The sequence below is a fragment of the Crassostrea angulata genome, chromosome 10 (assembly GCF_025612915.1).
Source record: "Crassostrea angulata isolate pt1a10 chromosome 10, ASM2561291v2, whole genome shotgun sequence".
NCBI lineage: Eukaryota > Metazoa > Mollusca > Bivalvia > Ostreida > Ostreidae > Magallana > Magallana angulata.
In genome coordinates this window covers 11,343,093-11,404,040 of record NC_069120.1, presented here as the reverse complement: position 1 = coordinate 11,404,040, position 60,948 = coordinate 11,343,093, and the positions used below count along the sequence as shown (strand labels likewise).

Below are 60,948 nucleotides of genomic sequence, written 5' to 3'. Positions count from 1 at the left end.
TGCTACGAAAACAAATCAGTACTTAGTTGATGTTCATTTTGGTGAAGTCACTTAATTTGTTAATGCCGTCAGGGCGGAAAGACTCAGTCTATGCATCCAAAATTTTTCTTTATTTTTTCTCTCCGCATCTGTCCAGTTAGGGTTGTGATCAATGACCAAAACCATCATGTCCTCCCATTTGTGACCATCTAAATTAAAATGTTCCTCGACTGGTTCTTTAATTTTCTTAGTTTTGATGGTGGAACGATGATTATTGATGCGCCTGCGGAGGTCTCCTGTTTCCCCTACGTATTGCTTCTGACAAAATTTACAATTGATGAGATATACACAATTGTCCGTACGACAAGAAGTATTTGCGAAAATTTTGTAAGTACGGCCAGTAATGGGGCTAGAGAAGTCGTCTGCATCGATCAGAGCTGTGTTTGCACAACAGACATCTGGTGTCAGAACAAGTTCTAAAGCCACCATTAGGCAGAGGGTTATTTAGTTTGGTTCTTACCACCATGTCCTTTTTGAAAACCTCAACCATTTTATCATTGCTGTAAAGGATTGGCAGGTTCTTCTTTAGGACTGCATTTAGGCCCCTAAGGACAGGGTGGTAAGTAGTGACAAATGGGACCTTGTTGTCTTCGTTTTTGGGTTTATATTTCAGAAGGGATAAACGATCCTCTTTAGCTAAATCATCAATTGCATTTTGTACAGAGTGCGAGCTGTAGCCCCTGGCACATAAGTGGGATTTTAGGAGTTGACTTTGCTCAGTGTATAGTTCTTGAGTTGAACAAATACGTCTGACTCTGGTGGCTAGGCCTTTTGGTATGCCTCTAAACGTATGAGGTGGGTGGCAGCTAGACGTCATTAAATAGAGGTGGGAATCTGTAGGTTTAGTATGAAGATTGAAATCGAGTTTACCATCGACTAAAGTTGAAGTAGTGTCAAGAAACGTGTTGTTGAATGAGGAAATTTCAGTCGTAAATTTGATAGAATGATGGAAAGAATTGACAAAGGTAATAAAATCATCGAGGTTGTTTCTGTTGTCAACCCACTTCATTTCCATGTCGTCTATAAAGCGCAACCAACTAAGAGGTTTGAAGGGTGACTGTGTTAGTAGGTTGCGCTCTAGATTACCCATGAATATATTGGCATAAGATGGTACCATTTTGGTGCCCATAGCAGTGCCACTGACTTGAAGGTAGTGTTCTCCATTGAACATAAAATTATTGAATTTTAGAACATGCTCTAGGAGCTTGGTGAGAGATTCAGTTGAAGGGATCTGAACCTCTCTAGCGTCCCACACCTCTTTACAGGCTGCAATACCTTCGTCATGCGGAATGTTGGTGTAAAGGGATGTGACATCCATCGTCACGAGAATAGTATTATCTGGAAGATTTGAAGATGGCGTTTTGTTAAGATAATCCGTTGTATCTTTAAGATAAGACGGTAAATTTTCAACATGTGGACGGAGATGAAGGTCGATGAAATTCTGAATTCTGAAACATCAGTGGGATGTCCAATGGCACTAACTATGGGACGTCCTGGCATTCCAGGTTTGTGAATTTTTGGAAGAACATAAAATTGGCCAAAAACTGGACAGATGCGGAGAGAAAAAATAAAGAAAAATTTTGGATGCATAGACTGAAGTCATTCCGCCCTGACGGCATTAACAAATTAAGTGACTTCACCAAAATGAACATCAACTAAGTACTGATTTGTTTTCGTAGCAATATCACCATCTTCATCTTTTTCGGTCCATGTACAAACTATTAATCATGTTATTTATTCAAATTATTAGCTATTTCCTTAATCGGTTTTGTTCTTTTTCTTTATTTCACTTCCATTAGTTTTTACATTCATGATTATTTATGTGGTCTTTTACAGGGCCAATCTTCCCTACAAACTTTCACTACGAATTATCTTACTAGTACAACTTAATTAACAGCAACCCCCAATTAGCAAGTTAATTCGTTCGCGTTATCTTTCAGCACTTCTTCACAGACCGTCCGCTGCATCGGACGGGATTTTTCTTTCTCGGGCTCGAATTCTTAAATATAAAGATTTAGCTGCCACGTTTTGATCCGGTGTTTAAACATTATCTAGTTTTTATATATTATTTAGTTTAGTTTAGTGCTAGTTTTGTAGATGTTTTTCTTCTTTCTTATGTAGTTTTTATTTTGTTGTCCTGAAGAAGGGACGGGTTGTCCCGAAAATTTGACAATATTTTACTTTATTGTTCGTGTCGTTGGTTATTTTTAGTGCTTTTATATATATATATATATATATATATATATATATATATATATATATATATATATATATATATATATATACATACATAATGTATATACCCATCGTCGGAAACCCATGCACGGTTCCTGTCTCGGTAAGAGAAGCGAAACATTTCTGTCTTGGTAAGAGAAGCAAGACAGACCGTCGGTTTCCGACGATGTGTTGTACCATGCTGCCGTATCCCTTAGGGAACGAAAATTAAGGATGTGCAAGCTGTGCTCGTTGTAATTATTTAAACAATAAAATGCTCTCTTTGGTGATTCATTTGGGATATGAAGGTAGCAACATTGCAGGAAAAAATACATAACCCGCGTTAACATCTTTCTTTTAGCATATTAAAAATTTGATTATCATGATTATGAAAAGTAAGTAAATTCACTAAATTACTGTTAATGTACGTAAGTAAGTAAGCTAAAAGAAACAGCTAAATCGTCTCCTGTGAGACTTTGAGTCTGACATCGTCATGATTATTTCGCGCAGTCCGTGATTTTTCCTAGGTCGCTGTAGGTTTTGACCAATCGATGAACAGGGCGTGTCGATACTAGTATCTGTCCTGTCAGTTTCTTGTCAGTTTCAGCCGCTATATATTTCGACCAATCGATAAACGGGGCGTATAGATTTCAGTCTGGCTGTTTTTATAGAGCTATGAATTATATATAACAATAAGTTTCCGTAAGAAATAGAGAAAATAATATTTCATACATATGGTGACGATGAAAAGTTTTCAACACTAAGCCCTCAATCACTGTGATCCACCAAGCATCTCGGAGAGCACCTGTACCTATATAAAATAAGGATGCAGACGATGGAGATGTTCTGAAAAATGTTATAGTAAAGCATATTGCCACACACAAGACATATTTCCGGGGGTAAGGTTGGAAGGTTCCATAACTTGACGTAAAATTTACAGAGTTCTATTTTATGTGTGTTGAATGGAATATAGTGAATGGGGTTGTCCTGCGTTTATGGTGTTGAATAGGAAGAAATCAGGGTCCGAAAGCATGCGCTGGAGTCGATGTGGAAGTTGGTTACAGATGCAATAACAGTTTTCCCCCCAGCGACCCTTTGGGGGGGGGGGGTAACTAACTTGCAGATAGGACAAGATATGTTGAGTGAGATTGTATCTATAGCCGTAGTTCTGATATCGTCATGAATATATCCAAATTGTTTGTGCTCAGGTGAGTGGATGTAGGAAAAAAGCCGATGAAGAAAAATCTTTGTATTTGAAAGGTTTGGATGCCTAAATTATATAGGCGGCCGAAGATTTGAAGTTTCTTTTTGCCGCTTTTAGATGTTATTGGAAGAAGCCCAAGAAGTTATGCGCAAGTATCAGATCTGGTACTCTTTGGGAGGCCTATTGCATTTTGAAAATAAAGTGCTGAAAGGTCTCATTTTTGAGGAGGTCGTACCAGAGTTCAGAGCCGTTCACGATGTATTATACACTTCTGATGCAAAGCCGGGATATGGTATCTGGGTTGAGATTTTCTGTCGTCTTTTCCTGCAATAAAGGCGAGTTCCTAGATGATTAAAAGTCTTGGACAGGTAGATAGGTTCTGTATCGAAAAACCATGTAGCAGGCGAATCTTTATGAGGTGGTGAGGGATTTAAAAGCTGTGATGAGAATATTTTAAAGCCGGCTGTGATGAGAATATTCTGGATGGCTGAAGGAGATAAAGCTATGAAGGAGATATTGTCCGCAAGGGTAGGGTTAGAACTAGTGATACTGTAAATACCCATACTCGGACACTGGTTCTGAATTTCTTGAAGTCGGTCGTCAATGAAAAGAAGGTATAGAGAAAAATTGACATGATTCCACCTTGACGACCTCCTTGTGAAATAGGGAACCAGGAGGAGCTTGTTTAATTTACTACAACATGAACATGAGGTATTGGTGTGACAGTCTTCAATAAGACTCCACAGGCGTCCTGAAACTTCGAGGCAATGAAACTTGTACATTAGGCAGTGACTCCAGACTGTGTCGAATGCTTTCTGTGTATTTAGGAGAGCGACATACTGTATAGGGACTATCAAGTTCTTGATTAGGCCTAAAAAAAAAAGTTGTGTGTTTCGGGTAACCCGACCTAACCTACAAAAATGGCCCGATCCTACCATTTTTAGATGTCTGATTTTATCCGATTGTGAATTTTATCTATTTCCAATAAAAAATACGTTTTTAAATATGAAACAAACAAACATTCTTAGGATTCATGCAAAAAAATATGGTAAAATAAAAAAAAATCCCTACCTATCTAACCTAATTTTTTCATCAGTGTTACCCTAAACACACAATTTTTTTTTTAGGCCTTATGAAAAATGGATAACCGGATGCCGTGAGGCAACCTAGCTTTGGCTGAAAACCCTGCTTTTGTTGCATGGTTTGGGAAAGCAGTAGTAACTTTAATAATACATTTATTAGTTTTAATGCTTGTAAGCAAAAATTCTCAATTTTCGAAAACCTTTAGAAAACATGGCATTGGTCTGTAACTGTCTGGGGGTTTCTTTGGTTTGTTACTTCCTTTGTGTATGGGAACGATTGTGTCTTTTTTCCCCCCAAGAATCATGGACTTGGCCAATTTTAATTATTGAGTTTAAGAGATGAAGTATACACAGTTTAAGTTCTAACCCTCCGTAGATGATATGCTCATTGTGGATAAATCTTCTTATTTTACAGCTTCGAATAACAAATACATATTTCCTAGCTTCAGTCGGTCCCCATTAGGTAATCAATCCTCCCATCTTAACTTACTACGACACAAGACAAATATAATATATAATCATCGGGGTGCGTAGCATTCCTTGCAACTTCAACTTTTACTGTTGCTTTTCACTATTTTCATTTCCATTTATTACACCTCCTAAAAAGTGTGGGGGACCTATGTTAAAATGCCTGCTGCGAAAATAAGGGGCAGCCCACTCCCCCCCCCCCCCCCCCCCCACCCCATCCACCCGCTTAGGTTCGATCAACACTAAAAAATAATAATTCACGCATTATCAGGGTTAATTAAGAGTAGAAAACAATACACAAATGACCGATGTAATCAATTTTTTCAATCTGATTAAAATTAGATCCTTTGATCCTCTCACTTAGATCGCTACACTCATATGTAGTGTAGCGATCTAAGTGAGCGGATCAAAGGATCTGATAGTGTAGCGATCTAAGTGAGCGGATCAAAGGATCTGATTTTAATCAGATTGCATTTTTTAAAAATAAAGGGTGTGATTTAATCAGCCTATAGTATAACAATGCATTTAAAAGCAGATTTAAAAACTAAAAGGATTGCGTATTAATATGTATGTGGACGAATTGATTTTTTTAAAACTTTGACCTTTGTATTGAATAGAGATTTGTAATCAAGCTGTTGAATTTCCGATTTTTCTCTACATTTCGAACAAATTTTGAGGCACCAAAAAGTGATTTGAAATAATATATATAGTCACAGTACAGGCACGTAGGATCGTTTTTGAAAGTGGGGGGGGGGGGGCAGACTCATCCAAAATATCTTGACAAGCAAACAAAAAAAAAGGGGGGGGAATTTTAAGTTTCCCAAAATCTTCAAATTCCTAATCCTTGGGAGGGGGCGGGGGGGGGGGGTGCTGGCTTAGTATATAACTTCAATTTCACTCCTCATTTCCTTATTTTCATATCAATTTTTTACATACTCCCAAAAAAGTGGGGGGACACCTTCATGTTTATTCAATTTTTTATATGTAAATTTTAAAAAATTTGTTCCTGCGAGAAAAAGTGGGGGGGGGGGGGGGCCTGGCCCCCTAATGCTACGTCCTGCAGTATTATACAATTATTTAATGCTTTAGCAGTCAATAGACCAGAATATTTTTCCCGAGGTGCAGGGAACAGCTCAGTATGATCTATTGCCCAAGGCCAACGGCCGAGGGCAATAGATCATACTGAGCTGCTCCCTGCACCAAGGGAAAAAATTCTGGTCTATTGACTGTTCAAGCGTTAAATAATTGTTTTATTACCTAATTCCTTTTTTAGTTTTCGGGGTTTACAATTTGCATATTGCAGATGGTTTTCGTGCCATTACCGTAAATTTGGAAATTTTTACCGTAGATAAATTTTTAGCTAATTTGCGCGTGCTCTGCATTCGCAAAATTTTTTTTTCCTAAAAATTAATCAACAACAAAAGAAAGTAATAAAATTTTTGCCGAAGTCTGGTCTCTTCTCCTTACTATATGAACAGGTGTCCGTAAGTAGTGGTCATTTAAAAAAAAAACTGTTTATATAACCAGGTAATTATACCCCAAAGCTATAATCAGCGTGTGGAGAAGGACTTCACTCAAAATCGTATCTGGTAGCCTCATGTCTATCTTAAGTGTACATGTACACTGATGACACTGCATGCATGCGTGATTTATTCATAGATATGATATGTACCGGCGTTACGCAGAATGTAGCGTTATTTTTTTTACCCCATTCACAGTGTACTGGCGGGACACCAAAATTCACGAAATACGAAAATTTGTACAGTATTTTGAATTTCTTGCTGAATGCCGCCATTTTCTTCTCATTCTCGCTCGCTTGACACAGGAAAACATCATCACCTGTGTTTGACACGTGACTCTCCGATACTTGTGTGGTGTACACAAACCGTCGCATGTGAAGGTGTGAACTGCTAATTGGGATAATTATCTCGCTATAAATCCGTATCAAGATACCCCTTTAGGTAGTTTTGTTGCATTTGCTGCTGATATTGTATATATCGGTAATTTGAACAAGATATAAATTGCAGACATCAACTCTCACATGATACTATATGAAGTTGGTAAACATATATACGATTCGTGAGAAAATTAGAGGCGGCGGTAATATACGATGTCCGAAGGTTTGCTAACACTGTGGATGTCAGTATGTTGACATTTAATATTTGAGTGCTTTTTAATTTTCGCGCCGATGACAATTCGCAAAAATTTAAAACGTAAAAATTAATCTATAGCTTTATGACTCGAATTCGCAAAAATAAATCGACGTAAAAATTTCCAGATTTACGGTATGCAATATACTAAGATTTTTTTTTCATCTTTTACATGCACAAAACCTGTTGCATGCATTACAACATCTCAATTTAATATTAGTTTACACAAAGAAGGGGGAATCTTCAACCCATTAGATTTTAAATACATGTAGTCTTTTACCTTATATGAGGTTTTAAAACTATTGATTATTTGATACTCCATTTTGATAACATTGAATTTGGTTTCACCAAGTACTAAAAACAGCGTTTATGTAAAGTACTATACATTCCATGAGAACTATCGAAAGGATGTAACATTAACATACCCGCGTTCTGAAATACGTTGCCGGTCCAATAGATCGCAGTCTATTGACCGGCGGTCCAATAGATCGCAGTCTATTGACCGGCGGTCTAATAGATCGCAGTCTATTGACCGGCAGTTCAAAATAGACGCAAATATTTAATATGTAATAGAACAACAAAATCCCTTTGATTAGGTAATAACAGAAAATAGTGTCCGCACGTGAAATATCAATTGATACTTATTCTGCGAATTGCTCAGATCATTACAGAAATGGACCGCCATATAGCACGGCGCGCAATGAAAAAATATATTACGGCAGATTTGTGTATGTGCAGTGGATACCGAAAGTAGGAAACGTGGGCATAAAATCTAGAAATGGCTACCGCGTCTCTCACTGCTGAGTACGCTAAATCTGGCAAGGCGGGCTGTAAAGGGTGCGGAAAGTCCATTGACAAGGGGGAACTCCGCATAGGATATGTCGGGAAGGCAAACTTCGGAGCTACGGCGTGGTATCACTACGATTGTTTATGGGCTGATACAGACAGTCTTAAATCGGTCGACGCGTCCAAATCGGCAAAGGTTTTGGTGCAAAATTACGACAGTCTGAAGGGTGAAGACAAGAAGAAACTGGATAAAGATTTTCCCAAGTTTTGCAAGGAAGCATCCACAAAAGCAAGCAAAGCTGAACCTAAGCCGAAATCTGATTTGGCGGCAGAATATGCACCGTCTGCCAAGTCTAACTGTAAAGGATGTTCAAAACCCATCGGCAAGTCCACGCTGCGCGTGGGATTCCCAGGTAAGGCAAATTTCGGCGCCACTGCCTGGTATCATTATGACTGCGTGTGGAAGGAAAGTGTTCTTCTAGCACCTATTGATACTTCTCAAAGTTTAGAAGAAACTGTAGATGGGTTCGAAAAACTGAAAAACGAGGACCAGACAAAACTTAGCAGCGATCTGAAGAAAAACTGCAAAGCAGCCGCAGAGAAAGAGCCCCCTTTGCCGCCAAAAATGGCTGCAGATTATGCGAAGTCTGACAAATCGGAGTGCAAAAGCTGCGCCACAAAAATTGCCAAGAATGCCTTACGTGTAGGGTTCACTGGCAAGGCAAACTTTGGGGCCGTGGCATGGTATCATGTAGATTGTCTGAAGAAATGTCCACAAGAATACTTGAAAGGAATTAAGGCAGATAAACCATTGGAAGAACTTGTCGATGGCTTCGACAAACTGAACAAAGATGATCAAAAGAAAGTAGAAAAGGAAGTGAAAGCTTTGGCTTCTCCTACAGGAGCACCAAAACGAAAATCTGAGGGCGAAGGTTAGGAAAATTGTTGTGCATCTTCCCTTGAGCAATTTTTGAATACATGTACTTGTACTATTTGAAGAACCTTCCGTTATGTTTGGCAAAATGTTTAAAGTAACACTCCCAAACTAATTATAACTGTGCATCCTCATTTTTTATTCATACAAATAAATAGTTGGATGTTTATTTTTTCTTGCAGAAAGTGCAAAAGCGTCTCCCGCGAAGAAGGGCAGGAAGTAGAGACAATCATGTGAAGCCAAGTTTCCTGTTGTCCGGCGGATATACATGACTGTATTGTACAATCGCCCTTGACCAATTATTGCATGCTCTGACACCGGTTTTTAAAAGGTGTAATCTATCCCTTATATTGTTATCATTTACTAGTCAATAAAAGCGTATAATTGGATTGTTCTTATTTTAATGTCGTATGCTTAAAAGGCATTTTTACATGGTTCTGTTGACACATGTATACAAATATGTTTATACGATTCCTCGGATGCCTTTGAAATTTATTACATCGCAAAAAAGTATATTGTTAACCAAAATTAAGATCACTGGCTAAACATGATAGATACATTTAGTAGAACGTTTCAAATAAAAGTGTCTTATGAAAGAAAACTACAAAATAATTGCAAGCCAGTAACCTTCACTGAAACTTCAATAAATCTCCGAAATCTACAAGAAATTGATCGTATACGTTTGTCATTGAATTTTTATTTATAAATACAAGACTTATTTGGTAGTGTTTTCATTAATTATACCTAACTATAACTCGGACAGGTCCACTACCCCCGCCAGCATTCAATTTAGGGCAGTTTGATAATGAAAAAAATGGATGAAGATGTAGATGTGTTATCTTATTTTTGCTTGGTACAGTGATACATGTAAATTCTCGCACAACCCATCTCTGTATCTTTTTATTTTGTAACTTACTGATTGGGAATTTGACAGTTAATATTGCCCCTCGGTGATATTTTATATAAAGATGAATAATTCATGTCGGACGCAAAATAGAATGTAGAATAAAGAAGAGAAATATTTCTTGAGGATCGTCGCAATGACATTGAAGATTATTCTCATAACTGAAATAACAGTGTATAGAAACTACTTATGTACGTAGTGTACAAAGCATTTAATGAATGAAAATCATTGTTGTATAAACTGTATGAAGAAGAGGTGTTACATGTTATGTAGCTAATTCTCTCAATTATATATCATCATGATATAAATGGACGTATATTCTATATAAACAGTATATATGTATACGTCCATATCACCATATAACAATTAAGTAGATATTTGTTTGTTTCAAATATATTGATATCAATATTTATGAATATTGAGGTAAATAAAAAGATATTGAGTTCATTTAGCGTAATCATTATAGTCATCAGTGGAACTCATCCCAAAATTTATTCAAGTTACAAAATCTCTCTTAAATTAATTAACATCTACTTCTCTTGTTTAGTAAAGCCAACAAAATTAAGAATTCAATCGCCCTTTATAATTAAAGACTCCCCCCCCCCCCCCTCCAATAATATATATATATAAATATTTCTTCGTTTTTACGGTTACGGGTAAAATCAAAATATTTTTGTTGTTAATTTTTCGGTGCGTCGTAAGCCATTATTTATAGAATCGGGATCGGTATCTTCGTAGTGATGACTTTGAGCATGCGCAATGAACTTGGAAGAGCGCGAATGAAATTTGAAAAAATGCAATGTAAGTTTGTTATATTTCAGATATTTGATATGAAATCGCATAATATCAGCAAGTTTTCTCAGAATTGTTTCATTTCACTTCTAAAATTGAGCTGGAGAGTTATGCGTTTAAAAAAACATATATATAATTTTCTACTGAAAATTCATAGAACTTCCGGTAGTAAACAAACGTAAAGAAGCCAAGTATACTGAGAGATTCTTAGGAAGTAAAAACTCAAATACTGAATGCATTTATACAACATGAAAAAAAAATAGCCCAATGAAAATACAAATATTTTAATTCATGCGTTTTAATACCCATTAAACAGCAACACGTACATATCACTCACTTCTCTCTGCACACTGTACATTGGCGGAGTTTGACGAACAAGTTCCAACTTGACAACATTTCTCATGTGTTTATGGTCGGCGTCAAGTGTAATGATCTTGTGTTGTGCAGAGAATATGGGGTTTAATTTAATGTCAGGATTGATCATATTCGTTTTCCAAGGTAAAAAAAATTATTATTAAAGTTTTATTGGAGAATTAATTAAATTTTAACAGCTGTTTAAAATAATTTTCTTCTGAAACAAGGGAAACATGTTTCTGCAGTGAGTAAGAGTATTATCTTTTTAGTTTTACCAAAATCCATAAGCATACCTAATGCAATTTACATTGCATATACATTTAAAGGATGTAAAAATGACCATGTTTTAAAAATATGTTACTGTAGTAAAGTAAAAAGTAGATCTATTTTAATCAAGCACATAAAGTGCAACAAGGTTAGTGTTTTAAAGGAATGTAGAGTACTATGTTTCATATTTAGAATTGCATGTTTTTCAATTATTATTCTTTAATTTACCAGAAGAATTGGAATACATATTATTGTTTAATTTGTCATTTATAATACTAATTATTGAATCAATAAACATAATAAAACTTAAAGCATTGGGGAAAGTATATATACACTGTAATAAAGATGAGTAAATTATTTTTTACAAAAAAATACCCAGAAAAAAATTCTTTCAATTCTAAAATAATAGAGATCAAATAAATGTATTGTACATTTCTAATATTAGAATTGAAACACTCTTTTCTACCAATATATTCAATACATGTATATATGCAAATATCAGCAGTAATGCACCAAGCTCACTAATTTACTCTATTAAAAATGATTATAGGGCAATCCCAAATGGATTTGTAGAAACATGTATGATATGTTAATGCTGTTTTGCGTAAAGCCCACAAGAATTGAATTTAAAATGCACCATTAGATTGTTAAAATTGGTTTAAAGTCCTTCATGGAATTTCAGACTGAATCCATTTAAATGAAATTAAAACTCCACCCTTGGATATTTTATAGATTTTTGATTCACCTGTTAGTACACAAAAGGTCATCAAAAAAGTTGTAGGTGGTAACAACATTTTACTTGGCTAAAAATAAAACAAAGAATTCCAATCACTTAAATGTTAATTACCGGTATTAATACACATAACTTGCATGTGGTGCACCCAGGATTTAAAAGTACTGCATTCATGCAGAGACAATCACCAGTATGAAAATGTTGGATTTTTAATATTGAAGGTAATCGTGAATTAATATAACTGAAATTTTACTGGTGACAGATATTCAGTCATACAGAGTAGGAATTTTAAAATACTTAAGATCAATATTTATTTTAGCTCAACTTTGGTTTTGATCAGGTACTCTGTGGCAAACATGTCCAGACAGTGTTATCCAGTATTTTGTGTAATGAATGAGTTGTTATCTTGGGTTTTGTGTCAAGATAACACATAATGATAGATTTGCAATTTGTAAACTTATTTAGGAGTACCTTGTTTTTGGCATAGAGTCTTAACATTTTTTGATAAGAATGAGGATATTTAGGTGTTCTTAACATTTACATACACCCTCCATTTCAAAATAAGATATTATGATACATGAATATATTTCTTTGAGTATTTTGGGAAGGCAGATAATGTTTAATACCAAATAAGAATATTTGACTGTCATTTGATTCTTTTATATTTGACAGTAAACCTAAGAAATTTATAGAATAGAATTGTCTCTAATTTTAATTGATCAATTGATTCAATTCCCAATATTTTTAACAGATAACCATATGGAAGTAAAAAATGCCTGCACAACATCATGTTCACTTCAGTGATTCAACTGTAGAGGAAAAAGAGGAATCTCTGCCACGCCAGTATACTGGGTAGGTGTATATATTACTTTCATGCTTATCTTTTTTGGGTGCTATAATTTCCTTTACAGAACTGAGAAGTAAACATTTTTTTTTATTTACTTTTTTTACAAGAACAAAACCCAACAAGTAAATGAAATTTTGATATGATTTTTTGCTGAGAAGCTTAAAAAAAATCCTCACTTTCATGTGGAAAGGTTCCAATTTTATAGATATTCTCATTTGAAGCAAGTTTAAGCCATTGAACCTTTCATATGATTATACATGTACATTCATCATATTTAGATTGTCAGAGGAAATGGCAATGTTGAAGTTTCCAAAAGTGAAGAATATTCTGTGGGACCATGACAGTACAGGAGATGACTTGCACCTAAGTCTGTCATATTACAGGTATGAACTATTTCATGTCGTGCTGACAGAACACTTGTTAGCCATGCTTGTACATGTATTATGATTAGACATCTTTGACTGTCATCGAGTTTCTTTTTATTTTAGTGAAATAAAGATGTCTATGGCAATTTTTTCATTCTAAAAATGTTCAAAGGTTTACAAAAACTTTGTTGCAGGAAACCTCAGTTATATGTCACAGAAAAAGTACTGCGTTTTGCTCAGAGGCATTTAGAGAGTTCACGAGGCACCTCTTGTAGCTGTGCCCTTCAAGGCTCGATAGCTTTGGATCAAGGTAAGCCTTGTTACCTGCTATACTTATTGCTTGCTATATTCATGTCCAGTATGGCATAGGTTTCGTCTACAAAATACAGTCAAAACTCGTTATCTCATACTAGATGGGACTGGTTATAAACTTCGAGATATCAAGGGTGAAATATCTAAAGTACAAGTACAAATCACTTCGACATATCCTTTGTATTTGAGATATGGGTGTTCAAGATAACAAAGTTTTAATTTCATTTAAACTAATTCTTAAAGGCATATTAGGAAAATTATGGTATTTTTTCTCTTTTTTGACAAAATATAGAACTTCCATGTGATATGTATTTTCTATACTACAGATGGAGAAGGCCTGACCTTTGTCCTTGACAGGTTTGATCCTGGAGGAGGAGGGACAATAAGCTGCAGTGGTCTGACCCCAGGGGATATATCTGTACCATTTGAGGTATGTCTCACAAAGGTCTTTCATTATCCTGTTGATAAATTAATATACCAAATGTACATACATGTATGTCTACAGATGTATATTCTGCTGTTTACAAATCCACATCCTACTTATTTTTCATTTTATTTGAACAGATGTTTGGAAACACAAAAGAAAACCGTCATGGTTCACAAAGTGATTATTTCAATGCTCTCAAGGTGAGGACTTTTTATAAAAATTGGGTAATGTGAAGTTTACGAAATAATTTATTTCCAATACATTTTCAAAGATTATGTACCATGAAATACATTTGTTTTGGAGCAGCAAATGTCAATATTAAATTTATTGAAATTAATGTTGTCTATTACAGCTTATTCAGCAAAAGATTAGTAGTAAAGACTCAATAGAAATCAGCAATTTTCTCCTTGCAAAAGGATGGTGCAGTTTTTACACACATGGTGAAAAAAGTGTTCATCACATAGACTTTGATGTTGTAACCTTAGCAACAGAATTTAAAGTCACACCAATACCAGTAGTTCCTATTGTGCCAACAGCATTGTCCAAAAACTTGTCTGGGCCAATGAGTCTTAGTCATCTACAGGGGGAACCAAAAACTGGGTGAGCTTACCAAACATTCCAGTATCATCAATCTGGTCTTTTTAACCATGTGGTTTTATTTTACAATACTGACACATAGACACAGTGGCACTCCTTTAGCCAGAACACATTTGGTTTTTTCTTTTCCAAACCTACATGTAAATTAAAAGATAACATTTCAGCAGTAGAGAAACAGTTTTGATGCTGTAATTTGCTCTTTTATGATTCTCAACTTTAATTCATGGGAACTTATAATGATATTGATTTGTGAAACAATGAATACTTGATTGATATATTTTTTCTAACACATAGCTACCTAACCATGGATCACACAAGGAAAGTGTTATTAGTGCTAGAATCTGATCCCAAAGTTTTCAATCTTCCATTGGTGGGAATGTAAGTATGGCAGGTTTACTGTGATTTTATACAAATCTCGCAAAGTTTGATGAATCTTGGTAGTAACAGATAATGTTTGTTCAAAGGAAAGATATCTACAGATTCATGTTCTTATTTTTTTTTTCGGATTACAGATGGATAAGTGGTGTGTCCTATGTATACAGCCCATTTGTCTGGGCAAGTTGTATTCGATACCTGTTCAACTCCAGCATAAATGACAGGTAATATTTATGTTAGAGTTTAGGAAAAAATATGTTTGCATTGAATGCATTCATTAGAAAGGATTACTAATCATGCTAAGATATTTCACATTAGAAATAATTTGTAAATTTATTTCCTTCATAGAAATAGAGATTATTCTTTTATGTACAGTACTTTTTGATGTCAATGCATTCTTTAATATTGGGAAAGTTGACTTCGTGTTAACTCATTGTGATTCTTGTTACTTTGATAGAGTTTGTTCTGTGGCGGAACCCTTTCTTTTGGTGCTATATAGTCCTTTACATTCCAAACCTGAGTTTTATGATGTTACCATTCAAAATGCTGAGGGAAATATGCAGTTTGATCTGTACACAGGCTATGAAGTTGTTAGTCTACCTAAGGTTTGTAGCAGGTTTTTTTTTTTGCTTGATTGTGTTTTTGATTTTTAAAAACAGTTTTAAAGGTCTTTTTATATGACAGTTGTTTTATGAGTGAAAAAATGTTATATGGCTCAGTGTACTTTCTTACAGACCATTACCAACAATTCTCAAAACAGTGTGGAAATTGAACTAAGCTCAGCAAAGCCAGGGAAGAAAAGAGAGACATTTGATGCTGCACAACATGAATATAACAGTCTAAGGTGAATAAATCCCAAGAAACTAGTCAAACTCAGTGTTTATGAAATGAACAGATTATTTTGAAAAATTTATTTTTATGCAAATTTGAATGTAAAATTCTGTAAAACATTTATATTTTGTCTATTTTATGGATGGTATGATAATTAAAGCTTTTTCACTGTGCAGGCCTGCACTAAAGAAGGAAAACCTTGAAGTGCCAGTATCAGCTGCAGAGTTGGAAGAAATGACCCCCAGAATTCGACCAGCCCCCTACACTTCACAGGTATCTGTCAAACAATTAAATGTTATGGTACCATATTAATGTGTTAATGTCCTGAGCTCTAGGCTTTCCAATGGAATGCTGTTCATTGTTGTTTAGTTGAGTTTATAACTTGGAAGATTTACATCGTAATTTATTTTCTGATTGGAATACTGCTACATGATGGAAAGAAGATAAGAATATATGAAATAGTAAAAATCACTGTTCAAAACATTTTAAACTTATTGAGTGGCTACTCATATATGGTTTTTATAAGTCTGCATTTTTAGATTTCTTTTTATTTTGCTAGATTTTCAATACATAATACTGCAGTATTAATGATGTTTTTGTAGTGATTCAGCGATAGTCGCGGACGATCGAAAAATCGTCGTTAGACTGCTACCGATGCCGACAATCGATAGCTGAAAGCTGACATCGATAGTCGGTAAACATTTGACTAAAATTTGAACTTGCGGTAAACAAATCCGTTTCGTGCCGGTTCTATGCATTTTTTAATTTCCGAAAAGAACGATAACTCTAAATAAAGTTCAAAGTTAAAATGGCTGAGCAAAGTGGGCAGGACGCGACGACAGGGTCTCAGATCTACCCTTAACTAAGGACAACCCGGTCGGCAGTCCGAAATATTTGACGTTTTCCTGGCTTTTTAAACGATTTTGATATTTAACATGCCAGGCAAGTAAAATATCAAAATCATTTAAAAGTCAGGTAAACGTCAGATATTTCGGACTTCCCGGTAGGTTGTGTGGAAATAGTTTGGCTTCACTACAAAAAAAAAAGTAGACAGAACTTATATGTGGTGGTAGTCAGTTATTCTGCAAACTCTGTAGAAAATCGTATGCCAAAAAAGGTAAACAGAAAAAAATGTCAGCTTCACACCATGACTTGCACGTCACATGTTAGACATGTTTTGTTGCTTTGTGCGGTCAGTGAAGTTTGCCAGTTCTATTTTATAAATTAATTTTTTTTTATGATCAGCGTTTACGATGATTTAAAATCCAAGATCTAGAATGAGATGGTCTTAGGAGGACACAATAGTGTTTTTGAAAATGAATATGGATTTGTACTTGTGAAAAATTGAAAACTGTATAGTGGTAAATACCTTGTACATGTTCTGTATTTTTTCTGATAAAAAATTGATACTTGAACAGAAAGTTCATAACTTACTACGGCTTTAATTGTTATAATAGTAATAACACTCTGTCACATAACAGAAACTTTTAATCTGCAAAAGCTGAATGCCTATAATGCCCTATATTGAAATACAAAACTTCTATTGACTTATTGTGTTATTTATCTCGAAACAAAATCTATCTAGCTGAAATATAACTTCTTGTTTATGATTTAATAATAATAATAATAGACGTTTGAAACAGAAGTGCATTCATGACCATATTTATTAAAGTTCATTTTGCAAATGCCTATGTTAGTTATATTTGCTTGAATATACTATAAGTACGTGTACATAATTAATACATGTAACTATAAATTCAGTAAGTTGAAAATCACCGATGATTTTCGATTATGAATCGAAATGGTGTTTCCGATTCGATTCGATAATCGATAGTGTTTTCTGTCCGATTCTGAAACACTATGTTTTTGAACCTCTGATTAAACCTTAATATTATGTTGATAGGTGCCTAAAGCTGTCCCCATGGTGCCAGAGGTTTCGCTGATATTTGGGGACGAAAACTCGGGGATATTGACAGAGACTGGACCCAGACAACCTCCCATCATGCATGGCAAACCAACAGGGGTTCATTATGTTCAAGACTTTCTGTCCAGCTCTCACCAACCTCTGAAATACCCTCCCTCTAGTCATACTCCAGTGCCCAATGGAGACAGCAAGTTAGGCAGTCATTTTCACAGTGCTCCAAACTTACAGCAGATGAGGTCAGCAAAACCACAACAGCAGTGTACACTTCCCTGCTGTACTAACAACCAAACCATGCAGAATGGTAGATTAGCTCAGAATTATTTATCCAACGGCACTCTTCAACAGAAGAGACCTCAGAATGGTGCAAATGTATTTCCTCAGCCTTCAAGTACTAAACACCACAGAAGATCCATGACTGCAGTTCCTCAGGGTCATTATGGTTATCCGGCACAACAGCCGTATCACCACCCAGTACCAAGCAGTGCTCCATACAGGCCACCACCAAACACTGGACCCATCTATAGGGGACCCTCCTACCCACCCCATGACTTGAGACATTCTTGTTCATGTCCTGACTGCATGTACCAAATGCCATTACAAAATAATCAGATTCGTCCTCAAGCTCAAATGCAGCAACAAGCTCAAATGCAGCAGCAAGTTCAAATGCAACACCAAGCTCAAATGCAGCCACAAAACTATGGTATTCCTGGTCCCAGTGTCAGAGCGCCTATACCTGACTGCACTCCAAAACCTCAATATTCTCAGGCATTCCCTGTGATGTCCCAGTCAAATCAGTTGCAAAATGCTCAACAGTTAAATTATCCACAACAGATGCAGCCTTTACCACAGGAAATTGTTTCTACTCAATCCCAAACAAACACTGCAAATACAAAATCCCAAGTGCCACCTCCACAGGAATCCACGTTGTCTCCTCGCAATGCATCTGAGGCAAGAAGCAGTCAAGCTGACAGCAGTGGAAGATCAAGTGATGACAGTGGGTTTAGTGTCACACCAGAAAAGAAGGTGAATAATTCAGCAGAGGACAATGCAGACTTCCAGTCTTCAGCATTTGGGAAAGGAATCAACTGGAACCAGGTACCCCAAGAGGTCTACCAACTTCTGATGCATCAGGATGCTCAACTGAAACAATTACAAGCACAAATACAGACCTTGATACAAAATCAGAGTGTATCAACTCAATATACAACCATGACAGAACTGAACTCTACTGCAGGAAAGTCATCCGTCCAAAACTCAACAGGAAATGATCAGGCGGTTCAGAAGTGTGAGATGGGAACAAACACCACCATCTTTAACCAGAATGATAAAAACTCTGTAGCTCTTCAGACAAGTCCTGTAAAACCTGTGTCACTTTCTCAAGAACCTGTCGATCCTCTCTGGTCCAGATCCCAAGAGCATCCAAATCTTGCCAGATCCCAGGAATATCAAGATAGTCCCAGATCACAAGAATATCCAGATAGTGCCAGGTCTCGGGATCATCCAGACAGTGCCAGGTCTCAGGATTATCCAGACAGTGCCAGGTCCAGAGAACCTCCGCACAGTGCCAGATCTAGTAGAAGTTCTCCGTTACAGCCTGCTAATGGTCAGATGAGTGATAGATCTAGTCACAGTTCTCATTCCCAGGAAGGCAGTAACTATGAGGCCCGTACCCCAGCAGATATCAGACACAGGGGAATCTTGCCCATGAACAGCACAGAGAGAGAAGACTTTGATTTGAACATGACCCAGGGAGAGCTTTACAATGTAGTGAACAATGTCGCACTTCACAACAAAACCATGGACAGTATTCACTCAGATATGATTGTGGACATGCCCAGTTACCATTCATCTCCATCAAGGTATGCTTATTTTTCTTGTAGGTCTACATAGTTATTTGGTCACATGAATAATCGGTCTCTTGAAAACTTTTCCTTAGTGAAAAGTTTGACAAAGCAGTTATTCTCTTTTGCAACGCATTAACACTGTGAATTGAAATTATAGGTCCCAAGTATCTCCTGACTCTGGGTCTGGTGAGATTTCCCAGAGCCCGATCAGTGCCAGTATGTGTGGAGACCAGCAGCATTACAGTGGAGATTCAGAGGACGAGGATGAAGAGGAAGGGCCGGGACAACTCAGTGCTGACAACAAGGAGTATTATGACAAACTAATGGTAACTACTACCGACTGCTCTCAGTCTTCGTAATCTAACTATTGGATACATGTATGTTTATATCAGATCTAATGTTTATGTGGATTTATTATGTCCTGAGATGAACTCTGTAAGTAATTCAGTGCAGTGTTTTGTTTTTCTTTGAAAAACAGTATTTTGGAATGAATGCCCCCATTGTGTTTTTGTGTTTCAGGAGAATATCCACAAGCTCCTGCAGCATCAGGATAGTGAGTTGACCGGAGAGTTGACAGCTGATACTCTACAGAACGACCCGCTACAGCAGAGCGTCATGCTGGGACAGTACCTCAACTCCATGAGGTCAGTGCTATTTATGTCTTGTTGGATATTCTAATATGACGTAAAAAAAATTTAGAAAGATAAGATTTATTTTACTGGATTTTTTAAACTGTCTAATTTACAGGATTAATGGAGGCCAGAATCCTGTGGAGACAACATTCATTCCTAAAATAAACTACATGTCTATGATGTTTGAATCTGACTCTGATTGTTCTATGGAGATCAATGCTATGGCTATGAAGTATCTGAAGGATGAACAACTTACTCAACTGAATAAACTCCAAACTCAGTCTCGTTTAAAGGGAAATAAGGACAATCAGAAGGCAAATCTACTGCGTCAGGTTCTGGGTGAAGGCAGAGACACAACACCAGATGTCACCACAACGGGCATGTCACCCAATGACATGACCTTCGCCACAAGAAAATATCTGGAGAAGTATGGATTGGTTAATGACAATGACAGTACAAGATCTGGAAATACCTCAGAATCTACAGTGAATGACACTTATGAACTGAAAGTCAATTTCTCCACAGTAAACTCACCTGTAAATTCTCCACATCGAAATGTGCCCGACTCCTTTCGCACACCAGTGTCTCGAAAGTCTCGCAGCCCCTTTTTGGACTCATTAAGAAGTCAGAACAAAACGGGAAGTCCATTCCAGAATACCTCAGGGAGTCCATATGTAAACAGTGTACGGACATTAGAGAAATCCTCTGGTCCATGTGTAAATAATGGAACTGTGTCTGATAGAACAGGCAGTCCCTATACTAACAGTTATGATGTGTCCACCAGAACACCAAGCAGTAGGAGGGAAACAGTGGATAGTCCTCAAGGTCAGGGCCAGAGTAGATCCAACAGTTATGGAAGGGAAGACTCTGCCATGAGAACCCCTGTCAGAGGAAACAGTCATTCTTATGACAACGAAGGCCAAGACATCACCCCCAAATCTACGCCAAACCAAAGAATGCAGCCAGTGTTGAGACCAGCCTATACCCCCAGTCCAAATCATGGGGAAAGGCACCGCATGCTTAGTCCAATAACTCAAGAAGAACCTGCAGAAACAAGTGGCCAGGCTATCACTCATCAACAGTCTGAACATGAGGAGAAAGTTTTAGATATAACCAGGCTAAAAATGATGCCAAAACTCTTGTGATGTTCTGTAGTTAGGTAAAACTCATTTAATTTATTATACATAGTTTGTAGATGAATGTAAGGATTGCAGGTTTTTTAAAAATGTAGAGATATTTATTTCTATCTGTAAACAATGAATAGTTATAGTGAACTCTGTGATGTATCTGTACATAAGCACTTGTTGCGGCTCAGCACTGGTTGCCCCAGGCATGTCTTGGTGGCGTTTTATCTGTTTAAGTTTCTTTCCTATTTATTTTTAAAGCCCAAGGCTGTGATATTTTGTTTTAACAGCCATTAAATGGCTGGATCTTTTTCTTTTATTTATCTTTTTAAAAATCTCACAATTGGTTGTCAAATCAGTTTTTGTTTGTTTCAAATGCATATGAATGGTTTAGTTGTGTGATCAACCCGCTATTTGAAATAAGAGTGACAACTTCTCTTGTTCAAAAAAATTGCCATTTTGACGTTCAGCAGTTGCAGGGTAGAGAGATATTGGTTTCTATTTTTGGATGACAATACTAGTACATGTAATACAGACGTAGAACATTTGATTTTATTGGAAGATTGTGAGAATGATATTTAGGATCTAAATAAAAACTGTACAAAACTAGTCAGCAAATAGTGAAAATAGTTATAGTATGAGTTGTAGGGCATTGTCATATACCATATGTTATTACTGTATCTTAGAATGAGCAGAAATGCATTTAGATATTAAATAATTGGAATAAATATACAATGTTCAATATAAAACTTATCATATATTTTGAATATACTAACTGCATTTATTTTACATTACCTTTTTAACTTGAAAATTCATGTCTTTTCAAATAGGTACAAATTTTTGTATTTTTTAGTACAGCAACATAATTGACTTTCAATATTTACTTCATACTGGAAATTAATTCCTTGTTTTTGTACACGTATTTTAAATATCATTTATTTTTTTTATTTTTTTTTACACTGTATTTGATTTCAGCTCACAATAGTTGCAAATTTTTCAGTTTTTAATCTCTACCAGGTTTAGCTGGGAGCTAGAAATACTTAGAATCAATAAATTTTACAGACAGAATACAGTCATGTCATTTTTAAAACTACTCTGTATTGTTACTCATTTATTTGAACAATTAAACTTAGAAAAAACAAGTTGTCTTGTACTTCATTATGTAATCAATTGATTTGGCTTTTGTTACAAGGACCTTTTTTGCAAAAATACTAACGACTTGATAAATTTGGGTTGTTGAAGGGATTGGCCATTTTATATAATCAAACTTTAGTCTGCACAGCTGGTGATTTTACACTAGTTTCAGCTTTTTTGGCTGAATGCTTTTCCAGAAAATATTTTAAGATATTTCTTTATATCATCCTACCCAAAAATTCTCCCAGCATTGTGACTAAACCCTACTCCTTGGGATCATAATTTATACAATCTTGAATCTACACTACATGAGGATGCTTTCCAACAAGTTACAGCTTTTCTGGCCTTTGTGGGTTTGAGATTTTTAAAGAATGTTTCCTCTATACTTCCTTAGCAAAAATTTGACCCCCATTGTGGCCCCATCCTACCCCCTGGGTTCACATATGAACAAACTTAAATCTACACTACCTCTGGATGCTTCCATACAAGTTGCAGCTTTTCTGACCAACTTGATTTTGAGAAGATTTTCCCTGTAAATTTTATGTAAAAATTTATCCACACATTGTGGTCCCATCCTAGCATACTAATATATTATTAACCAATTATCTCTCTCTGCAAAGGGACTTGACCTTTTATTAAACACACTTGAAATCAATACTGATTGCCCAATGATGCTTGTGCCATGTTTGGTTCAAAATTTCAAATTAGGATAATAAATGTACCAGTATATAAATACCCTTCCTATAAAAGTTTACAAATAATAGCCTTTTTTAATTTCAATATAGCACTTTGACTTTTAAAAGGGTCATGGTTTGAACAAACTTGACAACTTTTCATCTGCAAAAAACTTTTCCATTAAAAATAACCGTTCATTACTAAATTTGCGGTGTGATTCAAATACATTTTCATTTGATTAAAAACAAAAATGATATAAATTAATGATTTATTATTTACCAGTTTTCCTAACTGATACAAAGATTGCTAGAAAATTGCAACACCATATAAATCAAAGATTTAATTCTTTATTTGTTTTACTTCCCTCGAAAGTTATACAAATACAAGAACAGATACAAACACATAATTAAAGATCTTTTAAATATATCAACAAATATTACATAGATCTGCATAAATTTTGAAAGCACTGATCTGATCTATTTGCACTAACTCATAATAAAATTAAAAAAAGAAAGGGAAAAAAATAGAAATTAGTTGTAAACACGGATTTCTTCTGCACTAGTCGTCCGTGAGAACATATGGCAGAATATAAAGAGGTTCATCATTGTGAGATGCCACTGTAACAGTTTGTGTCCAGTCCTTCCAAGCACCATTGATATCATACAACCCATTCACCTCACTCCATTCTGAATTGTGCAATCGCTCCAAGACATTCTCACTCACTTCCTCCTCACATTTTGGAACCTCGCACTCCTCCTCCTCCGTCTCCATACTGTCATAATCCACACTACTGTAGTCTATTGGCCTCAGCTGACTGTATATCTCTTCCAAAGTGAGTACTTTCTGCGGCGCTTCTTTCTTAACAGTGTCTGTATTAATGCTGTCACGGAGATCATAATGTTCCTTGGATTGAACTTCAGACGGTCGGAAACTTGTGTCAACCTCTGAACTGTCAGTAATATCTATGCTAGATTCCTCTTTGCCTAGAGATTCTGATTGAGAAAGCTCATACTTAAAGGGGCTCATGTCCACAGCACTGCTAGGTGTTATTGAGCTTTCCAGATAGTTTTCCACGAGTTCCCGCTTTGTTTGACTTAGACTTGATGGCGGCCTGAGAGGTGTGGATGACATCTGCAGGTCTTCCTGTTTACGACGGCGTTTAGGTCGAGCACCTGGTGGTAGAACTGAGGGTAGAACATCACTTTCCTTCTGAATTTGATTGGTTTCAATCTGATGAATCACTTGATTTCCAATTGACTGTCCGCTTTTAGCTCGCAAATCCGCAATTATTTGTAATGTAGTTTTCACTTTTGGAGTCTTTATTGCCTTATCCAAAGGCTTTTGAGTATCAGTGCTGACAGCAAGATTAGCATTTCGACGACTTGGCAAGGTTTGCTGTTTTCCACCTCCACTGAAAGAGGTAGATGAGGACGGTGATATTCGACTCGAGTTTAGCATACTTTTGTCACTGAACATTACAGGAGAAGGTGCCGCAGATCCATTGGCAACTGTCTTGTAAGACATGCTCTCACTTTTAGATGACGCATTTTGGTTTTCATTCCGTGTCCGCTTTTTATTTGCCACATTTGTTTTTGAGTTTAAACTTTGATCATCATGAACAGACCCTGAATAAGAAGACAAAGAACGTCCATTTTCTCTTGTGGAATGTGAGTGCTGTGGAATATCTTTTACACTACCACTCAAACTTGAAAGACTCTCATGAGACACATTTCTTGACAGCCTTCCTTTCAATTCCACATCATTAGAAGGACTGCCATTATTGCTTAGTCGATCAGTTTGTGAACTTATCACAGTGGATGATAGATCAGGGGAAGAATGAACAGAGTTAAGCTTCGGAAATTTGCTGGCCTTGGGTGTACTATAACCTTTAAGATCACTTGTACTGAAACTAGGAGAAAGTCCAGATTTCAAATACTGGGGCATGTTTGGAGTGTTGGGTTTACTCCTTTGAGGTTGCGGAAGTTTGGGCGTACTTGGTTTTACACTTTGGTTGAAATTCTGGGTGGGTGTATTCGGTTTATATCCTGGATATTGTTTTGAAAGACTAGATCGCACAACATTCTGACTGACCACTGGTGATAAAGATTTCTGAGATAGTGCTGGACTACAGGGCTTTGATCCATTCCCACTTAAAGCTGCTACACTGGGATGACTAGGAGCTACTCCTCCATGATCTCCATTGACTTCAGGGTTGATGAGTTTTTGCCAGTTTCTTACTAGCTTCTTTGCTCGCTTGGCCAATTGTTCATTGTCTGTTTTCTTCCTGAGTTCATTAACATACTTTCCAATCCTTGTTTGCTGAAAAGTTAAAAAAATTCATTATGATTTTTAACATCACATATTCCCTTATTACAATGTAATAGGAAAGCTAAAGCTAAAGAATAGAGTTTTGTTGTAAAATCTCAATCTCAATATTCGAATGTCAAATTGAGTCTTAAATGTTTTCAGAAACATTCATTTTTAAAAAAATCCTTTTTTTATGAGGGAAAGCGAAACAAACTAATTAGCATTAAACAACTGGTTAGGTCATAGTAAACTCAATGCTGTAGTTCGAAAAGACATCAACTGAATGTAACTTTTTCATACAAGCTTTTCTTATTTTGTCTGTGCTGATGAAAAAGGCTGAAAAGATTTGCTAATCAAATAATACTATCGAGACCTGATGCAAAATGTTCCTTGCACACTGTAAACATTGTCATCAGTCCTTTAAATGCCAACATCTTGCAGGTTTCTCCAATTGCAGACTATTGATTAGCAGGAGTGGCATGTCTGTAATTTTATCTCATTTACTCATTATCAACAAATAATACTAGACATGACATGTTTCATGCTGCCATCTAATAGTTTGCATGTAAGAACTAATTTATACATCTTCATCTGATTTTTATCAGAAGCCACTACTTGTTTGCAGAGAAAAACAAATGTACAAATCATTTTTAAGACCTTGCACAAGCACTGATACTAAGTGCAATAATTTCAAAGTGAAATATAGAACCAGTTTTCAAAATAGTCTAATTAAAATTAAACATGACTAACCCTTTCAAAATACTGATATGAGCATACTAACATAAAAGCAATCACATTTTAGCAACAACAAAAAATTGCTTCTCTTCAGTCATAAACAAAATAAAAACAGACTTGAAAATGCACATTTACAAGAAGAGCAACTGGGATTCAGAATTCAATATCACCTGCCATGGTTTTTACCTGCCTGTTATAAATCAATGAAATTTGCAGGCAAACTCTAGGCCTGCATTGGGTTATTGATTAGTATACTCAAGTTAAAAGGCCTGAGATCCATCAAGAATTTGTTCCTCTACTACCTAAATACATCTGAAATCAAGTCACTTCCATACCAACAATTTTTCAAAGAAACAAGGCAATGACAACAGCAACTGTTCTGAAGGTTGAAGATTTATTTCATCTGACATTCAAGTTTCATGGGTACAGATTTTCACAGACTTCACAATGTGAAATATGAAGCTTAGGTTCTTGCATAGTTTGTATATATTTTTGGGGGCTTTGAAATAATAAGTTAAAAGTTGGACATTCAACAACCTCCTCCACAAACTTCAAAATGATACTGCTTGTCAATGAAGTTTGAAATAATAGTGCTCAGTTTGATTGACTTGATCTTCCGTGGCCTGCCCCCTCCCCCTTACTTTTTCTCACAGCATTTTTCTTAAGGTGGTATGGGACACCTCCATGTTGTGATGTACTTCATATCAAAATAAACAATAAATCAAATCAAATATCATTAATGTTTTCTTTCCTAAAATTGTTACTTAACAGCGTAGCACAACGAGTAAGAGTGTTAATTACAGATCTGTACGTCATGAGTTCAAATTCCCCTTGGTCTTTAATAATATTTAACTTTCCAAAAAATTTGGAAATGTATTTTTTGGTCAGTTATTGTTAAATATTAAAATTCTAAATCCGTGAAAGTATTTGGATTTTAGTGTCTTTTATCCACTTTAATATTAACAGGTGTCCCATACCACCTTAAATAATTATCATAGTGTTGGCCCCCTCACTTTCGGTGTTATAGTGAAAATTGGGATATGAACAGTGAATTTAAGAAATAGGTATATGCACTCCCCTTCCCCTCCCAACAGATTAAGATGTTTGTGATTTGTGAATTTTCATTTTTTTTCTTTTTTCCTTGTCAAGATAGTCAACCCCACTTTCCAAAACGATGCTATGTTTCTGCTTTCTGGCTGATTGTCTGGTTTTATACTGAAATTGTTTGTTAAAATCAAACAAATGCTAAAAAAACCATGTACTGAGTGTTTTTTCTGATGTAAAAATGTCTAGATAGGGTTCATTTCTATTATAAAACTGCCTAACAGACACAATTTGATAAGATATTCCAACTTGGGTCAACTTTGACTTGTTTATTTCTACGTATCAATTTGCTTCCTGTGTATAGGATTTTCCAGCGTTTACAGCCACAGGTACACTGGGAACCCCAGAGGCATTCACATCGGAAGAAATTAAGCCCCGCATTCACTGAGATTTACCACCCCATAAAAATGTTTGGCCTTTAATTAGCTTTAAAAATATACAATTTATGATATGTCAAATTTAGTCCCTTTAAATCAATTTTTTTAAAGTGTTTCAAATAAATTAATAATATATATACGTTATACGTTCAATTATTTCATTAAGAAGTTCTTATATTCTATGCTAGTCATACATCTCGTTAATTTGGACTCACTGGCAAAATACAAAATAAGCCATCAGAAATGATTTTATCTAAGGTGTCTCACTACACCTTGAAATATTTTCTCAAATCAGCAGAAAATTACTTGATTCTGATATATATCATTATGGATAAGAAGTATGCAAGTCAAATAGGCAAAAATGTGCAATTTTCGATGAAAAATTACACTTCCGAAAAACATGAACAAAAGCTCCAGGCGGATTTGAACTCATGATCTGCGATTCAGAAGTCCAATACTTAAGCCACAACGATATACAACCGAGTAAACGATATAAACAGTTTAACAAAATATTTAAATCGCCATTTTGTGATGTAGTGTCCTAAAAAGTATAAGTCTGGGTGTAGTGAGGTACCTTAAGCAAACCTTTTAAATTTTTCACTAAAATATGCCTTTCGCAGTGTTGTTTGAATAAGAAATACACGAGTCATCTGAGTGGAGCTTCGTGCAATCAAAATCTTTCTCTTAGTAATGATAGAACCATTTGTAACTCTATATTAGTCCATACAATGAACATTTTCATTTTATCTGTCCCTGTTAAAATACAAATCAACATCTGTAGATAACTTTAATATTCAGGCATTAAAACTGGAAAGTCTCCGAAATGCTCAACATATAGAAATCAAAGTACTGAAGTACTGACGGGAGTTGATTTTATCGATTATCATTTATATAAGGAATAAGGAATCATTCTTTGAGTATTATGAGGTGATAATTTTGGTCGGGCGTGATCAAATCCAATAAAGCCCAAAGGGCTTTATGATAGATTTGATCACGCCCCGACTGAAATTATCACCTCATAATATTCAAAGAATGATTCCTTATTACTTATATTTAAATAATTTTAAGCCATCCTACGATTTAATATTTGAATGTAAATAAGCAAACCCCGCCGGCGCCTCAATTTGGAGTCTTTTGTATTATGGGTTATATAGTACAAAATCGATACGTCGTGTTATCACAGGCAAAGACACTGGAAAATGTAAATAATTTAGAATCAACAATAATGTTATTTTGCATGGCAAGTGGTTTCTTATATGTATTTGATTTACGCACGTTTTTATAATATGAATACTCAGACTCTTCCGAAAAGAATTTCGAGAAAACCCCATATGAATCATGTTGTGTAATATTTTAAGATACTATTAATTCCATCAACATATGTACATGTATCAGTAATCAAAATATTTCTGAAAAATTGTATGGATCCAAGCAATATTGAACTCTAACTTCATTCAAACAGACGCTCGGCTGTCTCCGTTAATCTCCGACAAGCAAGAGAAATTCTCTGCTTGTCGAAGATTTACGGAAACCACCGATCACTGGTTGAACGATACTACAGTAAACTCTAGCGTAGGAATACATACCACTACAAAAAATGTCTAAATTGTTTCCTACCATTTAAAATCTGACTATTTTCAAGGTATTAATAAATAAGTTTCCGAGAAAAACAATGCTTCAGAATTCATTACAGCGAATTTATCGATTATTTCTGAGAACTAAATCTTGTTAGCGGTGATGATTTGTGCTTAGGTCCAAACACTGTTTCACGTTCAGTTTGCCAGAGTAACTGCATAGAAGAGTTGATTAAAATCAACTCCCAAAAAACATGACACCCCCTTCCCCAAAATTTATTCATCACACAGTGACACTATTGCAAGCAATACATTTCTCTCTCCTCTCTCAATAATGAAACATGTATAACACAGAGATGGGGTCAATTACTTTGAAAAGTAATTAATTACTTTCAAATACATTGACAATTTTATCAAATACTTGCAATTACAATTACATTGATTTTTTTAAATGTAATTAATTACTCTCAATTACTTTGATAAATGTAATTAATTACTTTTAAAATACTTTAATTTATTTTTTTAAATCTTGAGAACATATATTAACAGCATTAAGATATACAGAGCTTTATGTACAGTTATGTTTTTAAAGGTTGTATAGTTCAGTTCAGATCAGATTTCTTGAAAATTTCTAGAAAAGTTTTCTTTAACATTAAATTCATTCAGTACCATTGAGTTCATTTTTGGTTCTGAATAATATTTTCTCTATAGCGAATGAATTTTTATTCGCATATTAAAACTATGTTTATTCAGAAAGTACAACTTTCGGCAGTACAGCATATCAGTATTTAAATAATAATTGCTATAATTCACAAGAATGAGATATTTTGACTCCCTTAAGTCTTAAATCAATGGGGGTTCTTGGGTATTAAAGGAGTTCACACCTCAACAATATTAGATCTTTACCTATTGCCCTGGACAGTGTGTTATGCTGTATAAACATATGAAACATTATGGGACATTTAATTATTGTATAAACAAAAGTCCATGCCAAACATGTATAAAATGTGTTATCATTATAAGACAGCCTTTTTATATTTTAAACTTGGAAAAAAAGTAATTGAAATGTAATTGAAAAGTAATTGAAAATACACAATATTTTTGGAATGTATTTAAATACATTCAATTACTTGTAATTGAAGACAGACTTAATTACAAATTACTTTCAATTACTTTGAAAAATGTAATTAATTACACTCAATTACAAATACTTTTTTCAATTACCCCATCCCTGGTATAACAAGCAATAATGAAGTTAAACCATTGAAATGAAATATATTAGTTATTACATACAAGCCATCATCAAAGAAACTGTAAAACTAGATTTTGTTTATTGACTCAAAACATTTAGAATTTTTAACTTAATGCCATAAAACATTGACCTACAATTACATTGATGCCATGTGATAGTAAGGTATGTTGCAATTCAGATCATTTTTAATATGGTTACCTCAAGTACGTCTCTTGTGATCGGATACGTTTCCAATATCGTGATGACGGCCAACACTCCGTCCATGTCAATAACCTGCCAAAAATAAACTTGCACTCAAAAAGATTTCCATAAGTCTCATGTATAGTACACATCATCTAAAACATACCTCCCCCTTCCAAATAAAAATTTGAACAAAATCAACTTGATTTCCCCCAAAGAAAATTAATATATAATATAAACAATATATGACAATAATCTCAGTAAGCCCCCACCCCCCCAAAAAAGCTCTTCTGAGAAAGGAGGTCAAATCCCTGTTTTTGTGTAAAATGCACACTCCCAAATTTTCGACTCCACAAGAGAATTTTCAGTTCACACATTCCAAATGTATTTATTCTTGTAAGCTTACAACAAGAATTTGATGCCTTTCCTTTATCATTGCTGGATGATTTCTTTGTTAAGATTAAATATAGTTTAAAATGAAGGTTTAAATGAAATATTGTTTATACTCTGTCCCAAGATATTTTGGATTCACGTTTGGATTAATTGTTTGATATTTATAAATACCTCAGGATTCAAACGATGTTCATTCAAAAGTATGAAAAATTTCCAAGATTTCTCAGTCAAAACGCCCCTGTTAGCTTATCAGGTTTCAATACAATGCTAAAAAATGTTATGTCTACGGAGATTTTGTATTGCAGCAAGCCCGGATGATAACGTTGAAATATTGCGCGATGTATTCCGAGTGTATTCCGAATGGACAAAAATGTAAACATTCCCCATTATAAATCTCCGTAAGGAATCTGTTTTCGTTCCTGTGAATTTTTCCGAGTGAAAGATGATAATGTGTCAATGAAATTATCTTGGAAAATATCCCTTTCAACTATTTCAATTGCACTTCTTTCACAGGTAAGTGTATTTTTATTAAAAATCGTCCAAATGTGCAGCATAAATATCTTGGGACAGACTATAAACAAGATTTTACTCAACTAATGTAAACCTTTTTTTTTTGAGGGGGGGGGATACTTATTTCATGTGGGGACAAATGGTTCCATGTGCTTTCTAAAGCAAGGGTCTATGAAAAGTGCTGATGCTAGCATATTATGTTTTTCCTTTCCAATCACTCCCATATCACTTACAACATACAATTAAATACACACATACAATGTTTCTACTTATAGAAATGCAACATCAATTAAGTTTTTCCGTTTCTTAAACAATTTCAAACAAGATTTTATCTTTGTAATCCAAAAATTAATAACAAGACAAAGATACACAGCTATGAATACAAAACCACCGCATTTCTATTTCTTTTCGTTTTTAAACCCAGTTACCTCACTTGGCATTAAAAATACGTAATTCCTTACCATCATAATGTCCTCTACTTGAAAATAACTCAAAATTAAAGATATCTTAATTATTGTTCCATATATATAAATATCATATAAGTTGTTTTATTGATGCAATATTTCATATATTTAACTAGAGTTGATCACAAAACTTTTGTCCCATTACAAACACATAGAGAAAGTCACGAACAAGATGGAGATTTTTGCAAATTATGACGTCTGCAGCGATTTTCTTACATTGTTATCATCATCAAGAGTCTCCAGCAGCTTTTCTTTTAGATCTTGGGGAGTGTGCTGCATTAGGATGCCCTAAAGCTCCCCAAATTTCGAATTTCAGCCAGCTCTCTGACCGATGTTGTCCCACCGCAATGGCGGACTTCCATACATTGTGCAAATGCTTATAGCGCACTGGCATCTGGGAAGCCTCTCTGTACTGGCGTGACGTACAATGACGAACTACTGCCTCAGATAAAACAGTGCGCAAGGTGCTTATCACGTGATAGATTGTTCGCCATGTGTGACGTAAACAACGATTTAATTTTCTTTTGTAACTAAATATACATTATTATTGACCATAATTCTATCAAAATAAAATATTTAAATAATTGTGATACTTTCTTTTCCAGTAAAATCTTCATAAACGTTTTTTATTGTTGGATCTATTTTTTCATGAGATTATTTCCCTTCGTAAAATACCCCATAGATGGCAGGTTCTTATTTTTGTTCGATACACGAGTTTCCATTGGTTAATCAAAAATAGTAAAAATAATCGGAAACCCTCTAGACATACATAAAATGTTAAAATAAACGTCACATCCGATGGACAAAACACATGTCCACATGGATTCCTGAAGAACTTCAATCTTCAAGATAGGGAATGATCTTTTATAGTTGACAACAATGGTAAATTGTAACGTTTATTGATTTGTTGTGTATTTATGCACTTAACGAGGCCGGGTCTAATTTGTTCTGCCCTAGATTTTTGGATGAAACTTTTTACATGAATTTCTACTGATATAATTATTATTTTAAGATTAAAAAATAAGACATTTACCACACCGTTTGTTTAGGGGGTCATCTCAAAGTGTGTTAATCTTTAACATAGGACCCTATGGGATTTTGCTTGAAATGTATCAATTTTGCATATTTTTTACATTTTTTCAAAACTTCCGCCCTAGGGATTTCTTTTTCTGTTCTACATATTAAAGTTATTGCTAAAAGGCATCTAATGGTCAAATAAAAAAAACCTTTTACCTCCTGGTTTGTTCCAGGGGTCTTATCAAAGTTGCATTTTGTATGCCCAATTTCAGATAATGGCTATTTTTTATTTGATAAAAGCGGAAAAGGTGATCTAAATAGTATTATTAAAACATTCAGACATATTTAAGTAATAAAAAAATATATAACATCACATATTAAGGATAATTATTATAAAATACATGGTTACTGTCTGAAATATATGAATTTAGCTATATTTAGGCGGGTTAAGAAAACGTGACAGAAGGCTAGGCTTGCTGAACCCTCTTCACGTTTTCGACCCGAGCCCAAATATAGCTTATACTTCGAGACATTTATGTTTATTCCACAATATAACATTATTTTTACGCATCAAACGAGATATTTTCAACAATTTTCGCTGAATATCTGCAGTTGAAACTATCACGCCATGGCGTCAACCAAGCAAAAAGATGACGTCACAATACAAATGAAACGCTGCGCGAAAGCGTGCGTACTCGTTCTGTACTCGGCCTCGTTAATTATAACTGATGATCCAAAGGGACAATATAATGTGATCAATATGAAATGGTTTATTAAATTAAAAAAGATCACGAGATGTGATGGATTTTTTTTTAGATTAAAGTTTACTTGTCTTATGTTATCCAGCCTGGTAAAAAGAAGAAGTTTATTGACAAAAAGAGTGCTGTGACATTTCATTTGGTACACAGAAGTCAAAGAGATCCACTCCAGGCCGATGAAGAATCATCCAAACATGTTCTTCTGCCAGTGGAGAAAAAGGTATGCTTGTCAACCATAAATGAAGATGTTTAAGACTTGTTTTATGAAAAGTTTTAAGTTAAACTGTTAAAAAGCTCTGGTGTGGCTTTGGTAACAGGCCTAATTCTTAGGTTGCAAAACCGATATAGTATATTAACTGACCCAACAAATGACAGACATCACAACTTTTCTTGTTATTTAGGAGCCAAGTGCAGAACAGAAGAGAGAAGAGCTACAGAAATATGGCATATTTTTTGACGATGAATATGATTACCTGCAGCATTTAAAAGATGTGAATGAAGTTTATGAGTTGGAAGAGCATGTGCCAAGAGAGAACAAGGTAAGACACCATGGGATGTCAGTATGTGATAGTAATATACATGTATATAAACAAAATAAACAATTCCAAACTAACTTCATTATCAGTTTGGAGTGGTACTGGTACTTAGTTATTCAGTTGGAAATGGGGAATTTTTAATCATATCAACAAATGACATTTATTGACAAATTAACAGTACTATATTATTGGGATATATATGGTTGAACTGTTCTATTATATTTATTGTTGTTAGGAATGAATTCAGTAGCTACCCAATTTATACAAATTCAAACTAGGTTTGAACAGTTTATACTTCAAATTATATTTTTATGAAATAATTCTCCTAGCTGATCAAATATTTTGTTACAAACCAAAATTTTAATAATTTGGCACCATTGATAGAGCTGCATGTTTGGGTAGAAATACCTATTAATAAGCAATTGGGAAAGTAACCAGATTTTTTTTTTTTCACACTTACATGATGCATGCGCTTTGCAAAAAAAAAAAAAACTTTGTACATGAAATATTTTTACCTTTGAAAAGAGACTGAATCTGCAGGTGTAAATGTATAGGTGATAGTTTATATTAACTTTTTCTGATGATTTGTATGTATTCAAAATTATTATAGACTTTGTAATGGCCAAAACATTGGACAAAGCAGCTTTATAACTGTGCAATTTACACCTTGGTTTGGTTCCTACATAGTTTTAAAGATTATCCCTTGCATTTCAGAATGTGAAGATTAATCTTCCTTCCTCAGTATTTGCCACTGATCTGGAGAAGGGTGTGGGACTTCTGAATGAAGCAGTGCCTATCAGAGGTGTGTGCATTTGTAATAAAAGGCACAGAAAAGCTTTACCCTGATTCACTTGCTTACTTGACATGCTAGGAAGGTTTTCTTCCTTTTATAAGCATGGTTATTGGATATTTATGTTGATAATTCCAATGTAAAATAATAAAAAATATTGTGAAATGTGAATAAAACAATCACTGTACCAAAACAAAATTGTTACATACATGTAAATAGGGAAACAATGAACAAGTTTACCACTGCACTCTGTCTTTGTTTTTAGTTTTGTTTGATACTAAGGTTATTGAATTGTTTTTTACAGGCCCCAGACCTGATTGGGATCCGGATATTGTGGCGGCCCTGGATGACGATTTTGACTACAATGACCCAGAAAACCAGCTGGAGGATGACTTCATATCAATGGCAAACACAGGAGAAGGTCCTAGATTCGAGGAGGGATATGAGTAAGATTTTAATACTGCAAACATTAGTATACATGTCAGTAATGTTAAATGAAAAGCAAGAAAAGTTTTTATGTATTTAATGAATATTTTTGAATTGCTCTCTTTTCTGATCATGACGGATGGTTCAAGTTATACTGTTTTTTGGTGCAGAGGAAATGGATCTGATGATGGTTTTGACTCTGATGAATGTGAATTTTCTGATGATGACTTTGGAAGTGATGACAGGGAAAAGATGTTTATGGATGAAGAAACAAAGTCACGGTTCACTAATTATTCAATGTCGTCCTCAGTAATTAAGAGAAATGATGGACTTACTCTTCTAGATGATAGATTTGAAAAGGTTTGTGATTATATTTAAAATCATTTCTAATTTTCAAAATGATATATAGTTTTTAGGCAGATATAGAAAAAGTTTTAAATATTTTTTTTTAAGCCAAATCAGTTTCCATTTTATTTCCTGAATGATATATGCCTAATTGAAATTCCCACACATAAGGGATTCAGTAATTGTGTGTATCAAATTTTAGTAAAGCACATTGTGATTTAAAAAATAACCTTTTTTTAAACAAACCAAAATATTTTCTTGGTGTTGTTTTATCTCATTGACACAGAATATTGTAAAAGCTTTATGTTGATGCTTTAGTCTTTGTATTTTTAAAGCCATATTCCCACTGCTCAGTTCTAAAAATAGCCATTCTTAATAGTTTTCCACATCACATTTATCAAGGGCAACAACTGTAATTCTAGAATCTCAGACTTGGAATGGTTCATATATGGGAGGAGTATAGAAATTCTTGTATTGCATTTTATTCAGGCAATATTTAACAGTCTTTATAAACTATCAATTATATGTCTGAGGTTATGGACTTGTTTGGTTTCAGCTTTATGAGCAATATGAGGACACAGAAATAGGTGCTCTAGATAATGAAGATGTCGATGGTTACGTTGGACAAGGCAGCCACATGCTGGACACAATATTGGAAGATTTTGAAAAACAACAAGAGAATAAGTGAGCTCACCAAATGTAATAAAATGTGTATCGTTAACACAGAATAAATAGGGATTAGTTATGAAAAGTGATTTCATACATGTAAATATTAAGCGTTGATTAAAGAGCAAGTATTTGTTTATGAAAATGAGAATATGTTTCTCTTTGTCTTTGGATCATACTAAGGAGATGCATGTTTAAAGCAAACTATGCAGTAAGGTTTTGGTATAATTTTCATCTGCAGTCGTAGAACCTTGCATGCTGTGATGGATGACGAACGACCTGACGACCATGGGATTGAGGTCAAAAGTGATGAGGATTCTGACAGTGGGGGTGACCTTGTACCCATGGTGATAGAGAAGCCTAAGGAAAAATGGGACTGTGAATCCATTTTAAGTATGCTAGAGAGGAAGATAAAGTCCTAGTGTCTGTTAATTTGTGTGATTTGAGAATTACTCTAAATCATGTTTTATTTCTTTTGCAGGTACATATTCAAATCTTTATAACCACCCCAAGTTAATAGAGGAACCAGGAAAAGTATGTTCAGCTTTATTATATAGAATTTTTTTAGTTTTAAGAGTTTTAACAAGTATGAAGGTGGTATAGGACACCTTTAGACATAAATGCAAATACATCATGTGCAAAATTTAATAAGTGTTTTAAAATTTTGACTTTTACAATTCATTACAATTCATTCAAGCATTAATTGCACTGTGAAATTTATATACCTCTGATTGGAATATTTGCAAAAACCTAGTCAACTTTGAACTCATGATGTACAGATCTGCAGTATATTAAATGTTGCTGTTTATTTGGAAAGAAAGTATATGTACATCATAATATGGAGATGTCCCATACCTCTTTTAATATAAAGATTCTGCTTTGGATGACTGAAACTTAATTTGTGCCCAAAGAGTAATGTTTTCAGTGATTCAGTGAAATTCATTAGATGTGATTTTACAGGATAAAATCAAATTGACATCTCGGCTGATGATTCCAGAGGGAGTGTTAGACCAGCCAGGATTAACACGGAAACAGATTGAACAGGAAATGAGGGAGAGTAGGCGGGCTGACAAAGCCAGTACGTACCGCCCGAAAAATGAGACAGCAGAGGAACGGAAACAGAGGAAGCAGGCCACCAAGCAGGAGAGAAAGGTATGTTGACGTATGGTCTAAAACTGAAATATTTACATTTTCCAGTGTCTTTGCCTGTGATAACGCTATGTATCGATTTTGTACTATAAAACCCATAACTTCAAATGACGTATAATTGAGGCGCCAGCGGTATTTGCTTATTTATATTTAAATATTTAATTGTACAATGGCATAAAACTATATTAATATAAATAATAAGGCATCATTCTTTAAGTATTATGAGGTGATAAATTCGGTCAGGGTGTGATCAAATCTATTATAAAGCCCTTCAGGCTTTATTGGATTTGATCACGCCCCGACCCAAATTATCACCTCGTGATACTCAAAGAATGATTCCTTATTCCTTTAATAAGATAGTTGATAAGGTAGATGTTAAGGTAGTTGTATACAGAGACACCAAATTAGTCTTATAATAGACAGAAAAAGTGATGTACATCTATCAAAAACATAAAAAAAATAAATAAAGGTGAATCAGTGACTGGGATCTGTTCTAGAGATATAATATCTAGCTTTATGTTTAAAATTTTGATCCTGATTGACAAAAGAGGATATTTGTATTCAAAGGAAAGAAGAGTGGAGAAAAAGGCCAACAAAGAAGCATTTAGTGCAGAGAAAGTTCGACAAACAAAAGAGCAGCTCAACCTACAGACAAACTTACAGGGTCTTAAGTTATCATGATACCAAGACTGGAGAAGCTTGAACTAGCAAAGTCAAAGTCTGGGTCAGGTGGCAGCTGTGCCCATCTATTATGGTCAGTCTCAACAAGAGAACACCGAAAAGGACTTGTCTGGATGTGCAAGTTTTTCCACTGTGTTGTCAAGATATGTTGACTATTAGTGACTAGGAATGGACATATTAGGAAGTTACTGCTTCCCAGCTTTATTGTTTTTGATGATGTTTATGAACTTGAATATGTTCTTACTAATACATCTGTCACTGTTTTCCTGTAACATGCTACCCGAGCAGCAATTCAATCTAAAATACATTATTGTTTATAACATATACATGTATATCTTAGAGGGGTCTGGCTAAATTAAAACTTAATACAAAGATGACAGAAATATAGAATACATTTATATCTATTTACCTTCTTCTGTCGCAGGGTACATTGTACATGTATAAACGTGGTTTCGTAACATTGTAAACATTCACGAACGAAGAAAAAAAACTACAACTAGTCCATTCATAATATGAACAGGGGTTGATTAACTTTATAGTATATTATACATGTAGATACAGTTGGAAAAAAAATATGTAAATATGAGATCATAGTTAACTTAGTATAGACAAACAATGAATATAAATATTTCAAAAAATGGTCTTTCCTTATTATATCCATCTGTTGAATCGTGCATGTTCAACCTCTCACATAGTTTTCACTTAAATTTCATCATTTTGTCGTAACAAGTGAAAAAGTACTTACGGCATTATATTTGATAAGGACTTATATTAGCTTATTGGTATTCGTGGATAACGAGGTTCTTTGTCTGGCTTACTTAATTACAATTTATCATATTATTATTGAAAAAGAACTGTCTTACGCTATCATTCTGACTTGCACTTTTTTAGGCATGCGGAGGATAAACCAAACGTAACCCTTTGAACGTCATAATAGGAAAAAAGTCAATCATCGGTTTTTATAGTAAAATGATTGCGAGTAAAACAATCATTCATTATCAACTCGCGTGAGCCTCGTCCTAGACCGCGAAACTTTTCCCCGAGGTGGAATTCACTCTCGCACATAAGTATATAATGAATGATTCTATAAATCTCTTTTGAACAGGTTTCGACGAAAAGACAAAAAGTATATTTCAGAAAGCCAATGTGCCTAGAGCATTGAGATCTACATAAAACATTTTTTTCTAAATGAACACAAGGATAGATTACTTCTTACTTGACGGTGGCTGATTTTGTTGGACTCTGACAGTTGAAACAAAAATGCTAGTTCTTGAACCCAAATCTTCGTTTTGATGAACACCGACTTCCTCTGTTGAAACAACGGACGTCGGAGTAACGAAAGTCGCTGGCATTAAATAATACATATATCCGATAAAAATGAATATATTGAACCAAACTAAGATCTTTCATTTATCGAAATCATTTCATATAATTATGTATCTCACAAGTTCTCTTGAAGAAGCATCCCTCTATGTTGCTGCATTAACTCCGACCACAATTACAAAGTGTCTGACAGAACTGTCCATAGAATGGGAATGGACACGGTATCTGGCACAGAGGACCACTAAATCCAACAGGACACTCTTAAAATACATTATATTCATTAAAAATTTTATGGAGGTAACAAACTATCACAAATTGCAACAATAATTTAATAGTTTTCTTATACTATATGTTTATTAGATTAATACCTATTCATAATTATTCAACAATTTGAAATCGTTTGTAAAATATTAATTGATATGAGTAGTATAATTGTGGGCATACATGTCCATGTACTTACTTACACACCTGCCCTCGTTTTCCCTAAGCATGTAACCCGCGCAGCAATCTGATCTAAAATGCATTGATAATTTAAAATGGACATGTATTACATATCCTAAAATGGTTCCACTGATAATAAACCAAGTAAATAGTAAAAACAATTATAAAAATATATATATGTTACAAATACCTTCTTTTGTCGCATGGTGTAGGTGTGATGCCATGAGTTTGCAAGCATCCAAAAATAATAATGATAAGCACCACTAGCTCTTCCATAACAATAGCTGGGTTGTGTGTGTTATTTTGAGTATTTATTAAGTATTTATCTCTGATATACATCTGATATCAAGTATTGGGAATTATATGAAACTTAAGAGGAATGCCAAATTTAGGCAAACGATACGCGAGAGTCTTTCAAACAGTATCACTTCCCTATAGTCATGATAGTGCAAATATGTTTTTTTTCTCACTTCTAATATATTTTTAGTCTACCAGCCCTTTCAACATAATTGGCTTTTTGTGTACTTGTTTGTTTTATTTGCATTCTTTTTTCTATAAAAGAAACTTTTTTTCATAATCAAATTTGAGGTTTAAGAATTTGTTTAATAACTACACGATCGATTATTGATTTTTGTCAGAGAAATATGATTCATCAAAATGTCTAAAGGAAGCGGAAATCATTTTAGAATACATGTATGTATTATATAAAATTCATTTTAAAGATGAAAATATTATTTTTAACTTTAAATTTTATAGTACGCTTTAAAACTAATTTGGAATGAAACGTATAAGTACCTCTCTTTACTGTTAATTGACAATTCTGAATTCGTCATACGTGTAATGTTTCAATCGGAAATTCCTCACCAATGATCTAACGCGACTTGGTCTGTGATAATTTTGTTTTGACTGCATTCATACTATGAACAGACATGTGTCAGTATTACAGATTTTTTATTAACAATGGTTTAAAATATAGAATAAAAAACAATTCTTGCTGGGTTTTTCAGGTTAGGAAGATGATTTACCTACACTGTATCCGAGTAGTACAATATTCAGCGAGCAGAAGGAAGGGTGAATATTGCACTCAAGGGTACATGAAAACCTTACCACCTTATAGTGTGAAGCCAAAGCTGAAAACATTAAACAATGCGTTATTTCTTTGGACGACGGGAATAATGATAACTAATAATATAGTTTTGGTAAACAATATATCTTTTTTTTTTTTTACATGTAGGACAAAATAGAAAAAAATATAATAAAATATTGACCTCCTAGGCCACGTACAGTTGAAAATAATGTTTTATTTTTTTACATTGTTTGATATGATCCAGTCAAACTGGAAGGCATAAATCAATCATTTGATAAACATTAGCGTCTTTGATTGTATATTGTCTGGGCTTTATGCGAACTATCCATCTATCCAGTGTATATCGTGCCACATGGACTGTAAAGTAAACTAACATTTCTCTGCGTGGTGGACTAGGCAAATGGAACAATATTCTATCTACATCTCCCTACAAAAGAATAAAAAATGTAAGGTATACTATAAATCCTCTAACTTAATACTATATGATCATACTCAAAATTCATAAGCGAGTTGGATATTTTGCAAGTTTGTATCTTAAAGTCTGTGCAATATATCAATGCAATCTTAGTCGTGTTTTTTGCTGGATCACCATAGTTTTATCGAGGACTAGGAACACACACAAGGAATTATAACATAGTCTATCTTGAACATATTACAAAGATATTCATGTCAATCTCAACAATTCAAGAAAAAATACATAAAATTCACAATACTTTAAACTTCACTCTCTCACCTGTGCTTTTCTTGAAATAGCATCCCTCTATGTTATTGCATTTTCTCCTATCACCTTTGCAACGTGTCTGACAGAATTGTCCATAGAGTGGAAGAGGACACGGATTCTGCCACGGACGACCAAGATATCGGACATGACACCCTTAGAATATATTACGTATTTATATCACATTGCAAGATCGTGGTTATATTTGTCTTGATAGACCTACATGTAAATGTTCATAAGATCCATCGCAGTTTACACTTATTCATCGGTTCGACACTAATCAGTACGTTATATTGGTATAGACTTGAATATGTTTATGGACTTTTAGCAAGATATGAAAAGAATTTTTGAGTTATGAATATACATGTATATTTATATTTTCCATCTGTTATTATATTAAATGTCATCCATATGTTTTCTTAATCTTTGTCTTTCTTTGTCAATAATTGTCCCTTCTGTTTTGTTGTGGGAGTAAGATACATTTACTTACTGTAAACCAATTAATTAGCTTTATGGGTATTTCGATATCTGTTGACATATTTTGTGATTAAGAATCAGAATTCAAATGCTGTGTTCAGAAGAAAATGTGGGGTGCAATATATATTTCCTGTAAAAGAATACCAGTAGAATTGGTGGTTTAAGGTTTGCATTGATCAAGTGAAGTAGGTCTGTTAATAAAAAAGAGGAAAGAATGCAGTTGGTATGTATACATCAAGTCCAGCAGGTACGAATTATCGATTTTGCCTATCAGCATATACGACAGAAGGAACAGCCGATTCTCCCATTTATGTGTAAAAGTTACCAGGGTTATTAAAACTACTTGGATGAATGAGGTCAGCCCATGCAAGTTCGTGGAGTCCGTGCTCTCAATGATGCTTAGTTTTGATTCACCATGAAACAGTCCATGCAAAGTCAAGAACAAAAGAGACACCAATGAATGTTATTATGCTTTCATGTTAAATACTAAAATCTGATTGGTTTAGACGCAGTTGATAATCTGTTCTATTACCCTCAGCGTTAGCAACAAACTTAGCTACGGGTAACACTATATAAATAGTGCCTGTTTGGGAGGGTAACAGTTGAAATTGACACCCCGAGAAAACCATTGTCAACCGACGCGAAGCGGAGGTTGACAATGGTTTTCGAGGGGTGTCAATTTCAACTGTTATCCTCCCAAACAGGCACTATTTATTTTGTTATACTGAATGTCTTTTTTTTAAATTTTAAGAAAATTTTACTGCTTTTATATAGGAATAACGTGAATTCTACAGCGAACCGTACGCGCATAATTTTCGCGCATGTTACATTTTTTAATGTTACCCGTTGCCAAGTGCGTTGCTAACGCTGAGGGTAATAGTAAATATTATTAACTGCGTCTTAACCAATCAGAATTCAGTATTTAACATGAAAGTATAACAATTTTTAATGTTACCCGTTGCTTAGTGCGTTGCTAACGCTGAGGGTAATAGAAAGGATTATGAACTGCGTCTTAACCAATCAGATTTCAGTATTTAACATGAAAGTATAACAAAACGAATTGTTACATGCGCGTAAATTATGCGTGTACGGTTCGCCGTAGTCTATATAAAAGCAGTAAAAGATCTCTAAAATTAAGACATTCAGTATAATAAAATGAATAGTTCCTGTTTGGGAGGATAACGTTGAAATTTACACCTGCTTGTCAATTTCAATCTCAAAACAGGCACTATTTATATAATGTAGAAGTTATTTATCATAGTTTTGAATTTCAGTTTTTATTAGATTAGCTAAACAATGCGTTTGAAAGCAGTTAGAAAGTGTTAAAGGAATGCCCTTATTCACACGCAGTCATGTCCGTTTACTGGATCGTGTAGATTTCAGGTAGGTTTTTCAGATTCTGTATTGACTACAGTACTGTATCGGCATTCTCAAGAAAAGAGGAGAAAAAACAACATGTATGTAATATTAGATTTAAGTTTTCAGTTGACCGATTACTATTTTTTAATCTTCAGTCATGTAAAGCAATTTTATAATAATCGCACTGTTGAGCACCTGGCGATAAAGTCGTGCCTTGAGAGAATATAAGTGCTGAATGGGGATTTTGCTTATCTTTATAATGCTAATATGGGTACGGAAAGGTGGCACTATACACACACTGTACATGAAAAAGATATTGCTGTTTACCATCCTTACTGTACATTCTGATTGTAATATCAAGACACAATGTTCAGGGCATTGACTTGTTTACTGACATCTTACAACAAATGTCTTCTTCCATCACGCATTGCCAAGTGTTCAGATGAAAGTTTAATACCATTCCATGGTACCGCTATTTAACACGTCAGAGAAAACTCTGTATAACAAAAGCACACAAACATGTTCTAGAATTTTCACTGCTGCATGCACATTTTATTCGTTATTAAAAAAAAATACAATTACATAACCTGATAAAACTTGTTAAAATAATGCGAATGTCTAATTTAATTATTACAAGACTATGTTTCCAACGCAAACGCTTCTTGGAAGAATAAGCCGCCAGTAAGGACTGTCTTTATTTACATGTCATAAGTCCTCGTACCACCACCAGAGGTTGTACAGCGTGCACGTGATCGTTCTGTGACGGAAAGTGATTACATTTCTCCACAGCTCCTTGGAACCTGGACATACTCGGTATAGTCTGCTTGCTGGGCCTTAAGATCAAGAGGGCGCTTGAAGCTATCTCTCTCTAGCTCCTTTGCTTTAGCGCTGTCATGAGGGAAACAAGCCATACGGACGGGGGTAGACTTTGGGTCCACTGGTTTACACTGACTCGGACAGCTCTTCACGGGTTCCTGGGAGAGACAGAGCTGGGATTCTCCTTTGTGTAGACGGGTTCTTCTAATGGTTTTGCTTTCCAGCTGGCATCCAGCTACAAAAACAACCAACAACGAGACACTTTTGTTTGCAGGTAAAACACTTCGCGAACATCTAAGGACGTTAAAATATGAGCCTTGACAGGACGTAAAACAGTGAATAAGTAATCAATCAATCAACAATTCAATCAATTGTTTTCTTGAATCATTAAGGATAACAAATCGCAAATTTGATTTGAATGCTTGAATTTGCATTTCAATAGAGGTTCAACATCCACAAGAGCACTTACACGAGGAAGTATGTGGTTGTTGGCACTCCTTTCTGATACTTTGTGAGTCACATTTGCTATCTGGAACGAGGTAATCAAGGACGAGACAGCTGGAGTCGGAGCGATCGGTCCTACTAGGACTCTGGAACTCGTTTCCTTGTTTGCCGTCGAAGTTTCCACACAAACCACAAATTTGAGAGTAGTAGAATGGGGATATCTGAAACATAATTAGTCCAATAAAACCATGAGTAACCAATATGTCGACAAATATGAGAAAAGGAAGAATCTATATTGTTTTCATACTAAACAGAAATGATTGTTTTCCATTGAGTACATGGGTAAAACGTACAAACCTTGAGAGATACTTTACGTCCATCAGAAGACACACGAACACCCTTCTGTGAGGCTAAGACGGAAACAATTCTTTGACTCCGACTGACTTTAATAGTTGATGGGATACTGCTGAGTACGAAAATACATGAGGCATTACTGTAGGTGAGACGTTAGAAATTAGATTACTATTAGTTAAAATAATTTCAATGAATAACAGTATTTACCCAGTGGACTGGCTGATAGTGATAGAAGACTCCTCTGGAACTTGTCGTATATGACCATCAACTCTTACAACTAGTGAAGAATTCATGGGAACTATCTCCAACTTCTTGCCTTCAATCTGTACTTCCACTACCTATCAAAATCAACACACAATTTCAAGTGATTAATGTTTTTGCTTATTTTCTTTATTTAGAATGAAATGTAAGGAAACGCTGAGTCTATATTCAAGCTCTGTGTTCAAACAAATTCTAATTATCAACTCACTCGTTTGGTGGAGTCGGAGGAATCCATCTTAGTTTTAATGGCGAAGTGCTTTGAGGAGGAGCAGTCCATAGCCATTACGACTTCACACTCCTTCGTGTCTGGAATGCTGTATTCCTTTCCGTCCATCGTTCGAATTTGGGAGTGTTTCATCTCGCATTGTCCTAATGTCATCAAAAAATAAAATAAAGAGGGATACTTTACTGTTGAAATTTTTTTTATAAATATTTAACAATTTCATTATGTTATACCTTACCTGGCAGACGACTGGTTATGCTCGACGTTGATTCCGGGAGAGAACGGTGGACTCCATCCCTTATACTCTGAACGGACTCGAACATGAATGGCCCAAAGTACGGCATCCACATTCCTCTGATGAAATTGGATTCTTCCGGAAGTTTTAATTCGGTGTCATACTGAGGGGAAAATAAAATAAAAAAATGATTTCATGATGTCCTCCGTTTTAGTCTCCAGTATATATATAGAGGAATTAAGCCCTACTATAACCCTCAGCTGAGACATTAATGCCATACTCGTTTAACAAATGTAAAGTTTAACAAATGATTTTGAACCTACTTGTCTGTTGTTTCTCCTGAGGTCAAGTAGAATTTCTAGTCTGTCTTTGGGACGGAATGAGTGTGGATACTCTGTGTACATCTGTCCATACATCATAGCTTTGAAGGCTTCATGGGTTCGCCAGACATACTCCTCAAGCAAACGAGGTAATTCGTTCTAAAAGACCAATATTAGATAACAGCACTGAAAATTGTAATTGTTTTGATGAAAACGATCTTCATTGGGAGATAAGAATTTCAATAACAAATGTTGTTATATTTGTTTTCCTTTACCTTTTCCCAATGAGCACGGACATGTAAATGCCGTATCATATTCATTTCCAGACGGAGTCTTAGATAATCTGAGGTTACTTCTTCGGAACCATTGTGTTTCCTCTCGAGATACCTTTTGGTGATGCTGCTTCTCTCTAAAGGCGATCTCTGTGATCTTTCCCACAATATTTGCTCCAAAGATGGTGTTCCGAGTATCTAAAAAGACAAATATTCTTGTATGATCTCTTGATGGCATTTGAGTAAAAGCGCTGAGTCAAATTTCAAGGTAAACATTTACTTACCTGAACATCGAATAATTTCTTCTTTTCGCCTTCCAATCCATATTCTGCTTTCATAGATATACAGACTTCCCTGCCAGTCTCAGCCCGAAGCTCACCTCGAGCGGATGGCTCTAGATTTTGTATCCTACTGCTAGGTGGACTTGTAACAGGGGATTGAATTTGCCGAGAACTTTGGTTAGGGCTTGCTGCTTTTTCCTGAGACTCTTCTCTTTTAAGTTCTTGGAGCTTTCTTTTCACTTCCTCTAGTTTACTTAACTGACTTGTCACTGAGACCTTGGCAGACTCCTTTTCTTGTGAACTCATTGATGAATCAGGGATCATCTTTTTGATCTTCTCGACAATATTCTTTTGGACTTCTATTCTTTGTTGGGGTTCTATAGTAGTGTCTGCTACCTTTTGATGCAGTTTTAGTGATCTTATATCACTTTCAATTTTCTGTACTTTATCTTGGACAGCTTTGGATTTTGAAACAAGATCTTTAATCGTCGCTGAATCTGGTTTCATGGCAGATTTTTCTTTGTCTTGGTCAATTTTTCTTACACTCTTTTCTATTTCAATCTGCTTTGATCGAATATCCTCTACCTCGCCGTGAAGCCTTTTCAGCGACTGTCGTTCAGATCCACTAAGACTAGAAACAGTTCGTTTCAATGACCTGGATGTCATTATTGATCTCAACATTTGCAGACAATCAACCTGTTTTGATTCTGCCCTCTTTTTCAAAGTTTCTATTTCGGAGTCCTTTGCCTCGGATCTAGAAACAGACCTGACCAATTCATCTCTAGCACATTCTGCAACTAAACCCAGTAAACTATGCTGCATATGTGAAACTTCCACAAGTTTTCTAACAACATCGACAGGGTGTTCTGCTACACTCTTTTGAGAAACAATCGACATTATTTGGATCTCCGTTTGACCAAGAGTATTCATGACTTCTCTTATTTGTTGAATCTGTTTGGACTGGTCTGTCTTTGATCCTTGTTCCTCTACTGCTAATCGCTGTGTAGCAATTATTTGTGACATCTGAACTTGTCTCAGACGACCCAGTGTATCCTGTTCACTCTGAGAATATCTTATCGTTGCTTCTTCCTTTTCTCTCTTTTGTTGAGAAGACGTAGCTGCTATTTTCGACAATCTGTTATTTTCCTGTTTAATTTCTTGCATAATTCTCTGAATTTCTTTTATTTGGTCTTCAGATTTGCCGGAGGCGGTTTGTGGTTTCTTTACCCGCTGCTCCAAACATTTCATTATTTGCTGTTGTTGAATGACGGATTTCATGAGTCTTTGTCTTTCCCTCTCGATATTTTGAGGAGATGGGCCAGAATTTTCTTGACGAATCTTTTCAGTAACTTCTTTTGCTAAAAGAAGTGCCTCCTTGATTTTTTTCTCATCAACAGATTTCAATCCCTCTGATTCCTTTGACCTGGAAATATCCTGAACCACATCTTTCTGTTTTTGCAAAAGTTCTGACACAGACTTTGACAAAGACGAACTACTAGACACTTTGGAAGGCTGATTGCTAGACACGGTGTCCTGGGACTGTTGAGAAGGCTGTTGTTGTTGCTGTGATTTATCTTTTTGTTCTGGTTTCTTAGATTCTTTAATTTCTTCAGAATCACTTTCACTGACCGATGAAGAATCGATTTGAACAGAGCTAGGTGGTGAATTAGACGAATCTACTTTGGAAGGAGAACGATGCTGCTGTTGTAAAATCTTTCTCAAAGATTCCTTGCTAGACTCTAATGATTTTGCAATATCTAGTCTTTCCTTTGATGAAAGTGACCTTCTTGAAGAACGAACAGCTTCGTCCAATCTTTGGTCAATCAGTTGTTGAAGTAGTGCACAATATTTGCGAAGTGCGTCTGATTTTTCACTTTTTGAAACTGATGCTGAATCCTTCTCTAGATCTTTCCTGACACTCTCTGACCTTTTGATCAGGGAAGATAACTTTGCTTTTATATCCTGCACTCGTAAGGAATCATAAGATCTTTGCCAAATCTTTCGTGCTTCTTTAAGAATTTGTTTTTGTTTTCTAATGAGATCAATAATGTTCCTGTCCTCTGGGGTTCCCGACTCTTCGGATTTGGAAAGTTCAGAGTTCATGACCTCATCGATGACCTCCTGAGTGTCAGATAAGCTTAGAAGTCTCTGAAGAACAGAGGATTCCCAGCGTGGTTCTTCAAGCATAATCCACCTGTGGTAGTCGGATTCTCCATGTCTTCTCACGTAAACTTCTATTTGCTGCTCAAGCTCTCTTTGATAAGCGTCTGACAACAATTCTGACGGGTCAGCGAGTCTGCTTGGTAAGTTAACGTTGACAGCAACGTCCATCTTAAAGAAATTATAATTTTGGTTAACAAATGTTTTCGACATATTCCGATACAAATAAGTCTATCAATTTTAAAATATCCAAATCTTTTAATTACTTACATTCCATGGTTTAGTTTCCATCGTCGGAATAGGGGATCTATTCATCCGGAGAAGAATGGATGTGGTCTTTGAGCTAGGGTTCATACCAGCGGCCATGCTGATGTGAAAGTGTCGTTTAATGGACCTAGATTGGTCAATCCCGATGACATTGAAAATTAATCCCATGCTGTTGTTTCGCGTGACTACAGATCCATCGGGATGAACAGACTGCGACTCTTTTAGATGTTCTAGAAGATCCTTTAAAGATGTATCCTTTGATCGGATGTCTTTTGGGGGAGAAGTAGAGGAAGATGATGAAGAGGAGGGTGAGCTCTGGTCGGATTGATCGCTTCCAATCAAACTAGAGACCCATGATAATAAACCGGTCGAACTAGAACTCTCCTCGGAGGTTGGTTGTTGTTTGGATTGCGACATACGTTTCATTAACTGAAACTGAATCTCAACATATTTCTGAGGATCAGTTCCAGGAGAAAGAGTGACGATCATTTCTTGCTTCCCGATCATAGGATAGTATGGAACGTCCATTTCAAAGTCACGAACGACAGCTTGCCCGCTTAGTTTGATTTCAAGTCCTAAAGTTTGTTTTCCATAAGCCATTGACATCTGAAAAAAAATATTCAAAGAATTTTTAAAGTGAATCCTTGAACGGTGAAGTAAAATATTCAACATAAACTCGGAACTTTGTACATGTACAAAACATACCGGGAAAACCTTTGCATTTTTCGCTACACTGATTTCTTGCGTTTCTCTTGGCAAAGGATATTTGGTTATTTCTGATGGATCTTCTTTGAAATATGTGTATGGGGAAACTTCCAGCCTGGCAATTTTCTCACTCTATAAGAACGAAATTCATGAATGAAACATAAATCCCTAAAGGCGTTATTTGTCAGTGTTACAAATCATGACTGTACACAATGATACAATATGGTTTTGCAATTGGTACACTTACGAGTTTTTCAACATTGAATTTCGTGTAAAATTTAGCCTTAGGTAAATTGGCTGATGCGGTAAGAGAAAGTGGAGTTTCCATATGCGCCATTGTTTTCAAAGCAACTCCCATTTTGAAGTACTCCGCATCCATTTCCATTTCTCCTCGTAGTTGAAACAAAACACTAAAATAATTGACAAAACCGTTTATTTTATTAAACTTGCGCAACTATGGAAGAAGTAATTGGAATTATTTCGTTTGTCATTCGGTTATCTTACCTTGGTCTGAGCTCAAAATTAAAGCTGAGTTCCTTTGCTTGTTTTCCAGGACGATTGATTTCAAAGATTGATGGCATTCCTGTTACTCCCACTTTGCCCGTTACTTTGATAGCAGCGGTTCCATGGAGTTTTAGACGCAGGGGAAGGCCACACTCGGAAGGAATCATTATTTCAGCATCAAGTGGCATCGTTGACCTATGTACCTCAACGTTTAGTCCAGTCTTCAAATCTTGTTCTGAAACACCTGACAACAGCTTTCCTGTAAATATACAACGATAGAGCGAAGTTTAAAACCGTTGTGTGATTGTAGGTACACCATTGTCGTTATAAATGTCACACGCAGTCATCTACCTTCTCTAAGTAGGGTGTCCACCAAAGTACCATCAAGAGTTATATACTGGAGTTCATTGCCCATCATTTTCATGTACATGTGACCTTTTGGTGTAGGACTTGTCCTTGGAGACACCTTCAACTAAGATTTGGGGTGTGCAATTAAGATAAGAAAACTTACTAGTATATATAGTGCAAAAAAAAACAATATACATCTTCTTCGGATGATTGGTTGTTACATTTAAGCGAGAATTTTTCATTAAATGGTGCAACAGTGATCTTGCGGTGGAGTGGTTGATATTGTCTCTACCTGTTTGTGGATCTGACTTATAGGATCGGAAGGTTGCGAGGATTCAGCGCTTCGTCTTACTCGCTGTTTCAGAACGTCTACGAGTGACTTGCCCTTTGTTAGTTCACCGAGAGGACCCACCAGTTTAGACACCAGTGTTTGTAGCCCCTCTGTATTGAATCCTATCTAGAAAAATTCAAACAAAAATAAGATCATGTGTTCTAAATGTAACATAGAAATTCAATTCAAAGATTAGTTTTTCAAAACAAATGCAACAAAAATGTTTCTAATGGAATTAATACCTCTGCAAAGTTTACAGAACGTCCAAAAACATAAGTGTGGAGATTAACGGCACCAGCACGTGGGATGAATTCTTCCGGGGTGGTAACAAGACCAAGTTCGGCTGCTGCTCCCATCTTGTGCATTTCTGTATCACAGAATTAGCCATATTTAAATCATAACGTGTATACTGCCGAGGACGACTTACGTGTACATTGTTTATGAATTGTGTGCATACCATTAAATCCAGAAAGATGCATGAACCTCGAGTAATGATACATGGGGCTAAACTTCTTGGCAAATCTCATAGCAAAGCTAGCGTTCTTTGCCCTGGCAAATAAAAGAATAATTTAGATATACAACTTTTATTTTCATGTTACTGTCGTTGAGCTTTATTTTGAATTTCTTTGCGTTGTAGTTGGGATTTTTAATATAAAATTTTCTCTCTCAATAGGGAGACAACAGAGCACAAACAAGGATTACCAGGACATGAGGCACGGGTAAGTACTGTTGGACATTTGTTCTAGATGTGTGTAGACGAATGTTCCGACGTGGGGATTCCTCTCCCTGTGGAGGGACTGAGCCACCATCTCCAGAAGCTGGCGGGAGGGCTCGGTGAACGTCATCACGAGGTAAGAACCAATCCGCACCTCCTCCTTCTCTGATTGGTCGAAATAAAGAGGCAGCAATGTTGTCTGAATCTAGAGGAGTAAAGGACAAGAAAAAATACATCCATAACTGAGGTGAACTTAACAATCTTGATTGAATCAATATGAACTATATTGAATATCTGTTTTAAATTTATTTTGAGGCTGACATAAACCGAACTTACGAATATGTATGCATTCGATTGAATTAACTTTTTGCACTTGGAACTTATTTGAAGAGTTTTCTACCCTTTGCAAAAATTTAAAAAATTGAATGTTTAATAATATGCACGGTAAATATTGAAATTTTTTTTTATTTTCAACGAAAAGCTTTTGCAACTTTTCACCAAGAGATTTGTGAAAAAATTATTTGTACTATGAAGATATATTTAGAAATGCATTTTCCCCCGTAGACTTCAATGTCAACTTCAAAATGGGATAAATTTGTAAATATTTAAAATTTTTGAATTTTTTAAAGATGAAACCACACTAAGATTTTAGTAATCAAACTTGCAATATATTAGATAAGAAACATGATAGTTATGAATGGAATAACAGAATTCAAACAGTGTTTCCTGTTTCAAAATTAAGTACCTTTAAGATAAAATTATTTAAATTAATTTTAAATAATGTATTTGATGCAGTAATATTCGAAGAAAACTTTGTATTTTTCCTATTTTATGTAAATGCAAAATTCACTCACATCGTCTGGGTAATGACGGGCAAGTTTTCGCAAGCTGTAAATAGCTTGGGTTCTGAGCATCTGCGGCTGAGATTTATCCTGTATATATGTCCTAATGGTTGGGATCATTTCCCAAAGTCCAGCGTTACCAATTGTCTTGAAGCTCAGTATTTTGTCGTCAAAAACAGTAGACCTCATCAACATTTGTAATTCCTGTGTAAAAAGGTAATCATTAATCAATGATGCAACGTTTAAAATTTAGGTTTTAGAATATCTTTAACCTATTAGCACACATCAATATTTGTTAAGGCTGCTATGTGTGTTTTCGCTGGTCTTCTTTTTAAGATTACCCACCTTCACAATTTCCTGCTTTATTTTTGTGTTGATACTATGTTCTCGCTTCTTCAAGTCTTCTAACTCTCTTTTCTTTGATTTTAATTCATTCCTAGTCTGTGACCGCGATTCCTGGGAAATCAGTGTTTTGACAATTTCCTCTTGGCGTGAAATTTCACGAGATCTTCTCCATCCTTCTTCTCTCAGCATTCCAGCTACTGATCCCAAGCATAAGAAAGCAGCTCTTTTTAGATATCTGTCCTTTATAACTTGGCTGCTTCTTGTCAGATCCTGATGAAAAAAAAAATATAATGCCAAAAGGTCAAAGCCATAGAACTGAATTTTTGCCGATATTGTTTTTTCAGAATGCCATCTATTTCATTCATATTGCAAGATTTTGTATAGTGCAGAAGAAAAATCTGAAAATAATTACTTGATTTTAAGTTCTCTGAACAAGTACGTGCAGACAAATTTGAAAAACGTGCATCAGTGTTCGGACTGGTGAACTGAACAAGCGCGGCCCGCCGATAAAGACTGAGCTCACTATTATATAGACCCAGACAGCTCTGTCATCATTGGCTGACCGCGGCTTGTCTTCCCACGATTCCCTACCAAGAATGATGCTTGTTCAATGAGAAGAAGTGTGAAGAGGTTGGAAGAAGTGTACCATCGGTATTATTTAAAATTGTTAAACGTGATAAAGTGTTCCAAGATAGGAAGTGTTTGGTTTTTTTTTAATTTACATGTATTTATTACATGCGACTTTACTTGAAGCCTTTGGCAAAGAGACAAACTAAAGTTGAAAGTGAACCCGCAAATGTCATTAATTGGAATTTTGGTACGTGAAGATGTTCAAATGCCCTGGCTAAAGAAAAGGTTTCAATAATCATTCAATTTAACACAGGCAAATTTACCAGAAGTTTCTTGGCAATCAGAACATCTGGTCTGGCAGAGAGAGACAGAATGCCCAGAGCCACGACAGCCTCGGACTGTGGGAGCTGGTCGTTGAGGATGGAGTCCACCAGGACTTCTGTAGCAGGAGTAGTTCCGGCAGATGGAAGGATGTCCATCAGCATCTTGCTGTTTGGTCATAAATTGTTGTTCAGACAATTAAAAATGTTGATAATTGGGAATCAAAATGTGTACATGTACAAATTTTGATTCCCAATAATCTAATTTTTTGTAAAGGACACAAGGTTAAAAAAAGTATTTAAGCAAAAACTATTGATATTTTAGTTACTAGTATATTGTATAGAAAATTAAATATATGCGAATGTATGACTCACCGGCATCTTTTTTCTGTGTGTCGTATCGTTTCTCATTATCTAATATTTCTATAATTAATTTTATTAAATCTTCTATACGTCTTTCATTATTAAATTAATATTTGTCATATTTCATTGTTGTATAAGATAATATGAAAATAAGATAGTAATACCTGACAGGTTTTTCTAATTAATTTTTTTTCTTTTATTCTCGTATAAGATGACATTTCTATTCTAAGAAACAAAGGCCAAAAAACGCAACTTTGAGAAGACTTTAGAAATAAAATCTTTAAGAGCTTTGGAAAAATGTATTTCATTAATATTATTTCAAATTTATGACGTTTGTCCATTTTTCATACAAAATTAAGGGCTTCCAGAATTAAAAGAAGAGTAAAATTAAGATGTTTATCCATCTACAATAAAGCCAAAGTATCAAACACATTTCTTAATATGAAAGAATGGTAAAATTAAAATGTTTATTCATCTACAATAGAGACATGGTATCAAGCCGTGTCTCTAATGTAGATGAATAAACATCTTCATTTACTATAAAACACCTTTCTTAATATTTTTAGCACAAACTTACAACTGTTTGCTGTCTGTTTTCGCCGTTTGGAACATTTCTCGATATACTGCTCTTAGGCTCTCAGAATCAGCCGTTCGGATCTCCTCTAATAGTGACATCAAGAGAGGACCTGCTTCGGGTTGTATGGTTGGTTTCATAAACACCTCCAACATTTTCAACAACTTTCTAATCTGAATTGTATATATAACGGTTTGATAATTGCACTACATTGTAAAACCGATTTATACAATGAAACTATATAAATCCTAATTATTTAAAGTAGCACTAAACGACGGTGTGTTTCAATTCAAAAGTTTCGGAAATTTTTACGTCTAAAATAAGAAAAAACAAATAAATGAATTTACATATCGCAAGAACACTAGCTGATACACATCTTTTCTCAATACCAAGATTATAATATCTACGGAACGCACCCTATCCGCCGCCTGATTGCTCGTTGTTTTTGGCTGCGGACTGGGAGGCTGGGGTGATGGATGATGATTGGATGATGATGAATGTTGTGGCGATTCTGGAGACGACTTGTCCGTGGACAGGCTGTTACTGGACTGCTGCAAGATGCTGGAGGAGTCTCTCAGCTCAAGCTCGCGGGAGCTGTACTGCAATCCAGACTTGACTTTTGTTAGGCTTTGCGGCTCTGAGAGACTGGTCTTCACATCCTCCTCTTTGACTAAATTCAGGGTCTGACTGTAAAATATGAAACTCGTTTTCAACCTATTTGAACCTGCATTGTACAGGTACACGTTGCAGTCATTGAAAAGGGTATATCTGTATGAGACATTTGGACACCTACTTGAGATAGGTAGCAACATGTCCTCCTTTGGCGGAGTACGGTGTGAACACGTGTTGGCTCTCTGCAATGGCGCTTTGGATCTGGAACTGTCGCATGTTTCCACGGAGGGTGTATCTGATCTGTGAGGCGGATCTCAGCGGTTCCGACTGGTGGGGCAATAGAAAGATACAAGTATGACAGCTATACTGTTATGTCTTCATCAGATATCCATCAACATAAAATGAATATCAGTTTTAAAAGATATTTTGAAGCGCAAATTTATGAATATTATAATGAAAAGATAGACATATAATTATATTTATAAATCTGCTAGGTTGCAAATGTTTTAATAAGCTAATTGACGTGATGAACGAATGGTAATTTAAGAATCAGAACATGTGAAGTATTTTGAATAACTTCAGTCATAACTATATATGCATTCTTAAAAGTCAACAGCAGATCAGACAAATGCCAAGACCAAAGCCTTAATGCGTGTGATATTTCTTCCTCAATCCTCCTTCAGACACCAGCACCTACCCGCTCCCTGACACATTCGGCGCACTGTCGTAAATGGAACATAGAGGCGAAGTACTTTGGCCTGTCCAGACAGTGTTGGTAATTCCGGACTTTTGTGATATGCATCCATGGATTACCACTGGTGGATGTCCAAGGACTGATTCTGTACAGTGTTTCACACTCCCCGACGATGCTGGGCTACCAATGCAAGCACAGATTATGTCACGTATTCCTATATTATATACCGATATTTTACTCACACATTTGTTCATTTGGTCTGAGTAGTTCTAACCCTATAATTTTTAAAATATTTTTCACAGCAAATACGCTAAATTTATGTACTTTCATTGCGTTTATCTTGAATGAGAGTTTTATTGTTGTTAATTTACCTCCATGACTGTGAACATAGAACCTTCGTCGGAAGACTGCGGACGGAGAACTTGCGGAATGGCGCCGCTTTTTCTGAGTTCCTTCCTCTTCTCAAGGTTCATCTCCAGCATACTGAGCAGACCTTTCTTAACGTTGACGGACCATTCCGGATCGTCTGCTTCGTGGTGGATATCCCGAACGTTGCCGCGGACGTACCTAGCAAAACACACTTTTTAATCACGTTAGACTTATACCACTATTATCGTCAGTATTTATTTTTATTATCTATATCTTAATATTTTTGGTAATATTTGGTTGTCCTAGCTACTAAAAAGAAAGAGTTTTAAAATAAAAGGTAGTTCTTCCGACCAGCCAGTCTTTCATCGTAAGAAATCAAATTCAAAAGCAACGTAGAACCCAGTAGATCTTCCCTCTCCCTACCTGAAGTTGATAGGTCTGGACAGGTCCGTCAGCATCTGCTCAGCGTCCCTCCCCGTCAGGGGCTGGAACATCTCCGCGGGCACCTGCTGCTGGGTCGGGTCCACCGACTCTATAGGGTCGTTGATCTTTGCAAAGGTCAACTTGTCCATCTGAGAAGTGAAGGGAGTAGGTCAGTGAATGAGGTGTTTGCATGTTGTATTTTTTAGATTCAAAATTAGATTGGTTGAGGATTTGAAAGTAAGTGTAATCCCTTTTTTATACTTATGTCGGATAGGTGTTTTGAAAATGATGATTTGCAAATGGTCACATATAATCATTCATGTATAATTTCAACATGCTATTTTATATGACTGTAATTGCGGATGTGTTACAAGGACAAGCATTCGAAAGATGTGCAAATACGTTACTTATTAAAGTGGTTATGTAAATGAAATTTCTTGACAATAAATGATTGATGAATTTAAATTGAAGACCACTATAAAGATATGTATGTGATCTTAATCTGCTCATTAATAGTTTGATGCTAACACATTTGAATCGACTTACCTTCAAGGTAGCGGACGAGCGGGACCGGAACTGGATCCTGACGTCGGACTTCATTTTCATTCCGGAATAAATCGTGCTCCCCATAGGTATTCCGGTAAGTGCTTGTGTTTCATACTCATACAGGTACTCTTTATTGCTTTCATAGGCTAACAGTTTGGTGTAAAAGGTTTTAGATGTGTTTTTTGCATCATAAGTGCTTGTTTTTAACAAGCAACCAAATGATGCGATTAAAAAAGAACTAGCTACTAGTTCATGTTATATGAAATATATTAACTGTATACTCATATTGATTAAAAAAGTATTCACTGTGAATAAAACATCGACAATATAAGCAAATGAATAGAAAATTTTGATCACGAGCGTTGGCATTAACTTGTTCTAACCACGGGATTAACCACGGATTAACCACGGGATTTGACACATTAACTGGTTTTAAATCGTGCATTTTAAACTGAATATTTTTTCACTTTGTAGTGCGTGTGACACGTGACTGCAATTGCTGTCTAAAAAAAGTTACAAATTTGTTGAAATTACTCTATGCGATTAGTAATTAGTTAGAGTACATCTAATAGTTCATATAGAAATTGAGGTATACGACTGATCGCGTGCAGGCTGCTGTACTGACACTTCTGTGCATGAAGATAAATGTGCTCGACAAAACAAACTTTGTTTTCTTTTTTAACTTATTTAGTTTTAACTCTCGGCTTTTTTTCTTCAAACGATCATATTGTAATGTGTGGGAATCATGTAAAAATTATATTTTTAAAAAAGTAGCGGTTAGTGTGTCCCAATGTCACTAAATTTCATTCAAAGTATGTATGCTCATTAGTTTTCCTCTCAATATTCAGAATGGTCCCTTATACTTGTGCAATAAAATACATGCTCAATTTTACCACAGGAAAAAATAATTTACCTTGACTGGGAGTCTGGGCGGCTAAAATAAAACATATTTAAAGCTATAAAATGTGTAATTAACGTATATTTAAAATCATCGAACCTTTCCTCGAAAACAGGGAGAGAAAGATGACCTAACTTTGACAGATCTGAACAAGAAATTGTAATTTTGTAAATCTTACTCGCTCAGCAATTCAAAATGATTTAACGATATGACAATATCATGATTATAATGCTAATATTTAAACGAATTTATCTTTGATAAAAATTTTAAAAAGATAAATCTTGAAAAATCTGAATAATAGGGGATTTCTGGGTTTTCATGCAATTCCATTTGTCTTTTTATAAAAGTAAATAAATCGAATTAAATTAAACGAAGCTAGATTTTATTCATACGAAGTAAATTAAAAAGCAATTTATGTTCACGGTAGATAATTTATTGATATCGCAATAAAGATATAGATATATAGGTAGAATAGAATCATTACATTTATTTATATCGTACGTTATATGATATTAGTAAATGATCTACCATGAACATTTAGTTCGATGGAACAATAATGTTTTACCAAAATTATTTTAGCTATTCGCGATTTGATACTTTTAAATTTCATTTCACCATGCATTGTCACTGTCTCCAAAATGTAATATAATAAATTAATCATTGCATAATCAAAATATTATCAATTTAAACCCAACCTGCTGGTGGAAGAATAAGTTTCTTTATATGTCGATAACTCCGATAATTGGATTTTTTGGTCAAGTTATGAAAATACTTAAAAATCAAATCAATGATTATTTGAGTGAATATAAAAAGCGGTGTGTATTACCTGCCGCCACCAGGGCTGTTGAGACCGCAAGCAGAAGCAACATTCTGCCGTGTAACAGCAGTGTCCCCAATGCTGGCTTTTTATACAGAGCCCCCACAGTCCACACGTGTACCCCCTCAAAACACTGTAGTAGATTGTTTATTTTGAACGCTTTGTTTTGGGAATCGTCCACTGAACCCGCTAGCTGCTGTGGAGGTGAGACGGGGAAACGTCACAACATTCGGTCCACCTCACTGAGCTCTGTGGGAACGTTAACGCAGTCTGCTGAGGGTGCTAGCTGAATGATGTGTCAGCACAGTTATAGTTCTTAATCTTGATATCAATTAACCGTTATGATATTGTGTACTTTAACAGTGTAATATTGTCTTGATATTTTTTAATGATGAAAACTTTAGGTTTTGAAGAAATAAGATAAATTTCATAGACAATAATTAATTTTTACCCTCACAACAATTAATCTGTAATATGTTTTGTGGGGTTTTTTTTGTTTATTTGTTTGTAGTTGTTGTTTTTTGGGGGGTGAGAATTTGGGTGGATCTGTTCACATTAGATTTTACAAATTTATTTAAGACGCATGTTTCTCAAAATTCCACATGCCCCAGTCACACATTCACGGATCAACTCCACGGTTCTACTACGAAATATTTTCCACGGTTGACACCGGAAAATCAAATAATCGTTAATGCCCCAGTCACATATTCACAGACCAACTCCTAGGTTCTACTACGGAATATTTTCCACGGTTAACACCGGAAAATCTAATGATACGGAGTTAGTACGGATGCACTACGGAATGGATACAAATTGATACATACGAATTACTACGGATTTATACGGAGTTAAAACGGACTTCTACATTCTAAAACGGTTTAGTAAGTTTTTCTAAGGAAGTACTACGGTGGTTTCATCCGTAGTGGAATTTTGAACATGTTCAAAAATTGTTGCAGCTATACAAGTATTGCTACGTTTGGATACGATAACAGACGGAAATCCCACGGGTCAATACATATCGCCACGAATGTTTCCTGATCGCTTCCGTAGCTAATCCGGCATTTAATCCGTGAATGTGTGACTGGAGCATTAAACTGATAAAAATTTTCAAAAACAAAAACAAAACGTTGCATTACATAATTAGATTGACTACATTTCATTTTTAAAGAGCAAAAGTATATTTATTATTGATAAATTAATTAATAGTAGCCTAGTACTAAATGGGCTTGCTCTCATTACACGCAAAATGTTAGCAGTTCTGTACGTGTGTCTTTGGTGATATTATTGGCAAAATCTAGCTGTTACTGGCCAGTGGGAGAACATTCAAGTTTTCAAGTTTACACCAAAACATTTTGAGCCAATTATTGTTGGCTCTCTAATTTTGAGACGTATGGTACTTCGCCTATGTATATATGTTACAACAATATTATCCATTACTTACATTTTAAGAATTTTCAATATCTATATTGTCGGATCAAATCTTAATTTTTACTAGGTTTGCCAGTGTTGTGTTGTCATGAAAATGACCCCAGGACCTTGTCAATGTCAAAAATGACCAAAATTAAAAGAGTATCAGAAAGACAAGACAACGTTGTGAACAGTAGTTTTATTATAATTATTTATGATGTCTACATACAGTATCAGTAAAACAAGACA

The 60,948-nt window shown here is 35.3% G+C and overlaps 7 protein-coding genes across 15 annotated transcripts in view; 3 read left to right on the top strand and 4 right to left on the bottom strand.

Moving 5' to 3' along the window:
- Nucleotides 1-388: 388 nt before the first annotated feature.
- LOC128164885 (uncharacterized) lies at nucleotides 389-1,357 on the bottom strand. Its single transcript, XM_052828943.1, has one exon. It carries the CDS (start codon nucleotides 1,355-1,357, stop codon nucleotides 389-391), a length of 969 nt encoding a protein of 322 aa, XP_052684903.1.
- Nucleotides 1,358-7,859: 6,502 nt separating this feature from the next.
- Nucleotides 7,860-9,266, top strand: LOC128165533 (poly [ADP-ribose] polymerase 1-like). The gene is made up of 2 exons (XM_052830171.1): nucleotides 7,860-8,875; nucleotides 9,060-9,266. Exons 1-2 carry the CDS (start codon nucleotides 7,936-7,938, stop codon nucleotides 9,098-9,100), a joined length of 981 nt encoding a protein of 326 aa, XP_052686131.1. The 5' UTR covers nucleotides 7,860-7,935; the 3' UTR covers nucleotides 9,101-9,266.
- Nucleotides 9,267-10,515: 1,249 nt separating this feature from the next.
- Nucleotides 10,516-22,347, top strand: LOC128165528 (SCL-interrupting locus protein homolog). Of its 2 annotated transcripts, none has more exons than XM_052830165.1 (16): nucleotides 10,516-10,582; nucleotides 12,679-12,779; nucleotides 13,053-13,157; nucleotides 13,334-13,449; nucleotides 13,778-13,881; nucleotides 14,016-14,078; nucleotides 14,231-14,478; nucleotides 14,770-14,853; nucleotides 14,988-15,074; nucleotides 15,308-15,455; nucleotides 15,585-15,694; nucleotides 15,858-15,954; nucleotides 17,585-19,464; nucleotides 19,607-19,775; nucleotides 19,969-20,093; nucleotides 20,197-22,347. In XM_052830165.1, exons 2-16 carry the CDS (start codon nucleotides 12,700-12,702, stop codon nucleotides 21,224-21,226), a joined length of 4,446 nt encoding a protein of 1,481 aa, XP_052686125.1. In that variant the 5' UTR covers nucleotides 10,516-10,582; nucleotides 12,679-12,699; the 3' UTR covers nucleotides 21,227-22,347. The 2 variants fall into 2 exon arrangements, with proteins under 2 accessions (XP_052686125.1, XP_052686124.1); XM_052830164.1 differs by lacking the exon at nucleotides 10,516-10,582 and adding an exon at nucleotides 10,607-11,071.
- Nucleotides 22,348-23,268: 921 nt separating this feature from the next.
- LOC128165530 (mediator of RNA polymerase II transcription subunit 26-like) lies at nucleotides 23,269-32,341 on the bottom strand. The gene is made up of 3 exons (XM_052830167.1): nucleotides 32,127-32,341; nucleotides 30,562-30,636; nucleotides 23,269-25,333 (listed from the first exon to the last, which is right to left on the bottom strand). The coding sequence occupies exons 1-3, from the start codon at nucleotides 32,187-32,189 to the stop codon at nucleotides 23,573-23,575; spliced, it is 1,899 nt and encodes a 632-aa protein (XP_052686127.1). The 5' UTR covers nucleotides 32,190-32,341; the 3' UTR covers nucleotides 23,269-23,572.
- A 303-nt stretch (nucleotides 32,342-32,644) lies between these two features.
- Nucleotides 32,645-38,500, top strand: LOC128165531 (protein LTV1 homolog). Its single transcript, XM_052830169.1, has 11 exons — nucleotides 32,645-32,792; nucleotides 33,774-33,905; nucleotides 34,087-34,224; nucleotides 34,936-35,023; nucleotides 35,316-35,457; nucleotides 35,608-35,797; nucleotides 36,339-36,466; nucleotides 36,690-36,841; nucleotides 36,930-36,982; nucleotides 37,409-37,600; nucleotides 38,165-38,500. The coding sequence occupies exons 1-11, from the start codon at nucleotides 32,790-32,792 to the stop codon at nucleotides 38,276-38,278; spliced, it is 1,332 nt and encodes a 443-aa protein (XP_052686129.1). The 5' UTR covers nucleotides 32,645-32,789; the 3' UTR covers nucleotides 38,279-38,500.
- A 5,705-nt stretch (nucleotides 38,501-44,205) lies between these two features.
- LOC128165527 (uncharacterized) lies at nucleotides 44,206-59,413 on the bottom strand. Of its 2 annotated transcripts, none has more exons than XM_052830162.1 (30): nucleotides 59,302-59,413; nucleotides 58,491-58,511; nucleotides 57,578-57,723; nucleotides 57,032-57,180; nucleotides 56,611-56,806; nucleotides 56,243-56,419; nucleotides 55,727-55,872; nucleotides 55,350-55,620; nucleotides 54,937-55,106; nucleotides 54,000-54,165; nucleotides 53,107-53,376; nucleotides 52,774-52,965; nucleotides 51,907-52,124; nucleotides 51,662-51,753; nucleotides 51,447-51,571; nucleotides 51,166-51,330; nucleotides 50,877-50,997; nucleotides 50,526-50,784; nucleotides 50,269-50,431; nucleotides 50,022-50,153; nucleotides 49,320-49,922; nucleotides 46,893-49,220; nucleotides 46,612-46,806; nucleotides 46,340-46,495; nucleotides 46,020-46,179; nucleotides 45,767-45,927; nucleotides 45,505-45,635; nucleotides 45,301-45,409; nucleotides 44,969-45,164; nucleotides 44,206-44,734 (listed from the first exon to the last, which is right to left on the bottom strand). In XM_052830162.1, the coding sequence occupies exons 1-30, from the start codon at nucleotides 59,342-59,344 to the stop codon at nucleotides 44,457-44,459; spliced, it is 7,539 nt and encodes a 2,512-aa protein (XP_052686122.1). In that variant the 5' UTR covers nucleotides 59,345-59,413; the 3' UTR covers nucleotides 44,206-44,456. The 2 variants fall into 2 exon arrangements, with proteins under 2 accessions (XP_052686122.1, XP_052686123.1); XM_052830163.1 differs by having other exon boundaries at nucleotides 45,301-45,406.
- A 1,468-nt stretch (nucleotides 59,414-60,881) lies between these two features.
- The window catches only part of LOC128165648 (uncharacterized), a 62,010-nt gene continuing 61,943 nt past the window's right edge, over nucleotides 60,882-60,948 (bottom strand). For all 7 annotated transcript variants that reach the window (XM_052830383.1, XM_052830382.1, XM_052830380.1 and 4 more), the window contains one exon: nucleotides 60,882-60,948. This exon is cut by the window's right edge and continues 2,270 nt beyond it. The gene's annotated coding sequence lies outside the window, so the exon portion shown is untranslated.

Bases quoted from the DNA above. Each gene is read 5' to 3' on its own strand.
- LOC128164885 (XM_052828943.1), bottom strand. From the start codon at position 1,357: ATGGATGTCACATCCCTTTACACCAACATTCCGCATGACGAAGGTATT.
- LOC128165531 (XM_052830169.1), top strand. The intron at 36,467-36,689 runs GTGAGCTCACCA...TTTCATCTGCAG, and splicing joins GAAAAACAACAAGAGAATAA to TCGTAGAACCTTGCATGCTG. The intron at 36,983-37,408 runs GTATGTTCAGCT...GTGATTTTACAG, and splicing joins TAATAGAGGAACCAGGAAAA to GATAAAATCAAATTGACATC.
- LOC128165527 (XM_052830162.1), bottom strand. From the start codon at position 59,344: ATGTTGCTTCTGCTTGCGGTCTCAACAGCCCTGGTGGCGGCAG. The intron at 55,107-55,349 runs GTGCGTTCCGTA...TATACAATTCAG, and splicing joins GCAATCAGGCGGCGGATAGG to ATTAGAAAGTTGTTGAAAAT. The intron at 50,785-50,876 runs GTAGATGACTGC...GTATATTTACAG, and splicing joins GGACACCCTACTTAGAGAAG to GAAAGCTGTTGTCAGGTGTT.
- LOC128165530 (XM_052830167.1), bottom strand. From the start codon at position 32,189: ATGCAGCACACTCCCCAAGATCTAAAAGAAAAGCTGCTGGAGACTCTT. The intron at 30,637-32,126 runs GTAAGAAAATCG...TATTTTTGGCAG, and splicing joins CTCTTGATGATGATAACAAT to GTTATTGACATGGACGGAGT. The intron at 25,334-30,561 runs GTAACCATATTA...TTAACTTTTCAG, and splicing joins TCACAAGAGACGTACTTGAG to CAAACAAGGATTGGAAAGTA.
- LOC128165528 (XM_052830165.1), top strand. From the start codon at position 12,700: ATGCCTGCACAACATCATGTTCACTTCAGTGATTCAACTGTAGAGGAA. The intron at 13,450-13,777 runs GTAAGCCTTGTT...TCTATACTACAG, and splicing joins CTCGATAGCTTTGGATCAAG to ATGGAGAAGGCCTGACCTTT. The intron at 15,456-15,584 runs GTTTGTAGCAGG...ACTTTCTTACAG, and splicing joins AAGTTGTTAGTCTACCTAAG to ACCATTACCAACAATTCTCA.
- LOC128165533 (XM_052830171.1), top strand. From the start codon at position 7,936: ATGGCTACCGCGTCTCTCACTGCTGAGTACGCTAAATCTGGCAAGGCG. The intron at 8,876-9,059 runs GTTAGGAAAATT...TTTTTCTTGCAG, and splicing joins ACGAAAATCTGAGGGCGAAG to AAAGTGCAAAAGCGTCTCCC.